Genomic DNA, 72,089 nt, shown 5'->3' with positions numbered 1-72,089 from the left:
CCTCCGGGAGCCTTTGGGACAACACCTCCGTGTCATCTGCAGGCCGAGGGGAAGTGGCCGTTGGGAGCAAGTTCATCGCCGAATTGCTCAAAGACCCATCCGAAGAAGATACCTCAGGATGGACCCTGGCCGGATTGCATACGCATGTTCGGTGTTATTACAGACTATGAAGCGAAGTCGCACTAAAGTACAACAGAGTGCGGATACTTACGATCTTACCAGGGGCTTCCCCCTGGGCAGCCACTCCTCCTTGCTGTAGGCGGCCGTGGTGGAGTAATCCGGAAGGGACTATTTTCCCTTCTTGGGCGTCCTAGCCTCCCCCTCCGGGGCGGCTTTCCTCTTCTTCTCCCTCCCAGTGCGGGGAGGCGGAGTTTCCTCGTGTTTCCCCCCGCCTCCGTGGGAGGAATCTGCCTCATCATCTTCGGACGACGAGGGTGTGACTGCCTTGCGCTGGGGACCCTTCCTGGTCCCCGGGGTCGCCCTCTTAGGCCCTTCAGCCTCCTCAGGTGGGGTGTCCCTTTCCTTTTCCTCCTTCCCTTCGGGGGAGGAGTGTGCCTCGTCGTCTTCGAACGAGGCATCCGGTACGACCTTACGCCGGAGACCCTTCCTGGTCCCTGGGGCCTTCTTTTTGGCCTTCTTTTCGGCACCTTGTAAGGCACTGGGACTAGCATCTCCGTCAGGAGAGCGGAAGCTGGACCTTCTGGCAGTGGAGCCGGATAGTCGATCCCCTCCACTGTAACCACGTACTCCTGATTAAACACACACAATGACTTAAAATCCTCCCATGAGTACGTTGGGAAAACTACATCTGGTGATGGTCAAAAAACTCACCAGATTGGGGAGCCGCGTGGCATGAAGTCCGCGGTCCTCGGATGTGGGAGGAGGTATTTCGGAGGCCTTGAACAACACCTTCCATGTGTCCTTGTGTGTCGTGTCGTATAGCTCTTGAAGTGTCTGGTGTTCGGCCGGAACGAACTCCCATAGAGTAAATGCCCGTCTTTGGCACGGAAGAATGCGGCGAACGAGCATGACCTGGACCATGTTGACAAGCTTGATTTTCTTGTCCATCATACTCTTGATGTAGTTCTGAAGTCCTGTCAGCTCCTCAGGTTCACCCCAGGCCAGCCCTTTTTTTCCCAGGAGGTGAGCCGCATGGGAATTTTGGATCGGAATTCGGGGGCTGCTGCCCAGTTGGCGTCGCGTGGCTTGGTGATGTAGAACCACCCCAATTGCCACCCCTTTACGGTCTCCGTGAAGGACCCGTCGAGCCAGGTAACATTGGGCATCCTGCCCACCATGGCGCCTCCGCACTCCGCTTGCTGGCCGCTCACGATCTTCGGCTTCACGCAGAAGATTTGTATCCACAAACCGAAGTGAGGCTTTATGCGGAGGAAGGCCTTGCACACGATGATAAACGCCGAGATGTTGAGGACGAAATTTGGGGCTAGATCATGGAAGTCTAGCCCGTAGTAAAACATGAGCCCGCGAACGATGGGATGAAGTGGAAATCCCAGTCCACGGACGAAGTGGGCGAGAAACACGACCCTCTCGTGGGGTCCCAGAGTTGGAAAGATCTGCCCTGCGTCCGGTAGCCGGTGCGCGATATCTGCGGCCAAGTATCCGGCCGCCAAGATCTTCGTAATATGCTCCTCCTTCATGGTGGAGGCCACCCACTTGCCTCCTGCTCCGGACATGTTTGGCTGTGCGGAGAAGGCGTGAACTAGGGCGCTGGAGCTCGAGGGTATGGGAATGGATAAGCAGAAGAGGAAGAAGGCGTGGGTGAAAATGAGGAATCCTTATCCCTTTATAGAGGCGACAAAAACAGTGCGTCTCGCCACTTGCCCGTTGAAAATTGCTTATGTCCCAAGCGCCACGATTGATGGCGCGGTTGGGTTACCCAAACCCGTATTGATGAGAATCCCTTGATAAGGGGACATGATCTCTACTTCGATAGGACGTGCCAAGAAAACCGCCTCGATATATGCGGTTGCTGGCATTGGAAAGACGATTCAATAATGACTCGACCATTTTGTCGTCTCGCTTCATTTAAAGTTGTCGGCAGATTATATTTGTGAAATATCGTTCTCTCTACGGTGGTATGTGAAAATCATCTCGCATATCCGGACATGATTTAAATGTTCGGTAATTACTTTGGAGTATTCGGAGATGGAACCCGCCTTGCAATGCCGAAGACAAAATGCACACCGGACTCATCGCCATTGAAGCCTGGTTCAGGGGCTACTGAGGGAGTCCTGGATTAGGGGGTATCTGGACAGCCGGACTATATACTTTGGCCGGACTGTTGGACCGTGAAGATACAAGACTCGAGACTTCGTCCCGTGTCCGAATGGGACTCTCCTTTGCATGGAAGACAAGCTTGGCGATCCGGATATTGTATTTCCTTCTTTGTAACTGACTCTGTGTAAACCCTAACCCCCTCCGGTGTCTATATAAACCGGAGGGTTTAGTCCTTCGAGATAGAATCATAATCATCATAGGCTAGCTTCTAGGGTTTAGCCTCTATGATCTCGTGGTAGATCAACTCTTGTAATACTCATATCATCAAGATCAATCAAGCAGGAAGTAGGGATTTACCTCCATCGAGAGGGCCCGAACCTGGGTAAAACATCGTGTACCTTGCCTCCTGTTACCATTGGCCTTAGACGCACAGATCGGGACCCCCTACCCGAGATCCGCCGGTTTTGACACCGACAGAGGGCAAACAAAAATAAGCTGCAGAGTGATGGTACATGAACAACTACATGTCAATATAAGTACACTGATGTAACCATTCATACAGATCAGATAATTCAGAGCGAACAATTGATAAGCAAGCTATCATGCATACTGTTGTCACATAATGAACCAGGTATGTATGCAAGTACAGTGATAGATGACAACAGGTACTAACAAGAGCAAAGCAGCGGGCAACATATTTGCGATATCATGTCATTCTTTTCAAACCGAAATTCTTCTTCGAGCAGATTTCCTGCAAAAAAGATCCATAAGGCACATGCAGAAAAGTAGAAGTTCAAATTGTTATGTGATTTCATATACAGTACCTCATCCTGGGGACGAGATCAGTGCATAACAAGGTTTTTCCATTCAATGTCTTCTAAATTTTGCACAGGCGACTTCACCGGTAATTCCTTTATAGACTTGCCATCAAAGTGTGATTTCCTCAGGTAACACAGATACTGCTGCGATGCTTCCTTGAAAAGCACAAGCAAGCTTTGCTCATCATGAGTATCCAGATTGACCCTCGCCTAGTTACAACAATGTAATGTAAATCATTGATGTGTTCAATCAGCAGAAAACAGGAAAATAATAACCATGAATAATAGCACTTACACGTAAGTTGGACAGGAAGATGTGAAAATGGTGTTTATCTTCACTATAATCTTCCCATGATGGGAATATATGCACATAGTCCCTAACAACATTGAAAGCATTGTCTTTTAAACTGGGAATAACTGGAATGGGGTTCCAATCTACAGGAATTGTCCGTCTCTGCAGTTGGGATAGGTCTTCGGCCGGTGGACTTGATGTACTTTTTGCTGGAGTGGGATTTTTCTGTGGTATGGCTGGTGCTATGGAAAATGAAATCGTTATACCTTTTGCTGGAGTGCAGGTCGTGTGTGGTGGGGCTAGTGGTGTGGCCAGTGAAGTATGGGTACAGTCTGCTGGATTCGGTCCTACGTTTTGTGTCACTGGTTGTACAGCCAATATAAGTGGGATGTCTAATTTCTCCGGCACCACCACGTTTTTCAAGGACTTTGCTGGTGCTCCTTCAGGTTCGGCAATCACCCTCTTCCTTTTTGATGTCTGATGCACAAGAACATCATTTGAGTGGAAAAACATGGTATGATGACAGATGGAATATGTATTGATAATGGATGGGCATGGCATCTCGACATATATGATGAGTAAACTAAGAAGATGGCGGTGCAACAAAGTAGAAGAAATGACAACATATGCAAGATACACGCAATCAATAAAACCTTGCCAAATTAGATTAGGCACCTTGATGGGTGAACAGGACAGGTCGTCTTCCTTTCACTCCTCGAGGTTAGAATAGTCATTAGGATCATATTCTGAACAAGAATCAACAGGTGAGGAGCGTATGAGTTTCACAGCATCCAGAATGGCACTCAATGCCTTGGTGCCAGTTTTGTAAGTCATTGCAGTGTTTAGCTTCAAGAGTGGACTGCTGCTAGTGCAACACAAAGCACTTACACAGATCATAGTGTAGACATATGGAAAACCGTAAGCATCAGAGTAAAATTAGCAAAGTGGAACTTGTTGGAATATATGTGCTAGTACTGCCGGTATAGCTAGAAAGGCTTCAGATACCAGTTCTCTTCAACTGAAGTTGCGGTACTGTTAATATCAGTATAACTCTCAAAGGCGACACAGCTCCCTGCATTTCCTTGCTATTCTTATAGGACTCAAGTGGGCAGGCCACTACAAATCCTATTCCTATGTTTACAAAATCCTATGAGTCAAAGAGGCTCAAAGTGTCCATCACAACCGACCGTATAAACCTCTAGACTGCAAATGTCCCTGCTCATCTTCAGTACAAGGAACATACTGTACTACTATCATACTCCCTCCGTTCCAAAATATAAGTCTTGGTAGAGATTTCCACTATGGATCACATACAGATGTATCCAGATATATTTTAGAGTGTAGATTCACTCATTTTGCTCCATATGTAGTCCATGGTGGAATCTATACAAAGACTTGTATTTATGAACGGAGAGAGTGCAAATTAAAGAAGAACGGAAGAGGAACATGGTAAAGAAGAGCAAGCAGATTTTGGATAACAAAATGTTGGTTGCGGAGTGCCCACACATGATGAACCAGAGCGCATTGAGAATGCAACTCCCTGTTGTCTCTCGACCATTTCAGGCAGTTGGATGAAGATCCTACGTCTCCTAACCCTTCTTCTTCCTCGTCTCTAATTCTTCCCATACAGAACACCGCACGGGCCGTCGGCCGGACCACCGGCCCCCACCGCCTATGTTCCTCCGCCATCCCCACCCCCGCCCCCACCCGTGTCGAGTTTTCTTTGTTCGGCGAGGCCCCACCACCGCCCCCCCACAACCACCCGAGCCCCTTCGTTCGCACCGGCGAACTCCGGCGAGCTCTGAAAAATCGATTGACCCAATTTTGAAATTTAGTCTACTGTGATTTAACTAGTGTGGAATATAAAAGGGGAAAACCATAAGCATTGGGAGTATAGTGTTGAGCATGCCATGGAGGATCTGAAGGTGCAAACCGAACAAAGGCAACTTCGCAACCAAGACAAGAAATCAGAGTAAAGCAGTGGCGATCTATTTTCTTGCTGCGATAAATAAGTTGAGCAGATATGAAAGAGTACCGCCTCTGGTGTGACGCCGTGTATGCATCTGCTGAGAAATTGACGGTGCTGCGGTAGCGATGGCTGTCGTCAGCGTGGAAGCAGATCTAGGAGGGTATACAGTGGCAGCGGGGCGCTGTGGACGAGACGGTCGTAGGAGCGGCACCGGCAAGGTGGACGACGGCGGGGATGAAGCGAGAGGACAGGATGCAAGGATCCCAGTCCGAAGCTGTGGATGAGAGAGGTTAATCTCTTGTAATGGACGGCGGCCTCGGGGTATCAGCTCCGGCAAGGTGGAGGAGGACGGCGGTGGATGGGGTGGCAGGCGAAGGAGGCCGGGGTGGAGAGGGTGTTTTGGCGCCCACGGTGTACGAATGGGGAAAAGGGAGGTAGTGAGGAAGGGGGGAACCATGTATTCAGGGCGCGCTTGTCTCAAATGCGAGGAAATTTACAAACTTAGCCCCGTTTCAAATTTCCTACATCACAACAATATTAGTCGGTTGGGGATAGGATGGTAATCTCGCATACACCGAATATTTGCCGACGAGAGTTTGTTTTTGGCGCCCACCATGTAAGAATCAGGGAGGGAGTCAATTTTGGCCGAGGACACACTGTGTTTTGGCACCCACCGTGTATGAATCTGGGTGAGAGGCGGTTATGTCACGTTTGGGTGAAATTACAAACCTACCCCTATCAAAACCTATAAAAATCCTGCAGATAGGCTTTGCGTGGTAGGGATAGGCAGTAGTAATTTCCATCTCGCAGATTTTGGTTTCGGGCAGTTACTGCGACTTTCCCCGCTTCGTTCAAATTTTGTAGAGTGCATGTTTACCGTGCCAACTCAATTCGAATCCCGTTTGTATTCTATTTTTTTCTGGGTGGGATCCATTTTTGATTGGAATTAAATTCTATATACATCATTTTTTATATATACTTTGAAAAGCACAACAAAGAATTCTGCTCCTTTATATGTATAATATGATTTACAAATACAATGATCTCAAAATCATAAGGTTGAATTCAAAAAATTTAAACCAAATTATGTTCTACTAAAATGTATGGATCAGTAACATGTACATATTAAATAACATAGATGCGCGTGAATTCATATGAGTATGCATGTTTGATAGATCAATTTTGGTTCGAGTATGGATTACATGTATCATCATCTCGAATTCAAATATTTGAATCTCTTTTATGTTCACTCCTTTCGCGCCCATCTCTCTCGCATGCATGCTCCTTCATGTAGCTATCACTCTCTTTTCTCCAGCTCACCCGCACGCTCACTTCATGTTTCTCCTATCCTCACAAACATGGTCTCTCGATGTCTCCCTTGAGAAGTGTCACACTCTCCCTATCATTATACATTACACGTCTCTACTGTTCTCTGGTATCACTCGGTACCTAAGCTTTCTTTTTCATCGCCACACACACAATCTCCACTCGTCTTTCACTTTGTCTTTCTCTCTATGGGATTCTCTCACACACCATATATGTCTCTATATATGACTCACACCACTAAAATTACTCTCTCTCTCCTGTAGACACAACATTTGTTGTGGTCTCCTTTTCGTCTCCATCCCAGACTGACATTATTCATTTGTTTACCGATCCGACAACCCCCCTCTCTCTCACACACACACATACACACAACTCCTACTTCCACTCCCCTTCCCGACTACCGTCTCTCTCACACACACAAAACTCTCGCTTTCGCAGCCCGACTCGTATTTCTCTCACAAACATTTATCGACTAGCCTCTAGATAGGTGTATACACCCGCACACTCGTGCTTCCACTATCGCATACATGTCTCTCTCCCGCTCCTTGTATTTATGTAGATTTTTTCCCCTTCTTGAGACACGCCCTCTCGATCGTGCACACACACACTATCGCCTCATTGTAAGTTGATACCTCTCGCACACACACTCTTTGTGTCTTTGTCACACATGCACTCCGTCCTCCTCCACTCTCCCTCTCTCTCACACACACATGGGATTTTGCAACAACTAGCAAGATGCCCATGCGTTGCACGGAACATCAAGATGCATTTGTATGAGTAGTTTATCTTGTGGGGGAAAAGGATGAACAAGGGAAGGCCTTATTTGCAAATGATGAGAGGGGTGTGGGTATCTTTTTGCAAAATTGCCATAGTTTCCTTCCTACCCGTCAGATATAGATCGGACGGCCTATATTGCAGGATGGCAGGCACACGATCATCACCGACTATGCTTTTTATAAGAGTAGGGATAAAAAACAGAGTTGGTGATGATGGTGGCCCTGCCATCCTGCAATGTAGGCCGTCCGATTTATATCTGACGGATAGGAAGGAAAATATGGCAATTTACCCTCACTCCTCACCACATTTGCAGATAAGGCCTTCCCTCGTTCATCCTTTTCTCGCACAAGATCTTGATGTTCCATGCAATGCACGGGCATCTTGCTAGTAAGAGTAGAAATTAGACATATACCAATTCTCGAATCATGAAACCAATAACATTCCTCCCTTAGCTCATCAAAACCGCCAAAGGAATATATTTTGGGTGAAACATAACATATTTTTAGTGATATACGTATTTCAAAACTAGACTTTTTTTCTACCAAATAGGTGAATATGTATTAATCTACTTTGATCGTGTGGCAACCATTGGCACATTGCTAGTAGTTATTATAATTTTTTGGACACCAGACAAACGATGGAGTACATATACGAAGAGAAGAGGCGCACGCACGCAGTCGGTCTCCCGTTGTCTTGCACACATGAGTGTTACGTAAAGGCAATGTTAACAAATAAACCCTAAAACCCTAGGTGCACGATTGCTGCATTCGCGGGTACCGGGTACGTGGTGGAGCACCTTTGTAGGAATAGTCAGCTCAAGTGATAATTTGATCCATAGGAGTTGATGGTCGGGACCACAGGTGAACGACTTGGAGGCGGTGGCTCGCTAGTTGCCACAGATCGAGTAGCCACGTTTAAAATATCATTCTTTTGGTGGGGTTAAGAGTTCCGTTTTCAATGGCGCGTTATAAGTACTAAGTAGTTTTTAGAACGATTGGTATGGAGTGAAAATGGAATTCATAGTACTACGTACCTGTCACGCCCAATATGCGACCCTATCCTAAAAGAACTCGAAGGTCCCACCAAGGATAGAAGCGCATATTGGAGACGCTTTTGCAAGGTGGATATCATTACATCGTACCATTACATAATAGTTGGGGATACATACAAAAGGCATACAATGCCACACGAATACAACAACATCATACACAAGAGCATCATCCGACTATGGATGAAACACAAACAGAAACTCAAACGACATCCACCCTGCTAGCCCAGGCTGCCGACCAGGAAACTATCCCCTGAATGACGAAGCAGAAGAAGAACTGAAGACAAGCAAGCATCGCTCCCGCGTCATGATCATCGCAACCTGTACCTGCAACTATTGTTGTAGTAATCTGTGAGCCACGAGGACTCAGCAATCCCATTACCATGGGTATCAAGACTACCAAAGCTTAATGGGTAAGGAAGGGGTAAAGTGGTGAGGTTCCAGCAGCGTCTAAGCATATATGGTGGCTAACATACGCAAATAAGAGCGACAAGAGAAGCAAACGGAACGATCGAGAAGCTAGAGGTGATCAAGAAGTGATCCTGAACTCCTACTTACGACAAACATAACCCAAAACCATGTTCACCTCCCGGACTCCACCGAGAAGAGACCATCACGGCTACACACGGGGTTGATGCTTTTTAGTTCCAATCTGGTGTCAAGTTCTCTACAACCGGATATTAACAAATTCCCATCTGCCACATAACCGCGGGCACGACTGTCAAAAGTTTATACCTTGCAGGGGTGTCCCAACTTAGCCCATCACAAGCTCTCATGGTTAATGAAGGATATTCCTTCTCCCAAGAAGACCCGATCAGTCTCGGAATCCCGGTTTACAAGACATTTCGACAATGGTAAAACAAGACCAGCAAAGCCGCCCGATGTGCCAACAAATCCCGATAGGAGCTACAAATATCTCGTTCTCAGGGCACACGGGATAGGTCAGCCTACGAGTAAAACCAGACCTCGAGTTGCCCCGTGGTGGCCCTGCAGTCTGCCCGTTTCGGACCAACACTCAAAGGAGCACTGGACCAGGGGGGGTTAAATAAATATGACGCTCGGGCTCCGGAAACCCAAGGGAAAAAGGCTTAGGTGAGGAAAATGGTAAAACCAAGGTTGGGCCTTGCTGGAGGAGTTTTATTCAAAGCGAACTGTCAAGGGGGTCCCATAAATCACCCAACCGCGTAAGGAACGCAAAATCAAGGAACATAACACCGGTATGACGGAAACTAGGGCGGCAAGAGTGGAACAAAACACCAGGCATAAGGCCGAGCCTTCCACCCTTTACCAAGTATATATATGCATTAATTAAATAAAAGATATTGTGATATCCCAACATAATCCTGTCCATCATGGAGCAATCTTCAACTTCACCTGCAACTAACAACGCTATAAGAGGGGCTGAGCAAAGTGGTAACACAGCCAAGCAACGATTTGCTAGGAAGGGTGAAAAAGGTTAGAGGCTGACATGGCAATTTGGGAGGCTTGAAGAACAAGTGATAGGTAGCACAGCATAGCGATAGAACGAAGCAACTAGCATAACAATGATAGTAATGAGATCCAAGGTGACGGTCATCTTGCCTGAAATCTTGCTAGGAAGAAGAACGAGTCCATGAAGAAGACGAACCAAGCGTAGACGAACGAATCCTCATGATCGCAATGAAACAGGAACTAACGAGAAGGGGCACAACCGGAAAGAAGCAAACAACAAGGTAAACACACAACACATAGACATGGCATGATGCTCAACCAAGTGTGATGCATGACAAAGGCTACATGAAGCTACTCATGGAAAGAGAGGATGGATACAAAAAAACACATCAAAGCAAGTTTAAATGAGGCCAGAAACAACATATAACAAATCCGGTAAGTCCTCCTATTCAAATTTTGGAGTTGGTCCAGATCTGAACAAACATTAAGTTGAAGTTGTTAAACAGCAAGTGAAAGAGCACCATGATGATCTACACGAAATTCTAGTCAAGTTACATATAAAGTTCATTTAGTTCGGAGCTACGGCCTAGAAGATATGAGCAAAACAAGTTAAACATGGCATTGATGCAAAATGCATTTAAACCTCAATCAAACACTCTCAAAACAAGGATTCAACATGACAAGATGAAACTACATGCAAAATTGAGCAAGTTTCATATAGAGCACACTCAAAACGGAGGAACGGTTCAACACATACACATGAAACAAGTTTAAAGGACAAGTTGTCCAAAACAGCAAATGGCATCTTGCAAACATCATGAAAATAAGCTACAGCACCCCAACATGAAAACAAATGGCATGGACGTGATGTACTGGTAAAGCATGACAAAACATGAAAACTGAGATATCTCCAAAAATCTCCAGAACATGCTCAAAAGGTCATTGCAAGATTGCAAATAATAACAGTTTCACAGACTTGGCAGAAATCACTGAGCATGACAGAAATAACATCAGGTTGCAATGTTTAGAGCTATCAAACAACATTGTACAGGAACTTATCATGGCAAAAAAAGGCACGGAATGCTAATAATAAAGACAAACAACAAAACTCCCTTACTGAACTAATTCCAAAGATCAACAGAAAATATGATAGCATCCATACAAACATGGCAAACGATATGACAGATTCAGAAAAACCGTACATGGCAGGAACAATGATAAGTAGGCATGTTGGTGAGCTTGTACCACTCTCCACAGAGCATTGCATGGCATGTTAAGTAAACTAACAGTAATATGACATAATTATGAAGCTACACATGGCAAGAGCAAGTTCATAGGGTGCACAGATCACTAGCAAAACACATGGCAACACTCAACTTAATGTAAGCAGGCTGACAGCAACATTATTTAGCAATTTGAGAGCAAGATTACAACAAGCTACAACAGCCTATAAATGCAACCAGGGGCATGGATGGAAATATCATGACATGTATAACAAAACATCCTTAGTGAACATCTCCAGATTATGCATAGAATGACTTATAGCAGCAGGTTTACATAGCATCATGATATAGCAGATTCAGCCTTGCAAAACAATAACAGCAAGTACCCTACTTCACGAGCTTGATGCACTCACTACAAGACTCATAAAAATACATGGATTGCACCACTGTAAATATGGCATGATGTAGCTAAAAACTCATGTAGATATCAAGCTCATAGGATGCACACACAAAATGCAATGAAAAAGACTAATCACCAAGTTCTGTTAACAGACACTAGTTAACATCATATAGCACTATTGCAATGATGATTAGAGCATCAATATGAACTCAAACAAGCATGACACTATGGAATGAAATGAAGAGCATCTCACAGTGAACATTTTGATATATCACACGAACAAAACGGGGCAGCACAAAAGAAGTTATGGCATGATGAAAAAGTGCACAAAATGTAGCAGATATGGGGAATTGGTGGAAATATACCCTTGCGAAAAAGTCAACCCGGGACGGAGGCGTGCGGGACGACGAGATCCAGGGCGGGGACGGCGTGTTTCGATGGAGGGAGCAGTGGATCTGGTCTCGATCTGGAGGTCGCGGGAGAAACTCGCCGGAGACGGCGAGGAGGCGGCGCGGGGTGGAGCGCTCGGAGCTGCGGCAACCGGTGAGGTGGCGGAGGGAGAGGCGCGGTGGAGCGGAAGAACGGCGGCGACGGGGGCGCTGCTCAGGGTGGCAGGGGCGAGTCCCGACGGACGCCGGAGGCGGCAACGGTCGTCGACAGGGGGAGCTCGGGGCGCGCGGGCCCGGCGCGCCGGCGAGGCGTCGGGGTTCCGGCAACCGGCGGCGGAGGCGGTAGAGGCGGGTGCGGGAGGTTGCAGGCGGAGGCGCGGCCCGGTCGGCCCTGGGGCGGGGACCGGCGATGGGCCTGGCGGGGCCCGGCGGTGTGGCGCGGTGGCTGGCGGTGCGCGGTTGGTGGAGAGCGGCGGCGGGGTGACGTGGCAACTCCTGATTGGAGCGGGCGACGTGAAGGCGGCGGTGGACATGTCCGGCGAGGGAGCGGACATGTCCGGCGGGGTGAGGGGAGCGGGTCTAGGGTTTGGACTGCGAAAATGGCAGGGGAGGGCATATTTATAGCTAGAGGGAGCTAGGAGAGTCCAAATGGGGAGCGGTTTTCGCCCACACGATCGTGATCGAACGACCGAGAGCATGGAGGGGGTTTGGATGGGCTCATGGGCTGTGGTGTAGTGGGGCTGGGCTGCAAAGAGAGAGGGGTTTCGGGGTTACACGGTTAACCGTTGGGGCATCAAACGACCTCCAAATGGAACGAAATTTGACGGGCGGTCTGTCGGTGCTATACCAAGGCCACTCGGCAAATCTCGGCCCATTCCGAGAACGCTTTTAGGCGGCTCATGAAACAAGGAGTGGGAGGGGCGACGAGCGTGTGCGAGTGTGTTGGATCGCGAAATGGACAACGGGGAAAAAGACCAGATGAAAGTTTTGAAAAACATGCATATGAAATGCAGACGATGACATGGGAAGATGCAACATGCAAACAAATGACATGGCAACAACGGTGAATAACTGGATGACACCTGGCGCATCCGATCCGGGGCGTTACAACTCTCCTCCACTAACAAGAGATCTCGTCCCGAGATCTTAGGAACGAGACGGAAGAGAAAGAGGATGATGTGAAGTAAGAACGCAAGAGAAAAGATGAACCAAGTCAAAAGAACTCGGGTAGAAAAGAGGAATGACGAGTATGACAAGAATCAAAAACTCAACGAATAAGATAGACTCTGAAACCACTCCGGTTAGAACAAGATAGAAAAGGAATAAGCACGAAATAATTTGGGCAGCACTCTGATAGAACATGGGACGGAATAGGACATGATCTTTACAAGATGGGACGACACTTGACGAGATAAACAATGCAATGCCTTCGGAAGAATTCAAAGAATGGAATGAAAAGAAGGGATGAGAGAACAACAGCTTCCACTAAAGAATTCGATAGCATCCTTAGAAGGAAGGGTTGAACGGAGTTGTTGAGAAAATCAACAATGAAAGAATAAGCTTGTTGTGGACTTATCAAAAACAACTCAAAACTTGAGGTGAAATTATACCACAACCAATGTCTAAATATCTGAGAAGAACAAAGAAAATGCAACACTCCACTTCAGAAGAATACGGAGTATTAATTGCACTTCGAGAAGTGAGAAGAAAAGATACTTGAACTCCTCTAATGTTGATGAACTCTTGAAGAATGAATTAAATCATGAAGAACCACCATGAAGAACTCCGGTGACAAAAGGATGATGAGATAGAAATGAAGGATGAAAGAATAAAGATTCAAGCCTTGCGATGATTTAAATGGAGGTTCCGACGAAATGGCCGAGGAAATTTGAACTCCGGAAAAGAAAAGACGAAAACGCTTGGAACTAGAATTTATTCATCATGAAGAAACTCTGAAGGAAGGGATTACTTGACGACGATGAAGTAAGAATAAGAATTACGTTATGCTTATCATCATCCAATTTAATTGATGACAAACGGATTTGGCATGCAACTTATTCGTTTTGAAAAGGATTGAGCAGTGACATATTGCAAACTTGAGAAGGTCTTCAATGAACCACCGGTGGGATTAGAAAGAACGAATGAATTAATATGATAACCAAAGAAAAAGTATCTGAAGAAACCACTGTAAGAATTCAAAAATGACTGATAAAAGAGAATGAATCACCGGGAAGAATTAGAAGAACAAATATGCTAGAGGGGATTAGATGCAAAAGAACAAAGAGATCATGAGCTGATTAAAGAACACTTGAACGAAGCACCGGGATAATTGGATAACGGTAGCTGAAATGTGAGGACGAAGAATTCTTCTGGAACAATGTCCTCCGGTGAAAAGAAACAGGAAACGACTTCTGCCATACTCCGGATGGGTAAGAAAAGGAATATCTGACAAATGGAATAATTAAAGAGGATAACATGAAGCTAGAACCGCGAATCTTCGAGAGAACGGGCAAGATTTCAGAGGAACTCTACTTCGGTATTCAAATGACGATGGAAAACACCACCAAAATTACTGAGATACTCCGGGAGAATGAGAAGATCAAAGGTTGAATTAGCAATGAAAAGAATTGAAATCGATCTTGAAAATACATGTGACTGATGGAATCCATTCTTACGTCACACTTGGAAAGAATTTGAGAATAACTCCGGAATAATTAGAAAAGTCAGGTAAGATCCTGGGAAAAGACCTGTGGGTTAGGGCCTACTAAAGAGAAAAACACCATTGGAAAGGGATGTTGAACAGATAAATGATGCACCGGAATAATTAAAATATTTACATGAGGTGAGAACCTCGAATTAATTGGAACACAGACGAATCTCCTGAGTTGTCTTGAGCACTCCGGAAGGATAAACTGGTGAGAGGTGAACGAATAGGGAAAACACTTGATCCAAGGGAAAGAATATGATCAATCCGAAAAACATGAATTGAATCCACCGGAGAAGAAAAAGAGATGAAGACTATCGACCAAAAACGAGAATTCACCGGTTGAAACAATTGATGGAAGACTGAAGAGGCTCCGCACGAATGAAATTGATGGTCGAGAGAGAGTTAGAATCCTGGAAGAAAAAGGGTGGGAGGGTGGGAAAACAAAGGCAACTTGGAACGGGAAAAACTGACAAATGTCTTGAAGAGAAAACACCGGTTGAAAGAAAGTAAAGGCTTCACACGAGTAGGATGGATACTTGATTACGGACTCATGCTCCAAGGAGAAAAAGGGGTGGGCGGGTGGGAAAAAGAAACAACTGAGGATTTAACTTGGCAACGATGAAGAGGCTCGAGTCAACTTGACGAGAAATGCGCCAGATGAAAAGAGCTGAGAACCAACGATCGGAAAACTAACTGCGTGAACCTAAAGAAAAATTTGAAGGGGAAGAGGAGTAAGTCAAAACACCTATGTCAAGATTCCTCACCAGAGCGAGGAAGAGGCTGAGGAGTAACAAGAATTCCTACTCTCCGATATAACTAGAATCTGAAAAACGGTTTTCTTCTAGACTCAACAATGACCAACTACGGTCAATCTAGGGGGCTCCTATGGTCGGTCGAAGCTCTGATACCAACTTGTCACGCCCAATATGCGACCCTATATGCGACCCTATCCTAATTGAACTCGAAGGTCCCACCAAGGATAGAAGCGCATATTGGAGACGCTTTTGCAAGGTGGATATCATTACATCGTACCATTACATAATAGTTGGGGATACATACAAAAGGCATACAATGCCACACGACTACGGATGAAACACAAACAGAAACTCAAACGACATCCACCCTGCTATCCCAGGCTGCCGACCAGGAACCTATCCCCTGAACGACGAAGCAGAAGAAGAACTCAAGACAAGCAAGCATCGCGCTTGCGTCATGATCATCGCAACCTGTACCTACAACTGTTCTTGTAGTAATCTGTGAGCCAAGAGGACTCAGCAATCCCGTTACCATGGGTATCAAGACTAGCCAAGCTTAATGGGTAAGGAATGGGTAAAGTGGTGAGGTTGCAGCAGCGTCTAAGCATATATGGTGGCTAATATACGCAAATAAGAGCGAGAAGAGAAGCAAACGAAACGGTTGAGAAGCTAGAAGTGATCAAGAAGTGATCCTAAACTCCTACTTACGTCAAACATAACCCAAAACTGTGTTCACTTCCCGGACTCCGCCGAGAAGAGGCCATCACGGATACACATGCGGTTGATGCTTTTTAGTTCGAATCTGGTGTCAAGTTCTCTACAACCGGATATTAACAAATTCCCATTTGCCACATAACCGCTTGCATGGCTCTCGAAAGTTTATACCCTACAGGGGTGTCCCAACTTAGCCCATCACAAGCTCTCACGGTTAATGTAGGATATTCCTTCTACCAGGAAGACCCGATCAGTCTCGGAATCATGGTTTACAAGACATTTCGACAATGGTAAAACAAGACCAGCAAAGCCGCCCGATGTGCCGACAGATCCCGATAGGAGCTACACATATCTCGTTCTCAGGGCACACCGGATAGGTCAGCCTACGAGTAAAACCAGACCTCAATTTGCCCCGTGGTGGCCCGCAGTCTGCCCGTTTCAGACCAACACTCGAAGGAGCACTGGCCCGGGGGGTTAAATAGAGATGACCCTCGGGCTCTGGAAACCCAAGGGAAAAAGGATTAGGTGAGGCAAATGGTAAAACCAAGGTTGGGCCTTGATGGAGGAGTTTTATTCAAAGCGAACTGTCAAGGGGGTCCCATAAATCACCCAACCGCGTAAGGAACGCAAAATCAAGGAACATAACAGCGGTATGACAGAAACTAGGGCGGCAAGAGTGGAACAAAACACCAGGCATAAGGCCGAGCCTTCCACCGTTTACCAAGTATATAGATGCATTAATTAAATAAGAGATATTGTGATATCCCAACATAATCCTGTCCGTCATGGAGTAATCTTCAACTTCACCTGCAACTAACAATGCTATAAGAGGGGCTGAGCAAAGCGGTAACATAGCCAAGCAACGGTTTGCTAGGAAGGGTGAAAAAGGTTAGAGGCTGACATGGCAATTTGGGAGGCTTGAAGAACAAGTGATAGGTAGCACCGCATAGCAATAGAACGAAGCAACTAGTATAGGAATGATAGTAATGAGATCCAAGGTGACGGTCATCTTGCCTGAAATCCCGCTAGGAAGAAGAATGAGTCCATGAAGAAGACGAAGCCATGAAGACGAACCAAGCGTAGACGAACGAATCCTCACGATCGCAACGAAACAAGAACTAACAAGAAGGGGCACAACCGGAAAGAAGCAAACAACAAGGTAAACACACAACACATAGACATGGCATGATGCTCAACCAAGTATGATGCATGACAAAGTCTACATGAAGCTACTCATGGCAAGAGAGGATGCATACAAGAACAACACATCAACGCAAGTTTAAATGAGGCCGGAAACAACATATAACAAATCCGGTAAGTCCTATGCAAATTTTGGAGTTGGTCCAGATCTGAACAAACATTAAGTTGAAGTTGTTAAACAGCAAGTTAAAGAGAACCATGATGATCTACATGAAATTCTAGTCAAGTTACATGTAAAGTTCATTTAGTTCAGAGCTACGACCTAGAAGATATGAGCAAAACAAGTTAAACATGGCATTGATGTAAACTGCATTCAAACCTCAATCAAAGACTCTCAAAACAAGGATTCAACATGACAATATGAAACTACATGCAAAATAGAGCAAGTTTCATATAGAGCACACTCAAAACGGAGCAACGGTTCAACACATACACATGAAACAAGTTTAAAGGACAAGCTGTCCACAACAGCAACTAGGCATCTTGCAAACATCATGAAAATAAGCTAAAGCACCCCAACATGAAAACAAATGGCATGGACGTGATGTACAGGTAAAGCATGACAAAATATGAACAATGAGCTATCTCTAGAAATCACTAGAACATGCTCAAAAGGTCATGGCAAGAGTGCAAATAATAACAGTTTCACAGACTTGGCAGAAATCACTGAGCATGACAGAAATAACATCAGGTTACAATGTTTAGAGCTATCAAACAACATTGTACAGGAACTTATCATGGCAAAAAAAGGCACGGAATGCTAATAATAAAGACAAACAACAAAACTCCCTTACTAAACTAATTCCAAAGATCAATAGAAAATATGATAGCATCCATACAAACATGGCAAATGATATGACAGATTCAGAAAAACAGTACATGGCAGGAACAACGATAAGTAGGCATGTTGGTGAGCTTGTACCACTCTCCACAGAGCATTTCATGGCATTTGAAGTCAAACAACAATAAGATGACATAATTATTAAGCTACAAATGGCAAAAGGAAGTTCATAGGGTGCATGGATCACTAGCAAAACACATGGCAAAACTCTACTTAATGTAAACAGGCTGACAACAACATTATTTAGAAATTTGAGAGCAATATTACAACAAGTTACAGCAGGCTATAAATGCAACCAGGGGCATGGATGGATATAGCATGACATGTATAACAAAACATCCTTAGTGGACATCTCCAGATTATGCACAGAATGACCTATAACAGCAGGTTTACATAGCATCATGATATAGCTGATTCAGCCTAGCAAAACAGTAACATCAAGTACCCTACTTCACGAGCTCGATGAACTCACTACAAGACTCACAAAAATACATGGATTGCACCAATGTAAAGATGGCATGATGTAGCTAAAAACTCATGTAGACATCAAGCTCATAGGATGCACACACAGAATGCAATGAAAAAGACAAATCACCAAGTTCTGTTAACAGACAGCAGTTAACATCATATTGCACTCTTGCAATGATGATTAGAGCATCAACGTGAACCCAAACAAGCATGACACAATGGAATGAAATGAAGAGCATCTCACAATGAACATTTTGATATATCACACGCACAAAACGGGGCAACATACAAGAAGTTATGGCATGATGAACAAGTGCACAAAATGTAGCAGATCTGGGGACTTGGTGGAAATATACCCTCGTGAAAAAGTCAACCCGGGACGGAGGCGTGCGGGACGAGGAGATCCAGGGCGGGGACGGCGTGTTTGGATGGAGGGAGCGGTGGATCTGGTCCTGATCTGGAGGTCGCCGAAGAAACTCGCCGGAGACGGCGAGGAGGCGGCGCAGGGCAGCGCGCTCGGAGCTGCGGTGGCCGGCGAGGTGGCGGAGGGAGAGGCGCGGCAGAGCGGAAGAACGGCGGTGACAGGGGTGCTGCTCGGGGCGGTAAGGTTGAGTCCCGGCGGACGCCGCAGGCGGCGACGGTCGCCGGCAGGGGGAGCTCGGGGCGCGCGGGCCCGGCGTGTCGGCGAGGCTCCGGGGTTCCGGCAACCGGCGGCGGAGGGCGGCAAGGTGTGGCTCGGTGATGGAGGCGACAGAGTCGGGCGCGGGAGGTTGCGGGCGAAGGCGCGGCCCGTTTGGCCCTGGAGCGGGCCGGCGATGGGCTTGGCGGGGCCCGGCGGTGGGGGGCGGTGGCTGGCGACGGAGAGGCCATGTGGCGGCGCGCGGTTGGAGGACAGCGGCGGTGGGGTGACGTGGCAGCTCCTGATTGGAGTGGGCGACGTGGAGGCGGCGTTGGACATGTTCGGCGAGGGAGCGAACATGTCCGGCGGCGCGAGGGGAGCGGGTCTAGGGTTTGGACTACGAAAATGGAAGGGGAGGGCATATTTATAGCTAGAGGGAGCTAGGAGAGTCCAAATGGGGAGCGGTTTTCGCCCACATGATCGTGATCGAATGACCGAGAGCATGGAATGTGTTTGGATGGGCTCATGGGCTATGGTGAAGAGGGGCTGGGCTGCAAAGAGAGAGGGGTTTCGGGGTTACACGGTTAACCGTTGGGGCATCAAACGACCTCCAAATGGAATGAAATTTGATGGGCAGTCTGTCGGTGCTATACCAAGGCCACTCGGCAAATCTCAGCCCATTCCGAGAACGCTTTTCGGCGGCTTACGAAACAAGGACTGGGAGGGGCCACGGGCGCCTGCGAGTGTGTCGGATCGCGAAACGGATAACAGGGAAAAAGACCGGATGCAAGTTTTGAAAAACATGCAGATAAAATGCAGATGATGACATGGCAAGATGCAACACGCAAACAAATGACATGGCAACAACGGTGAATAACTAGATGACACCTAGCGCATCGGATCCGGGGCGTTACAGTACCTCCTTGGCATATGGTTGTATGGGTTTATGTTGCGAGATGTTGAACCTGATAGTTCTAGGGAAAGTACTATGGTTTAGATTTAGATGCTGGTTTTCAGTAATGAGAATCGGAAGGTGGAAAACCTTCTTTGATTAAGAAAAACTACTACCTCCATTCTAGTTTACTAGTCCCCATCGTATTTGGTCAAAGTTTGTCCATGAATTTTACTTGTAAAATGTGAATGGAAAACGAGATTTTGTTATACCCAAACAAAAAAGGACTGGAGGGAGTGATTGCTCTGACACGGACGCGACCTCTCATAGTGCAAGAATTGAACCGGCGCCAGCCAAGGGGGCCCCGCTCGCTGCAGGCCCGGCTGAGCACGCCTCCCCTCCGTGTGCAACCAGCTTCAGACTGCCCCGCCTACCTTCATTGAATCCGCGCGTGTGCCAGCAACACGTCCTTCCTCGAGCTGGCCGGCATTTTAGAACACAAAAAATGACTAAAATATAATTAATTTATGCATGGTCTTGACTTGTTGTGCTCGCACTGGTAGCAGGAACTAGTAGAAGTTTTTCTTTATTTATAACTCTCCTCATATATTTTTTGGCTTCGAAGTGAATCATGGTTGTGGACATTATGTATGAATGTGCAGATATCTGTGAACATGAGTTTGATGTGGAAGTTGAACTTGGAATGTCGGGCCTGCGCGTGAACTATACCATGTTCAATGCTTCGTCTGTTATTGTTTGGAAAGTAATTGCTGTTATTACATGACCCAAAAAATATATTTTGTGCCACATCAGTAGATGCACAGACATCAAAACAGGCGTGCTGACTGGATAAACATTTGAGCCTAGCTATTATGAAGGAAATTTTGTATCGACAACAGTTTTAGATAGCAGGAGACGCCTAGCCTGCTCTACCTCTGCTAGCTTATTTCTGGCTTCTTCCATCTCTTCTTTGGCTTGGGTGAACAGAGCATCTGATTGCTCTTTTAGCTTCTTCAGGAACTCAGCTACATTCTCAAGGGCTGTTGCATGCTTTCTTTCAGCCTTTACTAGAGCCACGAGGACATGAACAGCTAATGACTCCACCTGGCTTGTGTGTAATCCAGCATCATCTGGGAATTTGCACCTTGTGTCTAATCCAGCATCATTAGGGAACTGGCACCTTGTGTGTAATCCAGGTCATTTTGGAAACATGATCTCGAGGTTGCCATACTTCCCTCCTCACAGGAACTGCATCCTGACATGAAGTTACTTCTTTTTTAGATCAATACTCAGAGCAACCCAGATCCATTTAGTAGAAGCCAGATAAACAGAACTCGGAGAAGTGAATTCAAAAGGGAAAAAAATGTAAAAACAGACTACAAGGTGAGAACCCACTTCCTACATCAAGCTAAAAACAAAAGCATTAGGACGATTAAGACTCTTCTTGTTACACATCGAAGAACACGAGGCTTAAGAGAAACATAAACTACAACATATACACATCAAAGAACATGAGGCTAAACAAAAGTAATTGAAAGGGTGTTACTTACCAAAGCTCGTTTCACAGGTTCGGTGCAACTCCTTTTTAACTTGCGACGCTCCTTGAAGATGTCCCCAATATCCTGTGTTTGGTCTTCATTGCTACTCTGCATGTTCGCACTCGTGGTTTTAAAATCTCAACATGATAAGAAAAATATACTACTAGTAATACTCACGCATCTTGTGGGCAACATTAAAGCACTCGTCTGCCATCTTAGAGCATCTCCAATAGAATCGCAATGTGTGGCGCTTTAAAAAAGCGTTTCCAGGGCTAAGATCGAGAAGTAGAGAGACTAGAGAGTAGAGGATAGTTCTCAGCATTGATAGATAAAAAAATAGATAATTCAACTACTCCTCGTCGTCTGAATCCTCCTTGGTGATGTCCTACTCCGACGTCTGACTGTAGGCGTGAAGATACCGATCGTCGTCGGATTCCTAGGGCGAAGCTGCTCCTAGCCTCATGTTGAATTGAGCGTCCGCTTTTCGCCTACGCTTGTCCTCGAGATAGTCGGCTCGCTCCGCCCTCCTCTTATCCCTCTCCGCCCTCCTTTGCGCGTAGAACACGCGCTCGTTCATGATGTCCTGCGAGAAGTGTTGGCGCCATAACTCCATGGCTTCTTCGTCCATCTCGGCGATGCCGAGATGGTGCTCCCACATCCGGTTGTCGTGACGATCCTCGACGGTGCTAAGCCGCGGCAGAGATGCGAGCTCCTGCGCCCGCTCCCGCGTTGGCACGTTGGGGAAGTTCAATGTTCTATGAGGCCACCGGAGGCGCCACGCCACTGCGTCGTACGCGCGAGCGGCCTCATTGGCGGTGTTGAAATTGCCGAGGCTAAGGCGCATCCCGCGGAACCGGATCTCGGCGAAGAAGCCGCCGGAGGGGAGCGCACGGACGCCGCGGTATCCCCAAGTTTCCCGGTGACGCGGCGGAATGGTGGTGCGGCAGCGGCGAGGCAAGAAAGAGCTGGGAAAGAGCGGTGGCGAGGCACAGAGCGGGGAGAGAGCGGTGGCAAGGCACATAGCGGTGGGAGGGCGTTGGATTTTATAAGGTGCGCCGGACGCCGCGAGCCAAAACTAGCGCACGCCCGACCGCTTTTTCCCGCGCGCGAGCGATCCTTTCCCGACATCTCTACTATCTCTACTCTCTTCTCTACTATTATATCTATTTTATATTTAATATTTATCTCTACTTCTCTATTGTCTACATTTTGCTCTATACTTTTTTTCTTATAGAAAAACAGAGTTGGTGATGATGGTGTGCCTGCCATCCTGCAATATAGGCCGTCCGATTTATATCTGACAGATAGGAAGGAAACAATGGGAATTTTGCAAAAAGATACCCATACCCCTCTCCAGGTTTGCAAATAAGGCCTTCCCTCGTTCATCCTTTTCTCCCACAAGATAAACTACTGATACAAATGCATCTTGATGCATGCAGCGCATGGCCATCTTGCTAGTTCTAAAAAACTTTCCATCATTTGCCACACTACTTGTTGCAGTTGAAAAACCTACCCAAGCACAGCGTGATACATGAGCGATGCATAATTACAAGCTGATATTCTATTGGACAATGGAGGCTATAACCAATTACTTTTACGGGAACAATAGCACCCATGAAATTTGAAGGGTAGGTATGAACAAAATTGGAATTGCACATGTACTGCTAAGTGATTCAATACACGCATTACCAATCAAGGAGGAGAAGGATGGTCGCGGCGGCCTCTGTGAGTCATGGTCGGCAACGGGAGTCTGTTCATTGTCCATGATGGTGGTGCTTCTGCGCTTGGCGTTGGCTTTCGGGAAGCAGATCCGAGACCGTGGAAGATGGTGCCGGGGAAGAGGCTCCGTGTACGACGACGATGGTGGACCGGCTCCAGTGCAGCGTACGAGGTCGTCGATGAGGCAGATGCGCTGCGGTGGATGAGTGCGCCGATGTCGAAGGGGAGGAGCACGAAGGCTGCATTGCCGTGGAGAAGTCTATTTTGCGGTGGGGATAGAAAATGGGGAGTATTCAGGTGTATTACTCTGGGTGTCGGGGTGGGGTTGGCTGGGTAGGGTGAACCTAAAGTTACAAAAACAACCCCCTAGCAAGCGTCATCAGTAGGCCTGTTCCAAAGGCTATGATGGTAACTTCCCACTGCTCGAATCAGGGTCACGGGAGATTTCTCCGCCGACCTCAAAATTTTGTGACACTAAACTCCCCGTGTGGCGTGTTGAGTGATTCGGCTAAGCAAATAGCGAGTAGTACTAGTAAACTCTGCATATTAGGTTTGACCGAAGTCAAACTTCGTAAAGTTTGACCAAGTTTATAGAAAAATATAAACATTTATCATAACAAATATGTATTATGTGAAAGTACATTCAATAATGAATCTAATGGTATTTATTTGTTATTGTATATGTTAATATTTTTTGTTATAAGCTTTCTGAGAGTTTACAAAACTTGACTTTGACCAATGCTAATACGCGGACTTAAATAAAAACAGAGGGAGAACACATTTGTTTTCTTAGTTTGTAGTGAACTAATCATTTGTTGAAATTGTGAAATAAATATATTAGGCTAATGGCTTGGAATGTAATGGTCTATACAACTCAGTAGTTACAATCATTGTCGAATTCCAAGATGTATACAAGGTCTATAGAACTTCACAACATGCTCAAACTCACATAATCCCAGTCAAATGAGAATCTAAATGCATTTCATAGTTATTACTTTGTAGGATGTAACAAAACCAACCATAACTCTACATCAGCCATTATAGAATCAACATTTTGAACATATCCCATTGTGTGAATGAAACATGCAGAGAGAGCTTGCGAAGATGGAGCAGATATAGCGGGAAAGATTGCATGTATGTGGACGAGAGAGTAGGAGACAAACCAAACGAGACAGAGAGAGAGGGATAGAGAGAGAAAGAGAGAGGAAGAAGTTAGGTCTGTGAGAAATATGGAGACATGTAATATACGTGAGATGCGTGTGCATCCAGATTCTGTATACGTGGAAGGAGAAGAGGCAATAGGTTTGATGAGAGAGCTAGAAAAACATGGACGGGAGGGGAAGGATCTCATGGGTTGAGGGATTGATAATTTTTTGCGGGGGAGAGAGGGGTTGGTAATTTTGTGTGTGTGAGAGAGAGGGTGGGGGGAGGAGTCAGTCAGCCGTTGTCACATCATCCTGCTTCCAAATGACCCCGCATTCTCTAGCGCGGTGTGGTCGCCGTCGTTGATCTCCTCGATGCCCTCTTTGAAGATTGTGGTGTTGTGCATGCTGGGGTGCAAAGAAGCACAAGCGAGAGTGATTGCCATATAACCTTGGATGGGGATGAATTGTGTGCTCGGGGGAGGGTGTGTGCGTGTGTTGTGCTGTGTGTGTGTGTGTGTCTCAGATATTGAGATAAAATTAACCTAAGGAGAGAAATGGGTATTCACAAGAGATTGTGCGGGCCTTGATGTGGGCAGGGGCCGGGTGAGGGTGTCAAAATGTGTGTGTTGATGCATGTGTTACATGCGATCGTGCGAGGGATAGACACTCATGCATGATCATTTGCACATTCACACCTCTCTATGTCTCTATCACACGCACACCATCTCCACATTGCCCTTCTGCCACAACACACATATGGACACATACACACGTTCTCTCTCAGTGACACACACAAAATCAGTATTAAAAAACTAGGGTGCACCTAAAACGTCCAAATCCAAATAAACACGAACTGGAGCTAAATTCAAATATATGGAAATATTGTAGCGTCAAGAACTTTTCCAGGAAAAAAATGTTTAGTAATATTCGGGGATTGTTTTCACACACACAAAAAGGTTCGGTGGATGTCCTTCCAGCGCGACATGGTGACGCACCGTCGATTGATCGCGCGGCCGCGGTTCACGTGCTTGCACAGGATTCCGTATCGTGGCTATGGTACTAACAAATAAAAGCGCTGCCTAAGTCTAATGTTTACGTGTACTAGTATGGTTTTCTTTTAAGTTTGACCAACCCTATATAAAACTAAAGTAAGCTCCCATACATGCACTCATAATAGGCCGCCGCCGCCGTTGCGCATGCCGGTGCCCGCCTGCTCTGGCCAACAATTTCTCGCCCATCACCGCCATGTCACCGCCATCCCTGTGCCACCAAGCCGAAGGCTCGTCCGCTCATGTCGTCTGCAGTCCCTCCTCGCGATGCTGCCGCGGTGCCAAGCATGCGAGCAGCTGGTGGAGCCTCGTCTATGCACGCAGCGTACAAAGAGGAGGACGAGCGCGTGCTCTAGCACGCCGGTGAGGAGGAACTAGCGTGTCATTGTCGTCTCCGCCCGCGCAGAGGAGGCGCGCATGGTGGCTGTCACGGCGGAAGCCGGTCGTGCGCGCGTCGAACCTGCAAACCGGGTGCGGACGCGGAATCTACCTTCAAGACCTTGAATGCCAGGTGGATCCTGTAATCTAAAGGAGCAATTTGGGTCAGTCAACTCTTGTGAGCCGTTTGATGCAACATGGATGGCTAGAAGGGCTTCTTCCACCTCTTCTGCCGTCTTCTTCCTTCACTCCGTCGAACTTCTTTCACAAATCGACTGACCCAAATTATACTACTAGTACGAATGTCTTAAGTATAGTAGGAACACGAAGATACGAGCAGTAGTACCAACTGCAAGAAGAACAGTAGTAAGACATAGTACTAGTACTACAGTACGTACTAGAGAGTACAAATAACGAGAAAGAACATAAACATAGTTCTGCTGGGGCCTCAGCACAACACACCCTTGAAAAAAAACTAAGCAACTAGTCCGCTTGACACTGCAGTAGAACCAACATGAGCGATGGCACTGCCACCTACTCGGAGACCGAGTCCGAGTCCACGTCCTCGACTTCGTCCTCGTCCCTCTTCCTCTTCCTATTCGCCGACGCTTCTTTGCTTGAACCGAACACTGGGCTCTGCTTCTTCATCCAACCCTTGTAGATATTTAAGCAAAGGTAGGCATCCATTGCTGCGTACATGATGTGATCTTCATCTAATGTCTTCGACTCCCATGCATGATGAAACTCGTGATGAGTTTTCTTCAGTTTAGCGTACGAAGGATCAATCATGGCTGCTTCCAGGGTCAGCATTGAAGGTTGAGAGGAGGACACCAGGCTTTCCTTCTAGAGATCGAAGGGCTGGCCTACAACGAGACCTATCCGACGCAGGACATCCCTGTCGTTCCTAAAGTCTACAGTAACGAATTTCACTCTTTTGTCCTTGAGGAAGTTCTTAAAATCCTGGCACTCAACGTTGGTGTGCCATATGTGGTAGACCAAGCAAACGTTAAGTACGCAAACCTAGATCACGGCGGGCTTCTTCCTCTTTGCCTCCTTTAGAATCTTCTCTCTTTCCAGGACTGTGGTGTACTCAACATCTAGCCCAGCGACCCACTCATCCGTTGAACTGTTAAACATGCGTAGGAAGTGAGCAAGCCATGCTTTCATCGTCGCGGATCCACGTGTGTAGATGATGATGAACTCATCATCAGTGATGGCTCTAAACTGGTACTCAGCGGCGACCATGGAGATTTGGGAGGCCATGGATTTTAGGGGAGCGTTAGGAGAAGTTGAACTGTTGTACCCCGCAAAAAAAACTAGGAGCGAACTAATGTGAAAGGACGGGATGACTGGGAGCGAACTGTTGCAAGGTAGAAGACGGGGACGAGTAGGGCGTGCGAACAGCGTGGGGTTGCTAGCTTGCCCGGTGGATAAATGGCTGCAAGCCCCCAAAGAGTTCTCGAGAACTATGCGGGACCCACTAGATGTCATATCTACTAGACCCATATCAGAGGCCTGACGGTATAGCTTCTGCCTATTCGCACGCCATGCCGGCGCGTGGATGTAACTTCACTTAATTCCGTCAACAGTCGCGCCTCCCACGACCTTCGCCTCCCTCGCACGGTCACGCCCTTTGAGACTTCGACCGGATATAAATGAGCAATTTTTTTGCCTACTCCGCATGCATGATACTCCCTCTGGTCCTTTTTACTTCCGTCAACCGTTTGCAAAGTGTTTGACCAAATTTACACTAAAAATATCAATATCTACAATACTGATTATAATGAGTATAAGAACTAAGTTTTATAATGAGTATAAAAATATTGATTTGACATTGTGAATGTTGATACATTTTTCTATATGTTTGGTCAAAGTAGAGGTACATTGACTTCAGACAAAACTTAAATGCACAATGCAGACTAGTTCCTCCGTCCAGGTGCGTGCCATGTCCTATCTTGTCATCACAACAAGGTTAGCTATTAGAGTACTACTACATCCCTTCTAGTTTAAAGGGGTCGATTCAAAAATTTCACCTACTCTTAGCAAGATAGAGGCGGTGGAATAGTTTTTGTAGTCTGCAAAAGTACTCAACTAATGCTGTCGTTCTTCACAAAAAAATGTATTTACCAATGCATGCATGAACATTAGTTACTCTAACCCCCCTCTCTTCTTTAATTCTTTGCCACATCAGCATGTTTTCTATTCCCGTGTGCATGATACCAGCTAAGATACCACCATTATGGCCAACCTTAATTATCGCATGCAATAATTTAGTGCACCTTGAAATATGAACATGTGTGGGGCATGTATGTTTTTAATGACTTGAGACTATACCTAGCCCGGCGTGCAAGATGACTTATTATGCACCGTTCCCCATACCTCCAGGAAAGCCGTTCGTCTCCAAATCTTTTTCTCTCCATGTGTGGAAACAGTATGCCTGCCAAACTCTCCTTCTCCCTCCGGTGGTCCCACCACTCCACCCCATGTGGAAAAAATCTGCATGCATGACTCTCCTCCCCCCACGCTCGTCCAATCCGTTGTGGCCAGCAATATTTCCACCCCTTCCCTCCCCCGTAATTTACTCCAACAAATATGCCCATGTAGCTGTTACGTTAATCACGCAACATATCTTCCGGGACGCTGCTTCAGTTACTTAACTATAGGTGCATTGGGTCATTGACATATGGGCCCAACAAGGGTCTGGCCCACATGTCAGTGACGTAACTAGACCAACAGTTAAGTCAGTGCAGCTCAGTCCATATCTTACGTAGGTGTGCCATTGCTCGCTATAAATACTGCACCTCCCACGGCATTTGGAAGAACGCTCACGTTCATCGCTATCTCCTCCCCCTCCCTCTCACGTCGACCACCATGGCATCGCCCCTCCCAAGCCCTTGGCGCCCCTCGCTGCACTGCCCGGACGGTCATGCATCGCCATTTTGTTCATCGCCGCCACTAGTCGAGTAGGATGCATCGGCGTTCCACTCATCGCCGCGACGCGTCGAGGTGGACGCGTCGGTGTTCGCAATCTTGCCAGCACGCGCATCGGAGGACGCGTCGGCTCCCCGCTATGAGGAGAACACCGTGCCGCCCACCGAGCCCCCATCCTTGAGGAGCTTTGGAAAGAAATGGATGTTTCCATGTGGGAGGCTTTGCCGCTGGCAGAGCACGCCAAAATAGAGGCAGAGAAGAAGGCCGAGGAAGGGAAGCGCGTCGCGGGGCAAGCTGCCTGGCAGGTCTATGTCGCGTCCCAGAGAGTCAGTCAATTGGCTCTTTGGCAGAAGGCTCGTGCAAGGGCCATGAGGGTGGCGTAGGATGCCCGTGCCAAAGCCTTGAGTGTAGTCGGGCCCAAGCGCCTCATCTACGCTTGGCGGTACGTGGACCGGGTGCATGCTTCCAGCGAGGAGGAGTACCTGCTGGCGCCGAATCACCACACCGGTGAAATCACGCTCGCCCGCCGGCAAGCCACCAATCAGCACCTCGCGAGTTGTGAGGCTGAGGAAGAGGCGTTGTGTCGGCGTGCTGGGAAACAGCTGCGCACCAAGGCACTCGTGGCACGCTGCAAGCGCTCCTGCGAACGTTGTGGCTTTTACTAGGAGTATAATTTAGTTTCGTAAGGTGATCTCATTAGTTTTGGGACGCAAATGATAAATCCCGAACGTTCAGGAATTATTAGCATCCTTAATTAATTATGTAAGAGGAAAAGTTTGGAAACCTTGTGTATCCGTACACATTTTGTAAGTAGGTGCATACAGCACAAACTTTAGTACTATATACTATCGCACTACATGTCTCTCACTATATATGCTTGCAGACTGTGCTACTCCCTCCGTCCAGGTGAATAAGTCATCTTTGGTTGTGCACCGTGACCAAGAAGGAGGGAAGACTTTATACACCTAGACGGAGGGAGTACTACTATTACTTATGTACGGGAAAATGCACGTTTTATCATTACGATGCGGTTTTTGTAAAAGTAGAAAAACATCACTAGTCAAGCTTGTGAAACGATTCAATGCAAAACAAATGCAAAAATGCTCGTTTGATTGTTTACTTTTAGCTTCCTTATCTGTGGTTATTTCTCCGTCGTACTTTGTACGGAGTATCTCACTGGTCTGAAAGGCATGCAAATTCCCAAACCGCTTCCTACACCCTGTATCGAATTTTTTGCCTAACAAGTTGTGCCGTGCAACTGGAATTCCAACTTGAGTACTAGTACTACTAGTAGGAGTACCAGGGGCTACTTCGTTTAGGCTTCTAGATTAGTAGTAATCCCATTACTACTAGCTCTGTCCTGGTTTATTGGTTCCCATTGTAATCTGTGTCAAATTTTGATCACAAATTTAACTAATGAAATGTTTGTGATGTCACATGCACTAACATTTTATCAGTTAAATCTTTGGTCAAAATTTACCACAAATTACAATGGTGACGAATAAACCAGGACGGAGGTACTCCCTCCATTTTTGTATACAGGGCCACTATAAAAATATATTTTGCATCTATACAAGGCCACCAACAGTAATCGAGACAAATATTAATGATGTTTCCTCGTCCTAGTAACACATGGCTTAATTACTAGCATGCATGTAGTGGATGATAATGACAAACTCATCTACTTCCTCTCTCACGGCCATTCAATTTCTTCTAATGTGCATGTACCCTATTAATTAACCCGGTAAACGAGAAAATAAATTGACTTGTAAAGCACACATTGATTTTTATCTTGGTGCCTGTAATTTGAGTTTGTGGCCTTGTATATAAAAATAAATGAGTGAGGCGCCTTAATGTTACTCTCCACTGTGACTAGTCTTATTGGAAAAGCTGGGGAAGAGACGGCTTATTTTTTAAGCCGCCAAAAGAACTGACCCTAGGAGTAGTAGCTAGGGATACTAGGAGTAGTAGCTAGGGATCGAGTGTGCGAGATGAACCGGAGAAAGTAAATGCAGAGGGATGGAATGCAAAAAAGACGGAGGGATGTGATGGTTGCTTGTCTGTTTATTTTACCAGGCCACTTATTACTGGTAGTGGTTGGGTTTTGTGATATGATGGCTTTACTGCCACGCCACGAGCAGGGTGAGACTCCTGTGCAGCGCCGCCCTCTACACTTGTACTACATCGGTCGTGGTTTATTAGTCCCCCATTGAATTTTATTGAAGATTTAACTGACAAAATGTTAGTCCATGTCAACAAAAACTATATCGTTAGATTCGTATTTGAACATAGTTTTCAATGATATAATTTTAGGTGACATGCATCAGCATTTATCGTACTATATATAATTTTAGTTCAATTTTTGGTCGTACTAATCTATAGTAGTAAGGTGCCCGTGCGTTGCACGGAAGAGTGAAATGCATTGATCGGGGAGTTGTTTATTTTGACAAAGGATGTGGGGGTCATCTCATGTGTAACGGGTATCGATAGGTTTCTTCGGATATTATTTCATCTCTAGAGCTCACAAACATCTGGGTGAAATAGATAAAAGGTATATTTTGCAAACAAAAGCGTTCAACTATTCAACCTGCATCCAAAACTTGTGAAGAAATAACACTTACTGTGCTTTGCAAGAAATGATCTTTAAGAATTATAGTTTTTGAGTATCGATTGTTATACATGTTGGCTACAGATGACATGGCACTTTCTTGTAGTCAACCGTTGGCCATACTATTAAGTACTAGCCATGACCTTATACACCAAGATGGAGGGATTAAATCAGGATGACTTGGAAGGGACAGAGGAGATGTAAGAAATGGTTCATAGTAAGTCTTTCACCAGTACTATAGTAAAAGTTCATACATGGAAGATTCTATACTAAACCATAAACGGATACACTTTTATTCATGCGCGATACTCCAATAGAGCAAGATCATGCATGGAATACTAATGATCAACATTTAAGTTGATAATCCGTATGTCCAGGTGAACCTCCTTGGAGTCCCCATGCACTGCGTTGGCGGGTAAATAAGACCATGGGTTTTTCATGTCCACATCGCCGGGAAGGTCCCAGCTCCGTAAAGTCCAAGTCAGTTCGATGTAGCCTGTGTCGCCGCCCACGTGACCCGAAGGGGTAGTAACACTGAGCACGCACCCGTACATCGGCCTCGTGTTAGTGTCAGCGTTAGCGGCGTTGCCCCTGACGCACACTACAGAGACGGGGCGGCGACCTGCGCACGCCTCGCTGGTGCCCACGATCAAGAGGAAGACACTGCCATCCTCCTCCGAGTCTAGCAGGCGGCGGTGATCCTCCAGCGACTCCAGCATGGTGAACGGGTAGCACGTCTCGTACTTGATGCTCTCCACCAAGGGCCAGTAGTGACCTGTCACATCCCTAGCTTCTGGTAATGCTCTAGGCTAGCTTCGTGTGTGCATCATGTTTAAATTCTGAAATTTGAACTGAGGGAAATTGGAAGCCTCAAAACCCTAAATAAAAGAAGGCAAAAACCCTAAAATCTCATTCATTGCTCCAAAATGCTCTCCTTAGATGTTTAATATTTTTGGCAAGGGTTTTGATCCAAACCAAAAATGATGAACATTTTAAAAGGATTTATTTTTGGGACTTTGAATTTAAATCATTACTTATTTGCATTTGGGCATTTAAATACTATAAAATATTTTAAATGCTCAAATAATCCCAAACTGAAATGTTTACTGTAGGATATATTTCTAACAGTGGTCATGAGCAGTTGCATGATTTTTGGGATTGATTTAGTATTTTTAATAAAGCCACAAAGCTGCAGAAAAAAAAATAGAAAACAATAAGTAAAAGACAGAGCAGAGAAAACTTACCCGACGCTTACCTGAGGCCCACCCACCTGGTGGCCCAGCAGAAGCCGGCCCAGCCCACCACTGCAGCCCTCCGTCGTCTTCCTCCCCTCGCCCCGAAGCAGCTGCGTGCTCGCACACGCACGGCCGCGCGGCCACCTCCTGCTTGCCGACGAGCCCCTGGCCGCGTGGACGACTCCTGCAGGCCGTCCCGATCCCGCTGACCGTTTCGCTCACTCTCCCCCCTCGACCCTCCCTCCTCTGCTCCCTCTCTCCCGCCTGGACCGAACGGAGCCGCCGTCACCGGCGAGCTCCCTCGCGGCCACAGCCACCCCCTCGCTCCCTCTCCACACCCCTGAGCTCCGTCCCGACCACATGAAGCTCCACCACGACGCATGCGACGCCGGGTGCCCTGTAGCCACGCCATCACCGCCATCTTCATCGCCACGGCCGGCAATCGCCGCCGTTCGATTCGCCGCCGACAGGACGTCCCCGAGCCCACTTAGCGTCTCGTCCGACTCCCCATGAGCTCCTCTTCTCTTCCCCTCACTCCCCGCACCTGATTTCGTCCCCTAGCTCCTTCTTCCACCACGGCCGAAGCTCGCCGCCGCCGTGCCTCGTCGCCGTCGTGGCCAGAGCCACTGGAGCTCCCACCTGAGTGCATCATCGTGCTCAGAACGTCTCCACGAGCCCGTTGCCTCCCGCAGCTCGCCCTCTCGTGCCCCCTAGTGGTCGCCTGTGTCTCACCCGAGCTCCGGCAGCCGCAACCGAGCTTGCCGTCGTCGACTCCGGCCACCCCAGGCCCGAAGACCACGACCATCCGACGCGCCATCGCGCCAGCTCCCCGTAGAGCCAAAGGGCGCACCGAACGGTGCAGTATAGACGAAACCTGAGCCACCCCGGTGCGTCTCCGCCGCGTTTTGGGTCGTCGCCGGCGAAACTCCGGCGACTGCCGACGTGGCACGCTTAATTAGCGCTAATGACGCCCTAACCAACCCCCTAGGCCACTGACTGTGGGCCCCACCCCTGGTCAAACCTCAGTTAGCGCTGGGTTTGACCGGGATTAGCTCCTGTGTCACTGACGTGTGGCCCCCACACGTCAGGTTTGACCTGGGGCGCCCAGTTGACCCTGCTGACGTCACTGTGACGTGGGGCTGACGCAATAAGGATTTTCTGGATTTAAAAATAATCAGGAAATTCCAGAAAATAGCTAAAACTTCTAAAATTCATAGAAATTCAACCGTAACTCCAAATTAAATAATTTATATATGAAAAATTATCAGAAAAATTCAAGGAATCCATCTGTACCATTTTCATGCATGTTAGAACAACTTATCACTACTGTTTAGGACAAATGAAGTGAATGACATTTAAATAACCACATATGGAGTTTGAATTTGAATCTTGGATTCAAACCAACTTCATTTAATCTGGTTTTAGGTGCATTAGCCCAAAACACATTCATATTGCCATGTCATAGCATGCATCATATTGTGCATTGCATTGATCGTGTTTTTTCTGTATTTGCCGGTAATTGTCCCCTCTCGATAGACGTGTACCGACGATGTGATCAATGACACCGATGAAGAGCTATATTATCTTCAGAAGTGCCAGGCAAGCAAAACCCCCTTGTTCATTCCGATAAAATCCCACTCTCTCGCTCCTGCTCTCTTTTACTGCATTAGGACAATAACGATTTATTTGATACTTGCTGCAGTAGCTGAACCCTTTATCCTTTGCATGACCTGTCATTGCCACAGTAAATAGATGAAACCCACTAGCATGAGTAGGAGTTGTTTGAGCCCTGATGTGCCTACTCATTCATGCTTGTTTGTCATGCCTGCTACTGCTTAGAGTTGAGTCAGGTCTGATTCATCGGGGATGAATCAGAGGCGTGTGAACATGTCCCAATGTGTGTGAGCTAAGTGTGTGAACACGATTTGGTAAAGGTAGCGGTGAGCGGCCATGTAGGAGTACATGGTGGGTTGTCTCATTGCAGCCGTCCTCAGGAACTGAGTTCTGTGTTTGTGATCCATGATCAGTTACTACCACACATTGGGCTCCGGGCGCTCCAAGCCCTCTCGACTTATTAATCAACTTGATCTCTGTCCAGGAGTTGCAACTAGTTTCTGGTGTTTGTAGGCAGTGTTAGTAGTCTACCAAGTGGCACCCGGTACAGGTGGGCTTGGGACAGACTAGGCATAGTGGCCCGGTGTACCAAGTGGCACCCGGTTGGTGGGCTTGGGAACCCTGCACACATCGTTTGGGGCCGTAAGCGACACCCCGGCCGGATCTCCTTGCGGATGGAACCCGAATAGGCGATAAACCTGGACTAGAGACTTGTTCGGTTAGTCAGGTCGTGGCCGACTCCCTCGCCCGGCTTCCGCTTGAAGGTTGCCGAGGTACATGACGTGTATAGGGCGGTAAGTGGCGAGAGCGTGTGTGAAGAAGCACACCCCTGCAGGGTTATCATTATCTATTCGAATAGCCGGATTCCTCGGATATGGAAACTTGGACCCCTTGTACAGTTCATAGACAAGTGAAAGTGGATACTCTAAAACACGCAAGATAAGCGTGAGTGCTATGGATGGCGTTCTCGTAGGGAGACGGGAGCGGATCCATAGTGGTGTATTGGTTGGTGAATATGTGGACTCGTGTGCGCCACTTCAAAAGAGTTACTTGCAGTCGTAGTTCAGGATAGCCACCGAGTCAAAGCTGGCTTGCTGCAGTCAAACCCCTCCAACCCCTTGTTGATAATGATGCATATGTAGATAGATCTGATGTAAGTCTTGCTGGGTACATTTGTACTCACGTTTGCCTATTTTATGTTTTTGCAGAGAGACTTCAGTCTCACTAGTAGTTCCGCTTGGACTTCGACGTTTAGCTTGTTACCTCAGCTACGATCTTGTGCCCTCGGCAGGATCTGGTAGATAGTCAGGCTTCTCAGCCTTTTTCATTTATAGTTGTCTGTACTCAGACATGTTTAGCTTCCGCTTGTGCTTTGATTTGTATGCTCTGAGTGTTGGGTCATGAGACTCATGTTTGTAATATCTCGCTCCTCGGAGCCTAATAAATAATTACTTGAGTCGTAGAGTCATGTTGTGATGCCATGTTGTATCTGCACATATCGAGCATATTGTGTGTATGTTGTTGAAATGCTTGGTATGTGTGGGATCTGACTATCTAGTTGTTTATCCTTAGTAGCCTCTCTTACCGGGAAATGTCTCCTAGTGTTTCCACTGAGCCATGGTAGCTTGCTACTGCTCCGAAACACTTAGGCTGGCCGGCATGTGTCCTTCTTCATTCCTGTGTCTGTCCCTTCGGGGAAATGTCACGCGATGAATACCGGAGTCCTGTTAGCCCGCTACAGCCCGGTTCACCGGAGTCCTGCTAGCCCAGTGCTACAGCCTGGATTCACTCGCTGATGACCGACATGTTCGATGTTGGGTCATGGATGCCTGTCCCTGTAAGTTTGTGCCACTTTGGGTTTACGACTAGCCATGTCAGCCCGGGCTCCTTACCATATGGATGCTAGCGACACTACCATATACGTGTGCCAAAAGACGCAAACGGTCCCGGGCAAAGGTAAGACGACACCCGTGGGAATACCGTGCGTGAGGCCGCAAAGTGATATGAGGTGTTACATGCTAGATCGATGTGGCATTGAGTCGGGGTCCTGACAGCGTTGGTATCAGAGCTTGACTGCCTGTAGGATTACCAAGCCAAACTGGTCGAAGTTGAGTCTAGAAATGCTTTAGTTATATGTAAGGGAATTGATTGTGGGATGGAACGTAAGGCTCTTTTTACTCCTTATACCTTATGCCCTTCTGATCTGAGTCATCTTATCTTTCCTACGGGGATTAAGAACTAGGCTATCTCTTCTTTCTATCAGGATCACGTGTTACTAATCCGTAGACTTATAAGATTGTTGGATTTAAGCTTGAGTTCAGTTTCTACTACTTCCGTACGTTAACTGTTGATCTCGAAACCTTGATATTGTGTTTCTGAGTGGTTATGCCACCATTTTTGTGAATGTCTCAAATCTTTTCTGAGCATTTACAGCCGTTATGCTGTCCGAGTCATCCCAGGTTTCTAAATAGTCGGATGCATTTGCAAATCCCTTCCTCCTGTTTCCGATGTGCCTTTGGTCAGATTAATCACACAAATCAGTGAGTTGAGGTACTTTATTGCCTTGACATATATGTTGGAGCTAGTATTATGACCCTAGGTGTCTTAGGGGATCATCTAGTAATTTAGCCATGATTTGTGTTCCCAGTGTGATGATTCTGGCCATCATTCTCGAAAGCATCCCGTGATGCTACTTAGTAGTAGGTATTCTATTCCTGGGTTCTTGAACCCGAGATTCACTCTACTTACTTCATGTTGATAGTAATTGCTAGCGCCTTTAGGATATTAGTAACCTTTGCGATAGTCCTTGAAGTCCGTGGTATCTTCTTCTTCCAGATACCATGAACTACTTATGGCAGAAGTTCCTCGTTGAACTGAAATATCACAACAGGATTATTCTTGAGGAGTTCTCCATTCATAAATCGTGACTCTGCCAGTTCTACCTTTCTGCATGGGTTATCCGGAAGAAATATGTTGAACTTGGTTCGACATACTAATCTATGCATCCACAACTCAGAAAATTATATGTTCCTTTGAGTTGTTCTCTTTAGTTGCATTCTGACCCTCGTCTATCAATTGATAGTCAAGAGTATGCGTGCGTTCGTTTATCGATGCCTATTACTCTTGTGGTCCGTCAAGCCATTCTATCGCAGAATGACTAGGAGAAACAAACTCCAGTACCTCTTCCATATCCAGGATTGGGTCAAAGAAGTTGTGCTCCGCAGATCAAATTGCTAATCCAGCTTTTGTTCTGTTCTACCTTGGAGTATTACCATCTTTATATCGGGATTGTTATAGGAATTGCACACCATCCTATGAACTCTTGGTACAGTGATACTTCTTGCCATCATTAGTCATTCCTCGGTCTTCGTGTTGATGCAACCGGAATACCGACAAATGAATTGTGATGTGTGAAATCAATACGCCTAGCAACCTCGTTGCTGGGTAGTTAAAGGACAATAATTTCATTCTTAGTGTGTTGGTTATTGAATCATCATTCTAAGATTGATCGTGCTACCTAGTCCATTCTCCTGGTTCACTCCTCGATCAATGAGTTAGGATTATTTCAAATCCTTGCTCTATTGATCATATCGTCTTGCCCTGAAAAGCAAGATTGTTCTCGAGCTTAGTAACATACCGGTGGTTCGTGATTTTCTGAATATCTTCTCAGAAGTATTACCAGGTTGTCACCTGACCGCTATGTTGAGCTCGTGATCAAGTTGGTTTCTTGTGAACCACCTTCTCTCCAAGAGTCGGTGTTAGATATCCCTGAGCTAGTTGGTTAAGCTAAACGACAACTTGGAGGGTTGGAAGATAAAAGCTTGCCTGACTTAGTTCGTTCCAAAGGGATATTCTTGTGTAGTGTGTATTGAAGAAAGATGATATCTTCATCGATTGGTCCCTGTGATCAGTTGCTGGACCTATTGTCTTATCAATCCTTTGATTTGAGTGTGGGCTATCGTCAAATCAAGTCAGAACCAACGATGTTCGTAATGTTGTCTTACTCGTGGTTGATCCCTCGAGCATACACCATTATATCTTTTGGGTCTGATCAATGCTATCACCGTGTTCACATGATGGTGGAAGTCCAGTGATATGGAAATTCCGATGAGTTGTTGTTGAGCCCATTGACAACATCCTTATCTCCTCCATGATGTTGTTGAACATTAAGTTAGTGTTGGAAACTTTTGAAAGCATTTTCTTCATGCTAGCTCATGAAGTACTTGTTTGATGAAAGGAGTGACTTCCTTTGATTCACGTGCATTTTGATGTAAGTTGCCGTCGTGAATTCGAGAAAGTTTGTTTTTGCTCCTTTGGAATCATCCCAAGTCGGTCATGCACGTGCGAAGAATTCTGTGGTCTGTTAGACTGATCATCTTCATTCCATATGTATATCCTAGCACACCAAGCCACTGATTGACTTGTTCAAGGAAAAGAAGTCTATGCTTGGGATCTAATCCATGGACTTGCATAAAGACTTCGATATCCTCGATGATGGCTCCCAACCAGAACTCGGTAGTGTTTTATTGTAAGACTACCATGTGGGCATGCTTGTCTGGAACAACGTGTTCACATGTTTGTAGCAGAACCAGCTCATGTTTTGGAGCTTGCTATCGTAGTTCATTTCCTGAGAATCTCGCAACGTCATCTCGTCGATTTGTGTTGCAAACTTTCATTTTTCTTCCTAGACTCGATGAGTCTGGAATATCCTGACACCAACCAGATCTGAGTCTCAGGCAGATATGATGGTTGGAATATTTCCCAAGAACTATAATATTGGTCCCTCGATAACCGGTAAGGTGGATGTCGTGGCCAACACACCCAGCCGGAAGACCTATTATTGTAGTATCTTGTTTGAGGAAGTTGGCCACCTCCCCATAAGGATTTCGTAGGATTTACCTCCGTAACTGTTCCTTATGGATTCTATTGCTCCCGAAGTCTGACCTTTACTTGATGTTCTAGTTAGCAAACCATATCTAAGAATGGGTTACACTAGCACGTCAAGGAGAACATTAGAAGCGGAGTGCTAAATGTCTCTCGGTCGATCATCCAGATTTTGTTTCCTTGGCCTCGCTAGGGTGAAATCTGAGTTGATGTTATCTTCCTATGCATCTGCATCGTCCATCGTTGTTCATCATGGTGGTATGTTGTGTTGCCAGGATTCTTGACACGGATGTTGGTAAAACCTTGATGAATATGGAAATGCTCAAGTTCTTGAGAGCACGCACAAGCGCTAGGTGTTATTATCAGCACTAACTGGGTTTGCTCTCAGTTTCCTCGGCAATGCTATGATCTTTTCAAACAGTGAATTCACTCTCTGTTGTTGGGTTTTTCCCCAGTTACCAGAATCATTCCCAGCATTTGCTTTTTGTTCCTAGCTTGCACCGCCAATGTGCCATTCTACCATGGGTCTCTTCCATCTCCGGTGATAAGCAAATTCATCCATTACGTTGTCTTCAACAAGGTAATCCACATCATCCAAGTCCGAGTATGCCATTCTACCGACCCCCGCCAATCGATTGCTGTGATTTGCCTTCGGCTGATATAGAGAGTCTCAATGATCTCTATATCAAAGGTAATTCTTTTTGCCACTTAAGATAATAATCTACGAATCACCCTTCTCCAGGATGTTTCGTCGTGGTGTCATGGCAATTCAACTCCTCGCTACGTTGACAACCGATCGCCACATTCTTATGTCTGGAATTGTTGTCTACCTAGTGAACCTCGTCACCTGCTCCACTCCATCCCTCTAGAGGTATGCTTCGTCTCTCAGCTCGAGAGATGTTGCTATGTCACATTCCGGGAGTTAATCCTGAGTTGTTCGACCTTCGAGAAGACCGATCCTTCCAGAGTTTTCCTTTCCTCTTCTTGCCATGATTAGCTGGAATTCTCAGAGCAAGACGACAAGACAAAGATGGTGTTCAAATCAACGTTCATTTGAAGTGCAACCTGGATCGTGAAGATTGTACTAGTTTGCATTTCCCCTTCATCCTACCCTACGCTTGAATCTCGAGACGAGATTCTTGTTTAGTGGGGGTGAGTTGTCACATCCCTAGCTTCTGGTAATGCTCTAGGCTAGCTTCGTGTGTGCATCATGTTTAAATTCTGAAATTTGAACTGAGGGAAATTGGAAGCCTCAAAACCCTAAATAAAAGAAGGGCAAAAACCCTAAAATCTCATTCATTGCTCCAAAATGCTCTCCTTAGATGTTTAATATTTTTGGCAAGGGTTTTGATCCAAACCAAAAATGATGAACATTTTAAAAGGATTTATTTTTGGGACTTTGAATTTAAATCATTACTTATTTGCATTTGGGCATTTAAATACTATAAAATATTTTAAATGCTCAAATAATCCCAAACTGAAATGTTTACTGTAGGATATATTTCTAACAGTGGTCATGAGCAGTTGCATGATTTTTGGGATTGATTTAGTATTTTTAATAAAGCCACAAAGCTGCAGAAAAAAATTTAGAAAACAATAAGTAAAAGACAGAGCAGAGAAAACTTACCCGACGCTTACCTGAGGCCCACCCACCTAGTGGCCCAGCAGAAGCCGGCCCAGCCCACCACTGCAGTCCTCCGTCGTCTTCCTCCCCTCGCCCCGAAGCAGCTGCGTGCTCGCACACGCACGGCCGCGCGGCCACCTCCTGCTTGCCGACGAGCCCCTGGCCGCGTGGACGACTCCCGCAGGCCGTCCCGATCCCGCTGACCGTTTTGCTCACTCTCCCCCCTCGACCCTCCCTCCTCTGCTCCCTCTCTCCCGCCTGGACCGAACGGAGCCGCCGTCACCGACGAGCTCCCTCGCGGCCACAGCCACCCCCTCGCTCCCTCTCCACACCCCTGAGCTTCGTCCCGACCCCATGAAGCTCCACCACGACGCATGCGACGCCGGGTGCCCTGTAGCCACGCCATCACCGCCATCTTCATCACCATGGCCGGCAATCGCCGCCGTTCGATTCGCCGCCGACAGGACGTCCCCGAGCCCACTTAGCGTCTCGTCCGACTCCCCGTGAGCTCCTCTTCTCTTCCCCTCACTCCCCGCAGCTGATTTCGTCCCCTAGCTCCTTCTTCCACCACGGCCGAAGCTCGCCGCCGCCGTGCCTCATCGCCGTCGTGGCCAGAGCCACTGGAGCTCCCACCTGAGTGCACCATCGTGCTCAGAACGTCTCCACGAGCCCGTTGCCTGCCGCAGCTCGCCCTCTCGTGCCCCCTAGTGGTCGCCTGTGTCTCACCCGAGCTCCGGCGGCCGCAACCGAGCTCGCCGCCGTCGACTCCGGCCACCCCAGGCCCGGAGACCACGACCATCCGACGCGCCATCACGCCAGCTCCCCGTAGAGCCAAAGGGCGCACCGAACGGTGCAGTATAGACGAAACCCGAGCCACCCTGGTGCGTCTCCGCCGCGTTTTGGGTCGTCGCCGGCGAAACTCCGGCGACTGCCGATGTGGCACGCTTAATTAGCGCTAATGACGCCCTAACCAACCCCCTAGGCCACTGACTGTGGGCCCCACCCCTGGTCAAACCTCAGTTAGCGCTGGGTTTGACCGGGATTAGCTCCTGTGTCACTGACGTGTGGCCCCCACACGTCAGGTTTGACCTGGGGCGCCCAGTTGACCCTGCTGACGTCACTGTGACGTGGGGCTGACGCAATAAGGATTTTCTGGATTTAAAAATAATCAGGAAATTCCAAAAAATAGCTAAAACTTCTAAAATTCATAGAAATTCAACCGTAACTCCAAATTAAATAATTTATATATGAAAAATTATCAGAAAAATTCAAGGAATCCATCTGTACCATTTTCATGCATGTTAGAACAACTTATCACTACTGTTTAGGACAAATGAAGTGAATGACATTTAAATAACCACATATGGAGTTTGAATTTGAATCTTGGATTCAAACCAACTTCATTTAATCTGGTTTTAGGTGCATTAGCCCAAAACACATTCATATTGCCATGTCATAGCATGCATCATATTGTGCATTGCATTGATCGTGTTTTTTCTGTATTTGCCGGTAATTGTCCCCTCTCGATAGACGTGTACCGACGATGTGATCGATGACACCGATGAAGAGCTATATTATCTTCAGAAGTGCCAGGCAAGCAAAACCCCCTTGTTCATTCCGATAAAATCCCACTCTCTCGCTCCTGCTCTCTTTTACTGCATTAGGACAACAACGATTTATTTGATACTTGCTGCAGTAGCTGAACCCTTTATCCTTTGCATGACCTGTCATTGCCACAGTAAATAGATGAAACCCACTAGCATGAGTAGGAGTTGTTTGAGCCCTGATGTGCCTACTCATTCATGCTTGTTTGTCATGCCTGCTACTGCTTAGAGTTGAGTCAGGTCTGATTCATCGGGGATGAATCAGAGGCGTGTGAACATGTCCCAATGTGTGTGAGCTAAGTGTGTGAACACGATTTGGTAAAGGTAGCGGTGAGAGGCCATGTAGGAGTACATGGTGGGTTGTCTCATTGCAGCCGTCCTCAGGAACTGAGTTCTGTGTTTGTGATCCATGATCAGTTACTACCACACATTGGGCTCCGGGCGCTCCAAGCCCTCTCGACTTATTAATCAACTTGATCTCTGTCCAGGAGTTGCAACTAGTTTCTGGTGTTTGTAGGCAGTGTTAGTAGTCTACCAAGTGGCACCCGGTACAGGTGGGCTTGGGACAGACTAGGCACAGTGGCCCGGTGTACCAAGTGGCACCCGGTTGGTGGGCTTGGGAACCCTGCACACATCGTTTGGGGCCGTAAGCGACACCCCGGCCGGATCTCCTTGCAGATGGAACCCGAATAGGCGATAAACCTGGACTAGAGACTTGTTCGGTTAGTCAGGTCGTGGCCGACTCCCTCGCCCGGCTTCCGCTTGAAGGTTGCCGAGGTACATGACGTGTACAGGGCGGTAAGTGGCGAGAGTGTGTGTGAAGAAGTACACCCCTGCAGGGTTATCATTATCTATTCGAATAGCCGGATTCCTCGGATATGGAAACTTGGACCCCTTGTACAGTTCATAGACAAGTGAAAGTGGATACTCTAAAACACGCAAGATAAGCGTGAGTGCTATGGATGGCGTTCTCGTAGGGAGACGGGAGCGGATCCATAGTGGTGTATTGGTTGGTGAATATGTGGACTCGTGTGCGCCACTTCAAAAGAGTTACTTGCAGTCGTAGTTCAGGATAGCCACCGAGTCAAAGCTGGCTTGCTGCAGTCAAACCCCTCCAACCCCTTGTTGATAATGATGCATATGTAGATAGATCTGATGTAAGTCTTGCTGGGTACATTTGTACTCACGTTTGCCTATTTTATGTTTTTGCAGAGAGACTTCAGTCTCACTAGTAGTTCCGCTTGGACTTCGACGATTAGCTTGTTACCTCAGCTACGATCTTGTGCCCTCGGCAGGATCTGGTAGATAGTCAGGCTTCTCAGCCTTTTTCATTTATAGTTGTCTGTACTCAGACATGTTTAGCTTCCGCTTGTGCTTTGATTTGTATGCTCTGAGTGTTGGGTCATGAGACTCATGTTTGTAATACCTCGCTCCTCGGAGCCTAATAAATAATTACTTGAGTCGTAGAGTCATGTTGTGATGCCATGTTGTGTTTGCACATATCGAGCATATTGTGTGTATGTTATTGCAATGCTTGGTATGTGTGGGATCTGACTATCTAGTTGTTTATCCTTAGTAGCCTCTCTTACCGGGAAATGTCTCCTAGTGTTTCCAATGGTAGCTTGCTACTGCTCCGGAACACTTAGGCTGGCCGGCATGTGTCCTTCTTCGTTCCTGTGTCTGTCCCTTCGGGGAAATGTCACGCGATGAATACCGGAGTCCTGTTAGCCCGCTACAGCCCGGTTCACCGGAGTCCTGCTAGCCCAGTGCTACAGCCTGGATTCACTCGCTGATGACCGACACGTTCGATGTTGGGTCATGGATGCCTGTCCCTGTAAGTTTGTGCCACTTTGGGTTTACGACTAGCCATGTCAGCCCGGGCTCCTTACCATATGGATGCTAGCGACACTACCATATACGTGTGCCAAAAGACGCAAACGGTCCCGGGCAAAGGTAAGACGACACCCGTGGGAATACCGTGCGTGAGGCCGCAAAGTGATATGAGGTGTTACATGCTAGATCGATGTGGCATTGAGTCGGGGTCCTGACATGACCGTTGCACGCATCCGTGAGGTGATGCACCATGTCCGCCGGCGAGCCCCAAAATGGCATCGGGCACTCATAGCAGTAGACGAAGGGCTCCTTGGAGGCATCGACCAGGCCGTCCATGAAACGGGAGTGGCTGTAGGGGACGTTGCGCCAGTTGAATATATGAGCAAGTTACTACGAGATATAATCTGAATAAGCACAAAATAAATCATGACGGCTATAACAGAGATGACACTAATCATGTGGACTAGCATAGTAGTAGGATACAAAGTAGAAACATGAATTCTACCACGATTTCGAACAGGAAGGACAGAAACACATACGGTGCAACAGGAGCAGCACCGTTGGCGTTGAGGTTGTCGCCCATGTCATTGAGGTAGAGGTTGCCGAGGTCGGGGAAGAAGTCATCGTCGGTGAAGTCATGGTTGCCAGCAGTTGCGAGAGTGCGCTCCCCAAATTTCAACAGCGCCCGACGAATGGAGCGCAGGAGGGAGTGGCTGTAGGGGACGTTGCGGCCATTGAATGGAGCACAGGAGTAGCACACGAAGTAGTAGATGGTGTCCTTACTAGTACTCCCTAGTCTCTACTCTTATATAAAACCGAGTTGGTGATGATGGTGTGCCTGCTATCTTGTAATATAGACCGTCCGGTCTATATCTGACGGATAGAAATCCAACTATGACAATTCTACAAAAGATACCCGCACCTCTCTCCACATTTACAGATAAGGAATTGCCTCTATCATCCTCATCTCCCACAACCTCGTGCTCCTCCCTAAGTCTCTATCTGTACTCTTATCTCTATCTCTACTATTCTTCTTTGTTTTTATAACAAATCAAATAGTATTGCATCGTCCGCTGCACGCGCGGCTGAACACGCCTCCTCGCCTCTATCATCACCAACTGAGTCTTTTATAGGAGTAGGAGTAGAGAAAAAACCGAGTTGGTGATGATGGTGTGTCGTGCAATGCACGGGCATCTTGCTATTTTTTTTGCATATAATTCCAAACACCACGTAGACACGGTCTTTGACCATTTTACATCAATGTTAGTATCATTGTTTTTTTTGACGGGATGTTAGTATCATTGTTAGTGGTCAGCCGGTGCAAGTTATTGCCCTGGGTGTCTTAACCTTTTTTTAGTAATGATATCTGGCGATTATTCCGCATGATCTCAATCCTGGCAAATCCCACGTAACCATCAGATTTCCATCCGATGGTGGCCTACTTTTAAGCCATACACACGTAATGTAACTGCATTGCGGGCGTTTGCAACTGCCATGTCTCCCAGCGAACGTTTGCTGGGGATTGGAGTTAGCACAGTTTGTAGTCGTTCCACGCTCGGGCATTAAAGTTTGTAACTATTTTAGATTAGAATATACTACTCCTCCGGTGCTAGTAGTAGAGCAGAGTCCTACTCTACTACTCTACTCAAGCAAGTTAGGGCATAGTAGAAGGTACTGTAGGGAGTACCAGTACTGTGATCACTCAAGCAAGTTGTCTGGCATCAATATGACCCTACGCTGCTGGTATGTGTCTTGTAAGTCAAGCGGCGTGATGTAGTCATCATCACTTGTCTACTTCCAGCAGCACATATTCGCTTCTCCATCTTTGTCCGCACATAATCTCGTCCAATCTTCCATCCCTGCTAAGGCGCCTCCCCCCCTCGTCCGGAACCCAAGCACTAACAATGGCAGAACCGAGCAGCATCCGCCAAAAGAGTTGCTAGAATTCACTCCCCATAGAGGTAATCAAGCTCATTGTTTCGCGTGTGGACAATCTCAGTACCATGCCGCTCGCCGCGTGCTCGTCGGTGCTGTACCGTTTAATCAAAGCCCTCAGGCCAGAGCTTTTTAAGCCAGCTCCTTGCTTGCTGATGCCGCCTGATCTTCAGAAACGCCGTGTCACGCAGCATAACAATCGTAGGGTGGCGAGCATCAACCTCCTCGACTGTGATTCGATCCCCGTCACCCTCAACTACATTAACGGTATGTATTGGGTCGGCATGAACACATCTTGGATGGTGCTCGTCGACGGTCGCGGCAGTTGGATGCTCGTCGAGGTGTACACCCGGCGATTGATCCCCCTTCCTTCCATTAACATTGCACTGCTTTGGCACCACAACCCAGAATACTCGGAATCTTACAGTAGGCAACATGATACCAAGTTTGATTTTCTCAAGGTTGTAATCTGCCTAGTGGCCACAAGATCTGCGAATTATACAGACTTCATGCTAATTGCATTCTTCAACTGCGGTCTCATATATCTAACAGGTCACTGCGGTAAGTGGATAAATCTGCACTCCATCGTAGGATCATACATCCTCCATGCTTCTCTGATGCCATTGAACACAAGGGCTTCATTTACGCCGTCGACTCCTTCTATGGCTGGACGTATTGCTGGCCTACTCCAGTCATCACTACAAACGGCTGTTACAGCAGTATGTTACTTTCCTATGATATCATGATGGCTTGCTTATATTACTGTCAACATTTACTGGAAAAATATTCATGCTCATAACATGTTGTTCTTAAGATTGACTACATCAAGAACCCTTTTTTATTTGACTCCAACTTGATATGATGTTTGATCAATTGTAAGTACAGCGGGATATTTCGCCCGAACTGCGAGTATCGTGTTCCCCACAGGGACTAGGCGACGGCGACTACGCTCGGCTAAATCTAGGTAACACAATATTGGGTGGTGAAAGCAGAATATTAAATCTAGACTAACTAAGATCATCAACAAAGGAAATGACACAGAAGCAAAGGGAGATGAAGATTATCTTCGCTTTGTCTTTTTGGTATTTTCATATTATTCTAGAAACTAAAATACACACACAGGACATCATCATCGACAGAAAGGAATTACCAATATATGATCACAAATATAACTATTAGTTATATATAAGAAGAAAAGCACAGAACAAAGATAATGGGACAAGGACAGAAATGTTTAACACCACAGAATTATATATATCACACAGGTATTACAAACTGAAAATTACTACGACAACTACAACACACAGGGGATATATATAGCTAATTATTGAGCATACAAACTGAGTGATACATGCCACGATCCAGTTCACACATCCACAAATAAAGCATAAGTCTGAAACTGAACAAGTAGTTTACTAACACTTAACAAATCTGAATGTTACACATCATATATGTCTCAAGTTATTTCAGATAGAGAGAGATAGCAGCCACAAGGGTTCAGGTTCAGAGAAGAAATAGAGGCAGCAGGGGGGTTGAGAAGGAGTAGCAGCAGGGGGCGTGAGGAGAGAGCTTCAGCAAGGATGCAGCACCAGTTTTGGTGAGAAGAGGACATCAACAGTTTTGGTGAGAAGAGAGAGGTTGAGAGGAGGAGCAAGAGCAGCGAGGCAAGGGAAGGAGAGCAGCAGCGGTATGGGATTCAGAGGAGGAGGAGTAGCAAGGGGCGCAAGAAGAAGCAGCAACAGGTTTGTGGGGAAGAAGAAGAAGAGCAGCATCAGGGTTAGAAGAAGAAGAGAAGCAGAGTAAGTGGAGCTTTGGCTGGTGGTGGTGATGGATGGCGGCGGCACTGATGCTGGATGGAGATTGGTGATGAGGCAGGAGGCGCACCACCACGCCGGCCTGGCCGTGGCGGCCGCCGGAGATGGAGAAGGAGGGTGAGGGAAAGAGAGATGTGTGCCAGGTCCGATTTGCAATGAGGTGCGGCTAGGGATTTCATTCCCCTCTCTGATCTGCCACATTTGCACATTGGCCCTCCTCTTCTCTTCATTTCTGCCCAAGAAGATCCTCCTCTTCTTTTAGTTTGCTCCCCTACATTACTTCTTTCCTTCACGCTCAAGCCTTGACATATTTCTTTCATGCCCTTCTCTCTTCTCGTTAGCCACCTAGTAGAAGTCTTGATGATTATAGTGCCTTTGCACACTTTTCTGCAAAATAAACAATTCACTAGTCAACATTCTCTTTTATGATTATCATTCGAATATTCAACAAGTCGTAGCAAGAATGGATGGATATATCTCAATAAATGGTGAATTCGTGTGCCCAAATAGTATATAAGAAATGTGCTTATCAAGTTCCCCCACACTTAAACTTTTGCTTGTCCTCAAGCAAAGGAATATGACAAGAGCTAGATAATGAACAGTGAGCTGACTGGAGAATGTCCCAGTGAAGTAGATCTCCAAACAAAGCATGCTTTGGACTTAGCTAATGAAAATTAATGGTTAAGAGTGCTACAAAGCAATAGGATAGTAGTAGACTCAATCATTTTAAACTTTTACAATGATAAAAATGGATCAACAAATTCAAATGCTGATTGTGCCAAAAGGTTCCTAAAGAGAGCATGATCCAAAAAATAAAAAGAACTTAAACTTGTGATCAGATCACTTATTACCAGGAATATTGTGGTTGAAAGCACTTATTGAATTTGAAGAAAGTAATGATAATATTTTATTGATCTCATCAAAGGAACATACCATCAATCCCGAGAACATGGTATACACCTGGCTCGACCAATTATATAGTTTCTTTTTGTTTGTCTCCCCAAAGGAACATACCACCGATCCCGAGAACATGGTATACACCTGGTTCGACAATTACATTTTTTTATTAATAATTACTGCCCAAGCTAACCCGATTTCACATGCCACCGATCCCGAGAACATGACATGCTACTGTAGGTAGTCAGACTAATTTATTCATTATTAGTTATCTTAAATGAACAACGCATAAGCACAAAAATAGGAATCATCACTTCTCCATGTCTGGTTCACATGCTACCGATCCAGGGAACATAGCATGCTAATCCATAGTGGTTAGGTGATTTCTCTCAATTGGAACACATTAGGCACAAACTCAGCATCTGACACTTAATGATCTAGGTGTATCGAGGTAAAAGCAGAAAATGATTTAGTTTTCTAGTGTACTAGGGATTTGAGCACTCAAAACTAATAGCTTTCACTACTTTCAGCAAAGCAAGCCTTGTGTAGATCACTAGTTTACAAGGCATTCAACACTCAGTTCACATATTCACATCAATCACCCTATGTCGAAGGTAAAATTCAGTGGGACGATATTTAAGAAATTGCTCAAGCAACCCAAATATCAAATGATTTCAGCATGTATCAATGGATGATATATTAAGATTCGGGTCATGAAACAGCTCACCGGGTTTATATAGGAAGTAGCACTCGCTCAACGCTCTCTAAACTGCAGCTCTTCTCTTTTTGCTTCTCTATCCCCATGCCTGCTCTAGCTCCACTCCTCTTCACGTGTGCCCATTGCTTCTCCTCATCACCATGACGTGAATCCACCAGGATCCCATGGGATGTCATCTCAAACTTGGTCAGCCCGTAATGAATGGTGCACAAGTGTAAACCTGAAAGAACACTCAACAAACAAGCCAATACAAATGATAGGAACAATGCCCTCTAAGTCATCAATAGAGTATCCTATCACATAAGCATATCTATTGAGCATATGATAAATAGATATCATCAATAAATCACATGGTGCATAGGCAGTATCCATGATATGGCATATCTTGTCGAGAAAGCTGAGATCATACCTGAGATAGTTAGGAAGAAGCTTCAGGACTACCTCCATTGAAGATACCAAGTGAGGTGTGGTAGTAGAAATTTCCACCGGACTCGTGTCAACAAGTGAAATAGAGCATGACTCCTTGACATCTGAATCCACCTCACCATAATCAACCATGAAGCTCTCCCTCTCAGGCTCAAGTGTTGAAGAATCAATGCGGCTAACATCATAAAAGGCGAACTTCTCCATATCTGGCTCTAGAAGCACATGATCAATATCAACTAAAGGTGACTCCTCAATATCAAAAGCAACAAACTGCGGCTTTGGCTCATCCATGGAAGAATCATCACAATGCAAAACTGAATCTCCAACACTAGTATCCAGATGATCTGTAGCGTGTGTGTCAACTAGAATGGTGTCATCATCATCAAATATAATCCATGCAAGCTCAACCTTGTCACACTGAGATAGAGGCTCGGGCTTTTGTGTAAGAATTGGTGGTTGAGGTATAGTGATTTGTTGCAAGCAAACCAATGAATCAGATGTGGGCTTCTTATTGTACCACTGAAGTTGGTGGAAAGCTATGCTCTCAATCAGCAGAAAAGCTTCATCAAGTGTCTTGTTTGTAATAGCTCCACCCACTACCATGTCGACGTAAGCTCGAGTGTCCGAAGTCAATCCTCTATAGAATATCTGCAGCTCTAACCATCTCTCGAGCCCATGATTAGGACATCTCCTGAATAAGGCTTTGTATCTCTCCCAAGCATCATACAAGCTCTCGCCTTCACGCTGAACGAAATTGAAGATCTCATCTCGAATTGCGGACTGCTTGTGTAGTGGGAAATATTTATCCAAGAAAGCTCGCGATATCTCATTCCAACTGTATAACCTTGATGGCAAGGATCGATACCAAGCACGAGCATCATCACGGAGGGAGAATGTGAACAACCTGCACATGATTGCATCTTGAGGAACTCCATGGTACTTGACTGTATCTGAATACTCCATGACTCGGTGTAAGTGCTCGTAAGGATCTTCATTAGGCAACCCTCCAAACTGATGTTGTTGAACCAAAGCAATAAGACCAGGCTTTAGCTCAAAATTTTCCGCCTCAAAAGACGGCCAAAGTGGCCCTGTGAAATAGCATTGGCTGCTTGGCATCCAAACATCACGAAGCATCGCCATATCTCCGCCAAGTGTAACTATAAATCAACCTGTAAATAGTTCAGATTTCCTACGCACACTCATAAACAGTAAATACTAGTCAGAATGTTAGTATCCTAATAAGCCGAAGCAACAACGACGAAAAAATATAAAAGAAATGCAGAAAATGAAATACACGACGAATTAAACACGGAACTAAAATAAACCTAGTCTATAGCCTAACACGGTCACTCGACGCTACTCCCCGGCAACGGCGCCAAAATGATCAATTGAAAGTACAGTGGGATATTTCACCCGAACTGCGAGTGTCGTGTTCCCCACAGGGACTAGGCGACGGCGACTACGCTCGGCTAAATCTAGGTAACACAATATTGGGTGGTGAAAGCAAAATATTAAATCTAGACTAACTAAGATCATCAACTAAGGAAATGACACAGAAGCAAAGGGAGATGAAGATTATCTTTGCTTTGTCTTTTTGGTATTTTCATATTATTTTAGAAACTAAAATACACACACAGGACATCATCATCGACAGAAAGGAAGTACCAATATATGATCACAAATATAACTATTAGTTATATATAAGAAGAAAAGCACAGAACAAAGATAATGGGACAAGGACAGAAATGTGTAACACCACAGAATTATATATATCACACAGGTATTACAAACTGAAAATTACTACGGCAACTACAACACATAGGGGATATTTATAGATAATTATTGAGCATACAAACTGAGTGATACATGCCATGATCCAGTTCACACATCCACAAATAAAGCATAAGTCTGAAACTGAACAAGTAGGTTACTAATACTTAACAAATCTGAATGTTACACATCATATATGTCTCAAGTTATTTCAGAGAGAGAGATAGCAGCCACAAGGGTTCAGGTTCAGAGGAGCAGCAGCAAGGGGCGCAAGAAGAAGCAGCAGCAGGTTCGTGGGGAAGAAGAAGAAGAGCAGCAGCAGGGTTAGAAGAAGAAGAGAAGCAGAGTAAGTGGAGCTGTGGCTGGTGGTGGTGATGGATGGCGGCGGGAGTGATGCTGGATGGAGACGGGTGATGAGGCGGGAGGCTTACCACCACGCCGGCCTGGCCGTGGCAGCGGCCGGAGGTGGAGAAGGAGGGTGAGGGAAAGAGAGATGTGTGCCAGGTCCGATTTGCAATGAGGTGCGGCTAGGGATTTCATTCCCCTCTCTGATCTGCCACATTTGCACATTGGCCCTCCTCTTCTCTTCATTTCTGCCCAAGAAGATCCTCCTCTTCTTTTAGTTAGCTCCCCTACATTACTTCTTTCCTTCACACTCAAGCCTTGATGTATTTATTTCATGCCCTTCTCTCTTCTCGTTAGCCACATAGTAGACGTCTTGACGATTATAGTGCCTTTGCGTACTTTTCTGCAAAATAAACAATTCACTAGTCAACATTCTCTTTTATGATTATCATTCGAATATTCAACAAGTCGTAGCAAGAATGGATGGATATATCTCAATAAATGGTGAATTTGTGTGCCCAAATAGTATATAAGAAATGTGCTTATCAATGTTGTAGGCCGCATGGTTTCCCTACCCTTCCTAATCCCAGAACCTTTCAAAGAAAAGCGGCATGGCAGTTGCAGGTAGTTCCTGGCTCGATCAGACGATGGAGAACGATTGATGATCGTTCGCACGTATCGGACGTGTTGTTTCGTGGAATACAATCACAGTCACTGCAAGGTCTTTGAGCAGGATCCCAGCTTCTTTGGGCCTTCAGGAATTTTTGACTGGAGGCTGGTAAGTAACCTTGGTACACGCTCTCTGTTTGTCAGACTGAATTATCCGATTAACCAGGAGATAACCTACGGCAAGGATCATGATGGCAGCACGGTTTCGTTCATTAGACAAAACTGTGTGTACACAGCGTACCATGCGTCTCTACATGCACCATACCCTGATATTTGCCACCACACTCTGCAGCCCAAAGTAGGAGAGAGGATCGCAAGTATCAGACTTCGACCTGCTGGCTGGAGTTTCCCCCGTCAGGCACCCATCTGGTTCAATCCATCAGCCAATCTCCACAGTTTAATAAATAGTAACGTCTAGCTGAGCTAGTTAGTTAGATGCGTACACTTGGTGTAGTAGGATCTTTATTTAGTCTGATGCATACACTTATTTTTTTGGTAGCCCTTTTGTAATAATGGTGATGTTTGGTTTGGAAGAGAGAGTTGTGTCTTCACTCTTCTAGCCTGCTTACTCCTTCTGTTGCACCCCCAGCCCTAGTTGTTGCTGTTGCTGCTGTTTTCAATGTACAATCAGTAGTACATTTCGTCTGTTGGTTGAATAAATGTGTTGTTAGAACGACAAACATAATGTTTTGGAAGTCGTTGCACGGTTCGATCCTTAGTGCCCCGTATCTTACGTAACGCATACTATTTTTCATATGGAACACATTTTCCACTTGTTGATAACATGCAACCCACTGATGAAGGCCCAATAGAGGAGCCCATAATTAACTAGAATGGAGACTCGCACATGAATCCGGCCCGGGTACATGCTCATGGTCCCCTAAACATAAATAAGTAAATAAATAAATAAAGCTAAATGCTCATGCACCAGTTCTTTAAATTCATGATTTAACAGGGGATATTATTTCCTATGATAGTGTCGTTACATTCAGTCAATATTATTCTTAGGCAAAGATAGTGACCGGTCTTCTTTCTCCCAGCATTTTCTTCCTGCAACCAGCGGACCCATGCAAATAGTAGTCAACGTCGTAAATAGTTCTGATCCATTTTTATTTTTCAATAAGAATGTCCAACCCAGCACAGCACATTGGCGACAACACTTTATCCTCCTCCTTGGTGCACTCGCCGCGGCGCCGCCGTCTGGCCCTGTCAACATATATTTTTCAAAACGGTCCCTGTCAACATAGTGAATCGGGAGAGAACTGTAGTTGTGAGTATGACAGTACGGACCCACCAGGTCCACTCCTGAACACAAGCAAGCGCCTCTTTTACTACTCGGATGCACCCCTCATTTTTTACTCTAATCCACCCTGCTGATATATGGGACCCACATCATTTTTAACGTATAGTCAACTAATGACAGAATTGCAGAACTTTTTTTTGAGTAGTAATTCGGAGGAGCAGGCTATAAACTGGGTTGTGCGGTCTTTGTAGCTCGTCTAACAACATGACCAGCCCAGCAGGTTTTTCTTTGGGAAAATAGATAGCCCAATATTTCTTTTTGAAGAATACCCAAGCTAGGCCTATTTGTTTTCTTTGACTTACTGGGCTGCAAATCTTTCAAGATAAGGAGGGACGCATTCCGGCCTAGCCAAAGAGTTTGGTCAGTGTGTGTTAAAAGTAATATCAAAGGGGTTGAAAATTCCAAAAAATATATAGCAAATGGGATATTAGTTTCTTTTCTTGTTTTTGTTCTTCACTGATATTTTATAGTATTTCATTGGATTTAACATGACATAGTACTAATTCATTTTTAAATTTGTTTTAGTATGGCTACTAATTGACGGATTAAGAATATTTTGTTCCCCAGCAAAAATTTGCGAATTTTCAAAATTTCGCACATGTTTAGTTAATTTTTTAACCCTGGTACTGACCAGTAAATGGGCAGCAATTCTAAAAATGGAAACGGGCTGCAATAAAATCCATATGAATTCTAAAATGAGTAAAAATTATAAAAATAATAGTAAATGGGTTGTACACGCCACAGATTTCGAGGCTGACTTGTTTAAGCAAGGCTTTGTCAGTCAACACACGATTCTAGCAGTATTTACTGTTGGATGTCCATCCAACGACCGACGTGCTTCTTCAATCTCTGATCTTCCTGCTCCAGCCGCCTAAACTAGCATCGGCGGGACTGTCTGCTCCCTCCTCTTGTGGCCCGCTGTGATGCCACGCAGGCTTCCCTGGCCCACCCTACTCCCTCCGCTGGCCTGGCCGCACGCAATCAATTGGCTCCTTATTACGCGAAAAAATGATTCCTTCCACTGACATATGGGGCGCACCAATTGGGAGGCTGACCTGTGGCCTACTAAGTTGACGCGTACGCAGGGCTTGTCAACTTAGTCAACAAATGATTGTAGCAGCAATAACCGTTGGATTTGAATCGAATGGTCCTACTACTTCTTTAAGTGCTGCTCTTCTTGCACCAGCCGCCCAAACCAGCGCCGGCGAGACCGCCTGCTCCTCCCTCCAGTGGTCGGTTGTGCTGTCGTTGAGGCCTCACCGCCCCCTACTACTCCCACCGCTAGCCAGGTCCTGCAGCGACGGCAGCCTCATACCACAACCGAACCAGTGAACCCTCGTACTCCTCTCCGCATGGGCATCCACTGCCGCGTCTTCCCCGGCTTCACATCATCCCCTTCCTAGGCCTCGCCGTCGTCCATTGTCCTGGTGCTCTCGGTGCGGCATGGTCAACATGGTCATGGAACGACTTCCATCGGACGTGGATTGTACGTGGAGAGGCTGACAGCTGGGTCCACGGCCGCACACAAGGAAATGCCTCCTTATTACGCGCAAAATAATGATTCCTCCAGCTAACATCTGGGACCCACCGCAAGGGCCTCTGTGTTTCGTGAAAAAAAAACATTCTCCCCGCTGACAGGTCGGACCAACCAGCTACATCTTCGCGCGCAAGGAAGTGCCTCCTTATTACGCACAAAAGAATGAACACCCACCATAGTGGGTGGCTGACTTGTGGGCCTACTAAGTTGTCGGGGACGGAGGGCTATGTCAACTTAGTCAATACTCCAGTGACCGTATGATGTCCATCCAATGGCCATAGTGCTTCCTCAACGTCTGATCTTCTTGCTCCAGCCGCCCAAAGCAGCGCCGGTCGTGACACATGCTCCTCCCTCCCGTGGCCGGCTGTGCTGCCGCGGAGGCCTCACTGCCCCGTACTATTCCCACCACTGGCCAGGCCCTGCAGCAACGACAGCCTCACACCGCAGCCGAACCAGTGAACCCTCGTACTCCTCTCCGCGCAGGCTTCCACTGTCGCGTCTTCCCCGGCTCCATGTCGTCCCCTTCCTAGGACTCGCCATCGTCCACCGCCCTGGTGCTCTCGCGCGCGGCGTGGTCAAAATGGTCAAGGAACGACTTCCATCGGACGTGGACTATGCGTGGAGACGCTGACACCTGGGTCCACGACCGCAGCAAGGAAGTGCCTCCTTATTACGCCGAAAATAATTATTCCTCCACCTGATAGCAGGGACCCACCGGACGGGCCACTGTATTTCGCGAAAAAATGTTTCCCCCCTCACTGCTGGGACCCACCATCTACATCTTCGCACGCAAGGAAGTGCGTCCGGGCAAAAAAATGATTCGCCCCCCTGACTGCTGGAACCCACCAGCTACATCTTCGCACGCAAGGAAGTGCATGACAGTCGGGACCCACCTGGTTGAAGCGTACGTAGCGTTGTCATTCTGGTCGCAAATGTGTACGTACATACTCGTGGATGTAGAGGCGTGCATGTGTCATAGTAGAGGCGTGCACGTAGCATGTACACGTACGTACAGCGGCCAGTGTGCAAGAAAGAAAATATGGCCACGTATGTACATATGGGCGGGGTCTCGAACGCCTACTCGCGCATACGTACGACCAGGGCTCCTATACATGACTGGGTCAGAACGGAGAAACAGAGTTGTCGTCGTGTTCATGGGGAGCCAACTGGCTGGGTCAGAACGGAATGCGTTGTCATGTTCATCGGGAGGGCTTGGACGAAACAGGCGATGGAAACGAGGCCTGGCGTACCAAAAGAACAGAGGAAACGGCCTTGTGTTCGACCGGCCACATTCGAAACGGGATCATGTTCATCGGGAGGGGTCTGGCGTACCGCAAAACGGAGGAAACGGACTTGTGTTGGACCTCCTACGGTCGAAACGGGGTCCTGTTGATCGGGAGGGGTGTGGCATACCGCAAAACGGAGGAAACGGTCTTGTGTTGGAGCGCTACGGTCAAAACGTGGGTCTTGTTCATCGGGAGGGCTGTGGCGTACCGCAAAACGGGACTCCACGGGATACTGTTCATCTCCACCGTCGACCTCCTCCAGCCTCCACGGGCTACTGTTAATCCACCGTCGACCTCCTCCAGCCTCCACCTGCGACTATTCATCCACGGGCTCCTGTTCATCCAGCCTCCACCGCGCACTACTCCGCCGGCTACTGTTCAACCACCCCTCTCCATGGGCTCCTATTCAACCACCCCTCCACGGTCTACTGTTCATCCACCCCTCCATCGTCTACTATTCATCCAGCCCTCCACGGGGTCGTCCTGTTCATCCAGCCCTCCACGGGGTCCTGTTCATCCAGCCCCAACCGGCTCGATCGATCGGGGTTCTGTTCATCCAGAGGCAACACCATGGGGTCCTGTTCATCCACCCCCACTGCTCATTGTTCATCCAACCCCCCCTCCCCCTCGCCAACGCCCATTGTTCATCTAGAAGCAACATCGATCGGCTTCAGTTAGCAGCAGTAGCGAAGGAATCGCTCGATCCGGTTCAGTTAAGAGCCATCGATCGATCGCTCGGGTTTAGTAACGCGTAGCCTGCAGTGCAATCGCTCGGGTTCAGTTAGAGCCCAACGCCTCGCTCGGGTTCAGTTAGAGCCCAACGCCTTGCACAGACGCGCGTACGTGTATGAGAGAAACGTGCATCGCTCGGCCCCTGACCACCCACCATAACCGGGAACTCGCCGAAATTTTCCTCGCCCACGCTTCTACGATGGTTTTTTCCATCATGGATAGCCCAAAGAATGTCATGCAGCTGCGTCTCCGGCCCGCCCAGGACGAAAAGCTCATTTTCTGTCATGATTTTTTGTCATAGAAGTAGGAGCCCACCACATCTATGATGATACGGGTTTTGTCACAATTATCGTCATAGAAGTGTCATAAGTATGACAGAAAAAATTTCGTTCAGCCCAAAATGTCACGGATGTGTCTTTTTTTGTAGTGCTCATGTATGCCAACATGGTAGTGAATTATTTTGACAGAGTCAGCTATCACACCCTTTCGATGCCATGTCAATGTATCCACTAAAAACAAGTTAGACTTGTTTGGTTCAACCGCCTCCCTAGGTGTTCGGAAAGGAATTGGCCGCTGTGAGGCGGTTCTATAGGTGGGCAAGCGGCAAAAAACAAGGGAAACCTGCAAACCAGCTAGATGCGAGATTTGGTTGATTTTATATCCCTGAATCATATAAAATATTATAAGTGCAGACGCTCCACCGCAAGGTTCCTTGCTCCTTCTCGATCGTCGGGAATCTATGTTCTTCCACTCTCTTTTTACGTGAGCATTGTTCATTCTTTTGCCAACATGCGGGGTCAAGGTGCATGTGTCATGCAAGAAAATAGAGATAAGCAGTGCATAAGTGAGGGGTGCACTTCCATGGCACGTACTACTCAATAATTTTTCTCCTCGATCACATGAATCATGTATGTAGATGGAGCACGGGGTGGTAGCCCTGGACTAAATAAGTAACTATGATGTGTCCCGTCAACTTGCAGAACAATGAGAAGCTTGCTTGCTACGCCCTCTCCCTCGCCCATGCCCGTGCGGTTGCTCGCATCTTGAGGAGAAGCTTCTGCTTACAAATTTAGTGGGCTTTATAGTACAAGCAGTGGACGTGTAACAGTCATTCGGTGTCAGATTGCCAGAAGTACATATATACTGTAGTACTACCATGATCATATTTTTCGTATTCCAGAAGAGGTGAAGAGCCAAGCGCATGGTCACCTACGCATAGTATAATCGACCCTGTTTGCACGATTTTTTAACATACATTCTAAGTGGATAGCTCCTATGGTCATCACACATGAGCGGATGTACAGGTGGGCTAGGTCGGCAGGTGGCAACAATCTGAGTGCTAAAGAGTTGATCCAATGCTTGGAATTGTTTGGATTTTCCAACTATGACCATAGGATAGAGTGAATCAATGGCTTACATTGAAAGTTATTCTCATACAATAGAATATTATAGGAACGTGGAGAGATTTGGTTGATTTTATAATGTTGAATAATATAAAATATTATTAGTGTAGACGCTCCACTGCGAGGTTTGTTGCTCCTTCTCAGTCGTCAGGAATCTATGTTCTTCCACTCTTTTGTTTAAGATGTGAGCTTTGTTCATCCTTTTGTTGACACGTGGGACATCTAGCATCAAGGTGGATGTGTCATGCAATAAAATGGAGATATGCAGTGCGTAAGTGAGTCATGCACTTTGATGGCACCTAGTACTACGCAATATTTTTTCTCCTTGATGGCACATGAATAGTGCATGTACTCAATGACGGAGCACGGGATGGTAGCCATAGACATGGTCGGCCCTTTTTGAAGAGAGTACTAAATAACTTTGATGTGTCCCGTCAACCCGACGAGAAGCTTACTTACTACGCCTTCCCTCTCGCCAACACATGCGCGGTGTCTCGCAGCATGCGGAGAAACTTTTGCTTACAAGCTGTGAACGCGCGGCAGTTCATTTGGTGTCAGATTGCCAGAAGTACTACTATAGTACCATCATTATTATTTGACTTCCAGAAGAGGATAAGAGCCAAGCGCAATGTCACCTACTAACCTAGTACAGTAGTATACTATAGCCAAAGCTGGTCCACCTTTTTAGAGCATGGTTAAGTAATATAGGCAGCTCTTGCAGTAGCACATCATTTAGAGCAAGTACTCTCTTCATAGAAACAAAGGAAGTGAAAAAAAAGTTGGAGTGGATGCTAGATTACCAATTAAAACATAATTACATAGGAATAAAATCCTATAGCATTATATCCTATGAATCAAATGACCAATGTAGAAAAATTGAGGGGGGGTCTCTCCAACAGTGTTCTTCGGCTTGCACCTAGCATCACGGTGGTCAAACTTGGAGCCATTCATCTGGTACACGTGGCATCTCAGATATGGACACAAGGTGACGTACTATCAAGGATAATGTTGTCCTCAAAGCCATACGTACACGGTCAAGGTCCACGGTCAAGGGGGTAAGGGCAGATGCGACCTCTCACTGCGTCCACCATTTGAAGCGGCGTGCCGGCCGAGGGCACCGCCCACTGCACTCCCAACTGTACCCGCCTCCTCGCCGCATTCAAAAACCTACATTTACTAGCAAGATGCCCATGCATTGCACGGAACATCAACATGCATTTGTATGATTACTTTATCTTGTGGGAGAAAAGGCTGAACGAGGGAAGTCCTTATTTGCAAATGTTGAGTGGGTGTGTGTGGCCGGAGTGGGTTTCTCGCATTCCACGCGGGTTTCTCTATCTCTATCTCTATCTCTACTGTCTTCTATACTATTATGAAAAACAGAGTTGGTGATGATGGTGTGCATGCCATCCTACAATATAGGTCGTCCGATCTATATCTAACGGATAGGGAGGAAACTATAACAATTTACCCGCACTCCTCTCCACATTTGAAGGCCTTCCCTCGTTCATCCTTTTTCTCCCACAAGATAAACTACTTCAACAAATGCATCTTGATGTTCCGTGCAACGCAGGGGCATCTTGCTAGTCAAAATTTTAAATTTCAATCATTTTTTTGTGAAGATTTTTTTTAATTTTATTTTGATATAAGTTTTTAAAAATTACTTTTAACGTGACTCGAAATTTTGTGATTAAAAGAGTTCGAACCCCACCGAAATATGCAAAATTTCATTGAATTTTTTAGTAGTGCCCAAAATATGATCTGTAATGCTAATAAAAAGAATATGGGCTTCAAAATATCCTTAAGAATTAGCAAATGGGTTGTAAATTATTGAAAATAATGGCTAATGGATTGTATGCTGTTTTCCACATATTTGGAGGCTGATTTCTGGGCCTACTTGGTTGACGATGACGCTGTACTAAAAAAAATTTGACGCGTACGCAAGGCTTTGTCAACTTAGTCAAGACAGATCAGTGACTATTGGATGTTCATCCAACAACCGTCATGCTTCTTCAATATCTGATTTTCCTGCTCCAGCAGCCCAAACCAGCGCCGGCGGTACTACCTCCTCCCTCCTCCCGTCGACGGCTGTGTGATACGTCTCCAATGTATCTATAATTTTTGATTGTTCCACGCTATTATATTACCCCTTTTGGATGTTTATGGGCTTTATTTTACACATTTATATCATTTTTGGGACTAACCTACTAACCGGAGACCCAGCCCATATTGCTGTTTTTTTGCCTATTTCAGTATTTCGAAGAAAAGGAATATCAAACGGAGTCCAAATGGAATGAAACCTTCGGGAGCGTGATTTTTGGAACGAATGTGATTTGGAGAGCTTGGAGTGCAAGTCAAGAAGCAGCCGAGGACGCCACGAGATAGGAGGCCCCCCTGTAGGGCGCGCCCCTTGTCTCGTGGGCCCCTCGGGCGGCCACCAATGTACTTCTTCCTCCTATATATACCTACGTACCCCGAAAACATCCAGGGGCACCACGAAACACAATTTCCACCATCGTAACCTTCTGTATCCGCGATATCTTATCTTGGAGCCTTCGTCGGCACTCTGCCGGAGGGGGAATCGACCACAGAGGGCTTCTACATCAACACCCTTGCCCCTCCGATGATCTACTTGTTATGGACGTGATGCCTATATACATGATCATGCCTAGATAATCTCATAACTATGCGCTTTTCTATCAATTGCTCGGCAGTAATTTGTTCACCCACCGTAATACTTATGCTATCTTGAGAGAAGCCACTAGTGAAACATATGGCCCCCGGGTCTATCTCTTATCATATTTGCTTTCAATCTACTTTTATTTGCATCTTTACTTTTTGCAACTATATTATAAAATACCAAAAATATATTTATCTTATCATACTATCTTTATTAGATCTCACTTTCGCAAGTGGCCATGAAGGGATTGACAACCCCTTTATTGCATTGGTTGCGAGTTCTCAGTTTGTTTGTGTAGGTGCGTGGGACTTTTGAGGAGCCTCCTACTGGATTGATACCTTGGTTCTCAAAACTGAGGGAAATACTTACGCTACACTTGCTGCATCACCCTCTCCTCTTCGAGGAAAACCAACGCAAGCTCAAGACGTAGCAAGAAGGATTTCTAGCGCCGTTGCCGGGGAGGTCTTCGCTCAAGTCAAGACATACCAAGTACCCATCACAAACCCATCTCCCTCGCATTTACATTATTTTCCATTTGCCTCTCGTTTTCCTCTCCCACACTTCACCCTTGCCGTTTTATTCGCCCTCTCTTTCCTAATCTCCTCCTCTCTTTTCCGCTTGCCATTTTTCTGTTTGCTTGTATGTTGGATTACTTGTTGCCATGGTGCAAGATAATACCAAATTGTGTGATTTCTCGAATACCAATAATAATGATTTCCTCAGTACTCCGATTGCTCCTCTTAATAATGTTCAGTCTTGTGAAATCAATACCGCTTTGCTGAATCTTGTTATGAAAGATCAATTTTCTAGCCTTCCTAGTGAAGATGCCGCTACTCATCTAAACAATTTTGTTGATTTGTGTGATATGCAAAATAAGAAAGATACGGATAACAATATTGTCAAATTGAAGTTATTTCTGTTTTCACTTAGAGATCGTGCTAAAGTTTGGTTTTCGTCTTTGCCTAGAAATAGTATTGATTCTTGGAACAAGTGCAAAGATGCTTTTATCTCTAAGTATTTTCCTCCGACTAAGATCATCACTCTTAGGAACAATATTGTGAATTTTAAACAACTTGATCATGAGCATGTTGCCCAATCTTGGGAAAGAATGAAATTGATGCTTCGCAATTGCCCTACTCATGGTCTGAATTTATGGATGATCATACAAAAATTTTATGCCGTTTTGAACTTTGCTTCTAGAAATCTCCTAGATTCAGCCGCGGGAGGCACGTTTATGGAAATTACATTAGGAGTTGCTACAAAACTCCTTGATAATATTATGGCTAATTATTCTCAATGGCACACCGAAAGATCTTCTAGTAAAAAAGTGCATGCTATGGAAGAAATCAATGTTTTGAGTGAAAAGATGGATGAACTTATGAAGATGTTTGCTACTAAAAATACTCCTCTTGATCCCAATGATATGCCTTTGTCTTCATTGATTGAGAATAATAATGAATCTATGGATGTGAATTTTGTTGGTAGGAATAGTTTTGGAAACAATGCTTATAGAGGAAACTTTAATGCGAGGCCGTTCCCTAGTAATTCTTCTAATAATTATGGAAATTCCTACAATAATTCTTATGGTAATTTTAATAAGATGCCCTCTGATTTTGAGAATAGTGTGAAAGAATTTATGATTTCTCAAAAGAATTTTAATGCTTTGCTTGAAGAAAAATTGCTCAAAGTTGATGATTTGGTTAGGAACGTTGATAGACTTTCGCTTGATGTTCATTCTCTTAAACTTAGATCTTCTCCTCCTAAGCATGATATCAATGAGTCCCTCAAAGTAATGAGAATTTCCATTGATGAGTGTAAGGAAAGAACCGCTAGATTGCGTGCTAAAAGAGATAGCTTTATAAAAGCGTGTTCTTCTAGTTTCCGTGAAAATAATGAAGAGGATCTTAAAGTTATTGATGTGTCTCCAATTAGATCTCTGTTTTGCAATATGAATTTTGATGATTATGGGACTGATGATGAATCAAATTTCCCTAGAAGCGGCCCCAAGAATTCAGAATCTTTAGATCTTAATGCTAAATTTGGCAAAAGTGAGATTGGAGAATCCTCAACTTCCAATAATATTGAACCCACTATCTCGGATTTCAAGGAATTTGATTATGATAATTGCTCTTTAAAAAGTTGTATTTCCTTGTTGCAATCCGTTGTTAATTCTCCTCATGCTTATAGTCAAAATAAAGCTTTTACCAAACATATCGTTGATGCCTTGATGCAATCTTATGATGAAAAACTTAATTTGAAGTTTCTATACCTAGAAAACTTAATGATGAGTGGGAACCTACTATAAATATTAGAATTAAAGATTATGAGTGTTTTGCTTTGTGTGATTTGGGTGCTAGTGTTTCCATGATTCTGAAAACTTTATGTGATATTCTAGGTTTCCATGATCATGATGATTGCTTTTTAAATTTGCACCTTGCGGATTCCACCATTAAAAAGCCAATGGGAAGGATCAATGATGTTCTTATTGTTGCAAATAGAAATTTGATGCCCGTAGATTTATCGTTCTTGATATAGAAAGGCATGGAGCACTTTCCAAGAAAGAAAGTCAAATTACCTTATGAATCTATCATGCGTGCTACTTATGAATTTAGTGCCAAAGATGGCACTCGTTAGATCTTTCTTTGCTTTTTATGCCTAGCTAGGGGCGTTAAACGATAGCGCTAGTTGGGAGGCAACCCAATTTTCTTTATGTTTTTTGTTTTTGCTCCTATTCAGTAATAAATATTGCATCTACCTTCTGTTTAGATGTGTTTTTATCTTTTAATTAGTGTTTGTGCCAAGTAGAACCTATAGGATAACCTACGATGATAGTTGATTTGATTCTGCTGAAAAACAAAAACTTTGCACGCACGAATATAATTTTGTTAAACCACAGGAACGTGCTTTTGCGTTGATTATTTTTGTTGTTGTTCAATAAACAAATTGTCCAGGACTTCCTATTTTTTTAGGAATTTTAGAGTTCCAGAAGTTTGCCTTAGTTATAGATTGCTACAGACTGTTCTGTTTTTGACAGATTCTGTTTTTCGTGTGTTGTTTGCTTATTTCAATGCATCTATGGCTAGTAAGTTAGTTTATAAACCATAAGGAAGTTGGAATACAGTAGGTTTAACACCAAATTAAATAAAGAATGAGTTAATTGCAGTACCTTATGTGGTGGTTTTGTTTTCTTTCACTAACAGAGCTTATAAGATTTCCTGCTGAGTTTTGTGTTGTGAAGTTTTCAAGTTTTGGGTAAAGCTTTTATGGACTATGGGACAAAGGGTGGCAAGAGCCTAAGCTTGGGGATGCCCATGGCACCCCAAGATATTCAAGAATAGCCAAAAGCCTAAGCTTGGGGATGCCCCGAGAAGGCATCCACTCTTTCGTCTTCGTTCATTGGTAACTTTACTTGGAGCTATATTTTTATTCGCCACATGATATGTGTTTTGCTTGGAGCATCGTGTATTATATTAGTCTTTGCTTTTCAGTTTACCACAATCATCCTTGCTGTACACACCTTTTGGGAGAAGCCTGTTTGATTAGAATTTGCTAGAATACTCTATGTGCTTCACTTATATCTTTTGAGCTTGATAGTTTTTGCTCTAGTGCTTCACTTATATCTTTTAGAGCACGGTGGTGTCTTCATTTTGAAGAAATTGCTAGTCTCTCATGCTTCACTTATATTATTTTGAGACTCTTTTAGAACAGCATGGTATTTTCTATGATCATAAAGTTGGTCCTAGAATGATGAGCATCCAAGTTGGGTATAATAAAAACTATCATAGAAAGTGAATTGGATGCTATGATCAATCTGGTACTTGATAATTGTTTTGAGATATGGTGGTAGTGATATTAAAGTCATGCTAGTTGGGTGATTATCAATTCAAAGAATGCTTGTGTTGAAGTCAGCAAGTCCCATAGCATGCACGTATGGTTAAAGTTGTGTAACAAATTTGAAACATGAAGTGTACCTGGCTTGTGCATCCTTATGAGTGGCGGTCGGGGACGAGCGATGGTCTTTTCCTACCAATCTATCCCCCTAGGAGCATGCCCGTAGTACTTGGTTTTTGATGACTTCTACATTTTTGCAATAAGTATATGAGTTCTTTTTACTAATGCTGAGTCCATGGATTATACACACTTCCACCTTTCCACCTTTGCTAGCCTCTTCGGTACCGTGCATTGCCCTTTCTCACCTTGAGAGTTGGTGCAAACTTCGCCGGTGCATCCAAACCCCGTGATACAATACGCTCTATCACACATAAACCTCCTTATTCCTCAAAACAGCCACCATACCTACCTATTATGGCATTTCCATAGCCATTCCGAGATATATTGCCATGCAACTTTCCACCGTTCCTTTCATCATCATCATAACATACTTTACTTTTGGCATATTGCCATTGCATCATCATGTAGTTGACATCGTATTTGTGGCAAAGCCACCATGCATTATTTATCATACATGTCACTCTTGATTCATTGCACCATCCCGGTACACCGCCGGAGGCATTCATATAGAGTCATATCTTGTTCTAGTTTCAAGTTGTAATCCTTATGTTGTAATCAATAGAAGTGTGATGATCATCATTGTTAGAGCATTGCCCAAAGAAAAAAAGGGGGGGAAGAAAGGCCAAAAAGAAAAAAGAAGAAAGGCCCAAAAAAGGAAAAAAAAGAAAAAGAAAAAAAAAGAAAACAAGAAGAAGAAAATAAATAAAAAGGGCAATGTTACTATCTCTTTTTCCACGCTTGTGCTTCAAGGTAGCACCTTGTTCTTCATGTAATGAGTCTCATATATTGTGCTTCAAAGTAGCACCATGTTTTTCATATAGTGAGTCTCATAAGTTGTCTTTTTCATACTAGTGGGAATTTTTCATTATAGAACTTGGCTTGTATATTCCTACGATGGGCTTCCTCAAATGCCCTAGGTCTTCGTGAGCAAGCAAGTTGGATGCACACCCACTAGTTTTCTTTTGTTGAGCATTCATTTGTAGCTCTAGTGCATCCATTGCATGGCAATCCCTACTCCTCATGTTGACATCAATTGATGGGCATCTCCATAGCCCGTTGATTATCCTCGTCAATGTGAGACTTTCTCCTTTTTAGTCTTCTCCACACAATCCCCATCATCATATTCTATTCCACCCATAGTGCTATATCCATGGCTCACGCTCATGTATTGCGTGAAGGTTGAAAACATTTGAGATTATTTAAGTATGAAACAATTGCTTGGCTTGTCATCGGGGGTATAGAAGTTGGGAACATCTTTGTGTGACGAAAATGAAGCATAGCCTAACTATATGATTTTGTAGGGATGAACTTTCTTTTGCCATGCTATTTTGAGAAGACATGATTACTTTGATTAGTATGCTTGAAGTATTACTATTTCTTTTATCAATATGGACTTTTATTTTGAATCATTTGGATCTGAACATTCATGCCACAATAAAGAAAATTACATTATGAATTATGCTAGGTAGCATTCCACATCAAAAATTCTCTTTTTATCATTTACCTACTCGAGGACGAGCAAGAATTAAGCTTGGGGATGCTTGATACGTCTCAATGTATCTATAATTTTTGGTTGTTCCATGCTATTATATTACCCCTTTTGGATGTTTATGGGCTTTATTTTACACATTTATATCATTTTTGGGACTAACCTACTAACCGGAGGCCCAGCCCATATTGCTATTTTTTTTGCCTATTTCAGTATTTCGAAGAAAAGGAATATCAAACGGAGTCCAAACGGAATGAAACCTTCAGGAGCGTGATTTTTGGAACGAACGTGATCCGGAGAGCTTGGAGTGCATGTCAAGAAGCAGCCGAGGAAGCCACGAGATAGGAGGCCCCCCCTGTAGGGCGTGCCCCCCTGTCTCATGGGCCCCTCGGGCAGCTACCGACGTACTTCTTCCTCCTATATATACCTACGTACCCCGAAAACATCCAAGGGCACCACAAAACACAATTTCCACCGCCGTAACCTTCTGTATCCGCGAGATCTTATCTTGGAGCCTTCGTCGGCACTCTGCCGGAGGGGGAATCGACCACGGAGGGCTTCTACATCAACACCCTTGCCCCTTCGATGAGTTGTGAGTAGTTTACCACAGACCTACGGGTCCATAGTTCTTAGCTAGATGGCTTCTTCTCTCTTTTTGGATCTCAATACAATGTTCTCCCCCTCTCTTGTGGAGTATTCGATGTAAACTCTTTTTGCGGTGTGTTTGTTGAGATCCGATGAATTGTGGGTTTATGATCAAGTTTATCTATGAATAATATTTGAATCTTCTCTGAATTCTTTTATGTATGATTGAGTTATCTTTGTAAGTCTCTTCAAATTATCAGTTTGGTTTGGCCTACTAGATTGATCTTTCTTGCCATGGGAGAAGTGCTTAGCTTTGGGTTCAATCTTGCGGTGTCCTTACCCAGTGACAGAAAGGGTTGCAAGGCACGTATTGTATTGTTGCCATCGAGGATAACAAGATGGGGTTTATATCATATTGCTTGAGTTTATCCCTCTACATCATGTGATCTTGCTTAATGCGTTACTCTGTTCTTATGAACTTAATACTCTAGATGCAGGCAGGAGTCGGTCGATGTGGGGAGTAATAGTAGTAGATGCAGGCAGGAGTCGGTCTACTTGTTATGGACGTGATGCCTATATACATGATCATGCCTAGATAATCTCATAACTATGCACTTTTCTATCAATTGCTCGGCAGTAATTTGTTCACCCACCGTAATACTTATGCTATCTTGAGAGAAGCCACTAATGAAACCTATGGCCCCCAGGTCTATCTCTTATCATATTTGCTTTCAATCTACTTTTATTTGCATCTTTACTTTTTGCATCTATATTATAAAATACCAAAAATATATTTATCTTATCATACTATCTTTATTAGATATCACTTTCGCAAGTGGCCGTGAAGCGATTGACAACCCCTTTATTGCGTTGGTTGCAATTTCCCAGTTTGTTTGTGTAGGTGTGTGGGACTTTTGAGGAGCCTCCTACTGGATTGATACCTTGGTTCTCAAAACTGAGGGAAATACTTACGCTACACTTCCTGCATCACCCTCTCCTCTTCGAGGAAAACCAACGCAAGCTCAACACGTAGCACTGTGCTACCGCCAGGCCATCCCTCTACTCACCCGCACATCCTGTTATTTTTCGGTGATGTCAGCCTCACCCCGCAGCCAACCAGTCAGCCCTCGTACTCCCCTCAGCATGGGCATCCACTATTGTGGCTTCACCGGCTCCAGGTCGTTCCCTTCCCGGGCCTCACCCTCGTCCACCGCGTTTATGCTCTCGGCACGGCGTGGTCAACATGGTTAACAAACAACATCCATCAGAAGAGGGATGTAAGTGGAGAGGCGGACAGTAGGGACCCACACAAGCAAGTGCCTCATTATGACGCGAAAACAGTGGGGCTTCTTCGGGTTATTCAAGTTTGGGGCCTCGCCATCGTCCACCACCCTGGTTCTCTCGGCGGCGTGGTCAACATGGTCAACGAACGACATCCATCGAAAGACGACTATACGTTGAGAGGCTGACAGCTGGGTCCACGGCCGCACGCAAGGGCGAGCCTCCTTATTACGCGCAAAATAATGATTCCTCCACCTAACAGCTGGGACCCACCGAAAAGGCCTCTGAATTTCGCGAAAAAATGTTCCTCCCACTGACAAATCGAACCCACGAGCTATATCTTCGCACGCAAGAAAGTGCCTCCTTATTACGCACAAAAAAAGAATACTCCCCCTTCTAGCTGGGACCCACCATAGTGGGAGGCTGACTTGTGGGCCTACTAAGTTGACGCGGACAGAGGGCTATGTCAACTTAGTCAATATGAACGATTCTAGCTCTAGTGACCATACGATGTCCATCCAACGGCCATAGTGCTTCTTCAACCTCTGGTCTTCTTCCTCCAGCCGCCCAAACCAGCGTCGATCGTGCTGCCTGCTCCTGCCTTCGGTGGACGGCTTTGCTGTAGCGCAGGCCTAATCGTCCCACCCTACTCCAACCTCTGGACAGGCCATCCCTCTACTCACCCACAACCCCTGTTATTCTGCGGCGACAGAAGCCGCACATCGCAACTGAACCCGTCAACCCTCGTACTCCTCTCCGCGTGGGCATCCACTGCCATGTCTTCCCCGGCTCTGCATCATCCCCTTCCTAGGCCTCGCCATCGTCCACCGCCTTGGTGCTCTCGATGTGGCGTGGTCAATGAGGTGAAGGAACGACTTCCATCGAAAGAGTGCTATACGTGGAGAGGTCGATAGCTGGGTCCACGGCCGCAGCAAGGAAGTGCCTCCTTATTACGTGCAAAATAATGATTCCTCCACCTGACAGTAGGGACCCACCAGACGGGCCATCGTATTTCGCGAAGAAAAATTTCCCCCTGACTGCTGGGACCCACCAGCTACATCTTCGCATGCAAGGAAGTGCATGACAGTCGGGACCCACCTGGTCGAAGCGTACGTAGCCTTGTCATTCTGGTCACGAACGTGTACGTACATACTGTCGATCGTTCTGTCTGCAGGCTGCAACGATCAACCGTGGTCGAGTAAGGAAGGGCACGTGTCGTAGTAGAGGCGCGCACGTAGCTTGTACATGTACATACAGCCAGGGTGCAAGAAAGTAAATACGGCCACGTACGTACATATGGGCAGGGTCTCGAATGCCTACTCGCGCATACGTACGGCCAAGGCTCGTGTACATGGAGAGGCAACGACGGTGTCCTGTTCATCGGCAGCCAACCGGCTGGGTCAGAATGAAGAAACTTCATCATCGTGTTCATCGGGAGGAAACCAGCTTGGACGGAAAAGCCGATCGAAACGAGGCCTGGCGTACCACAGAACGGACGAAACAGCCGTGTGTTCGACAGCCTACGGTCTAAAAGGGATCCTGTTCATCGGGAGGGGTCTGGCATACCGCAAAACGGAGGAAACAGACTTGTGTTTGAGTGCCTATAGTTGAAACGGGTCTTGTTAATCGGGAGGGGTGTGGCGTACTGCAAAACGGAGGAAACGGACTTATGTTGGAGCGCTACGGTCGAAACGGACTACTGTTCATCTCCACTGTCGACCTCCTCCAGCCTCCACGGGCTACTGTTCATCCACTGTCGTCCTCCTCCAGCCTCCACGTACGACTGTTCATCCACGAGCTCCTGTTCATCCAGCCTCCACCGCTCCTCCGCCGGCTACTGTTCAACCAGCCCTCTCCACGGGGTCCTGTTCAACCACCCCTCCACAGGCTACTATTCATCCAGCCCTCCATCGGCTACTGTTCAATCTGCCCTCCACGGGGTCGTCTTGTTCATCCAGCCCTCCACAGGGTCCTGTTCATCCACCCCCAACCGGCTCGGTTGATCGGGGTCCTGTTCATCCAGCGACAACGGCCTGTACTACCACAGGGTCCTGTTCATCCAACCCCCCACCAGGAACTGTTCATCCAACCCCCCCCCCCCAACAACGCTCACTGTTCATCAAGGGAAGGAGGTAGCAGGTTCGATCGGCTTTAGTTAGCTGCAGTAGCAAAGGAATCACTCGATCGGGTTCAGTTAACAGCTAAATTGATCGATCGCTCGGGTTCAACAATGCATAGCCTGCAGTGCAATCGCTCGGGTTCAGTAGGAGAACACCTTGCTCGGGTTCAATTAGAGCCCAATGCCTCGCACCCACGCATGTACGTGTACGAGAGAAACACGCATCGCTCAGCTCCCGAGCACCCACCATAATCGGGAACTCCCCGATATTTTCCTCGCCCTTGCTTCTACCACGGTTTTTTCCATCATGGATGGCCCAAAGAATGTCATGCAGTGTCACACCCTGATTTTCATGCCACAACACTTAAAGTGATAAATAATGATAAAATGTGGTTTGACAAAAACTTTTGTGTGTTTTGGACTTTGCCCTGATTGAATTTTTGTCTGTTGTTTGCAAGTGCTCTAAAAATCAAATAAATCCTCCAACTCCTATACTTCATCTCCTTGCTCCAAACTCTTGAACCAATGATCATGCCATGTGTATAGTATAGTATAGAATTTTCTTACAAAAATAATTTGGCCCAAAAGTATTTTCTAAATTTAGTTTTCCAAAAACCCCCTGGATTGAGGTTGCACTACAATTACTTGATTTGGGGTATTAAAAATCTTTCCAAAAATATATTTGACTCCTATTAGATATAGGATACCCAGAAACCACAAAAATATAATTTTAAAAGTTATTTTCCTATTTTATTTAAAAGTTATTTTCCTATTTTATTTAAAAGCTTTTTCTTAAGGCTAGAAATGGTCTTTAATAGGG

The 72,089-nt window shown here is 45.8% G+C and overlaps 1 non-coding gene across 1 annotated transcript; it reads left to right on the top strand.

Moving 5' to 3' along the window:
- The first annotated feature begins 50,729 nt into the window (after window positions 1–50,729).
- Window positions 50,730–50,840, top strand: LOC123047769 (small nucleolar RNA R71). The gene has a single exon (XR_006423133.1). It is a non-coding gene; the product is annotated as a small nucleolar RNA R71 (small nucleolar RNA).
- Window positions 50,841–72,089: the final 21,249 nt, after the last annotated feature.

This window comes from Triticum aestivum, chromosome 2B (assembly GCF_018294505.1).
Source record: "Triticum aestivum cultivar Chinese Spring chromosome 2B, IWGSC CS RefSeq v2.1, whole genome shotgun sequence".
NCBI classification, from domain to species: domain Eukaryota; kingdom Viridiplantae; phylum Streptophyta; class Magnoliopsida; order Poales; family Poaceae; genus Triticum; species Triticum aestivum.
The sequence above is the reverse complement of the archived record's forward strand: the minus strand, read 5'-3'. Positions and strand labels throughout refer to the sequence as shown.